The sequence below is a fragment of the Eubalaena glacialis genome, chromosome 13 (genome assembly GCF_028564815.1).
Source record: "Eubalaena glacialis isolate mEubGla1 chromosome 13, mEubGla1.1.hap2.+ XY, whole genome shotgun sequence".
NCBI classification, from domain to species: Eukaryota; Metazoa; Chordata; class Mammalia; order Artiodactyla; family Balaenidae; genus Eubalaena; species Eubalaena glacialis.
This window is the reverse complement of record NC_083728.1, coordinates 26,498,078-26,559,025: the sequence shown is the minus strand read 5'-3', so window position 1 is coordinate 26,559,025 and position 60,948 is coordinate 26,498,078. Positions and strand designations below refer to the sequence as shown.

At 46.8% G+C, this 60,948-nt stretch overlaps 3 protein-coding genes across 3 annotated transcripts in view; all 3 read left to right on the top strand.

The window, feature by feature from the left end:
- The first annotated feature begins 21,251 nt into the window (after positions 1 to 21,251).
- Positions 21,252 to 27,525, top strand: BPIFA2 (BPI fold containing family A member 2). Its single transcript, XM_061209819.1, is given in 5 exon segments — positions 21,252 to 21,387; positions 23,019 to 23,163; positions 24,322 to 24,429; positions 24,979 to 25,131; positions 27,336 to 27,525. Coding segments are annotated over 5 exon segments (732 nt in total).
- Positions 27,526 to 38,772: 11,247 nt separating this feature from the next.
- On the top strand, positions 38,773 to 49,625 carry BPIFA3 (BPI fold containing family A member 3). The gene is given in 8 exon segments (XM_061209818.1): positions 38,773 to 38,896; positions 44,393 to 44,543; positions 46,376 to 46,483; positions 47,134 to 47,283; positions 48,470 to 48,554; positions 48,962 to 49,025; positions 49,560 to 49,591; positions 49,593 to 49,625. Coding segments are annotated over 8 exon segments (747 nt in total).
- Positions 49,626 to 57,392: 7,767 nt separating this feature from the next.
- BPIFA1 (BPI fold containing family A member 1) overlaps positions 57,393 to 60,948 on the top strand; it is a 4,616-nt gene continuing 1,060 nt past the window's right edge. Inside the window, exons 1-5 of the mRNA XM_061209817.1 lie at positions 57,393 to 57,552; positions 57,726 to 57,885; positions 59,361 to 59,468; positions 59,786 to 59,935; positions 60,816 to 60,900. Of these exons, the coding sequence (XP_061065800.1) occupies positions 57,393 to 57,552; positions 57,726 to 57,885; positions 59,361 to 59,468; positions 59,786 to 59,935; positions 60,816 to 60,900 (663 nt within the window). The remainder of the gene's footprint in view (positions 57,553 to 57,725; positions 57,886 to 59,360; positions 59,469 to 59,785; positions 59,936 to 60,815; positions 60,901 to 60,948) is intronic.

The following is a 60,948-nucleotide window of genomic DNA, read 5'->3' as shown; positions in this document are numbered from 1 at the left end:
ATGGATTCGTAGTTCTTTTATTTATTCAACAAAATTTTTTTCTTTTTGGCTGCGCTGGTTCTTCCTTGCGGTGCGCGGGCTTCTCATTGCGGTGGCTTCTCTTGTTGCGGAGCACGGGCTCTAGGCACGTGGGCTTCAGTAATTGCAGCATGTGGGCTCAGTAGCTGCGGTGTGCGGGCTCTAGAGTGCAGGCTCAGTAGTTGTGGCGCACGGACTTAGTTGCTCCGTGGCATGTGGGATCTTCCCGGAGCAGGGCTCGAATCCGTATCCCTTGCGTTGGCAGGTGGATTCTTAACCACTGGATCACCAGGGAAGTCCTATTCAACAAATATTGAGCCAGCCACTACAGAGTTGTTCCTGGAGATACACTGGGGAACAAGACATAGAAGGATGAGTAGATGGTTGCACGGATAGATGAGTGGGAGGATGAGTGGGAGGATGGGTAGCTGGGAGGATGGATGGATGGATGATGAGTGGATGGATGGTTGGATGGATGCAAGGATGGATGGACATATGGATGGAGGAATGGATTGAAGGGTGAAAAGATAAACTGACAAAAAGATTTTTGTGGAGTACCCTGAAAACCTAAGCTTGTTTCACTAGATGAAGTCTGAAAATGCATGCCTACTTAATTTAAGAGCAATGAGCTAAGGGTTAATCAGATTCTGTAGCACTATATTTCAAACAGGCCATTCTCTAAAAAGATGTCCAGAGCCTGGGCTGCGCCCAATCACCACCTTAAAGATGATCTCTAATGTCATTATTTCATGGTTGAGAAGGATGCTGTAAGTCACAGATAGGTGCTATAACTCAGGAGTGCTACAGTTAAATTTCATTATGAGTTTTAAAAGATAGGCAGGCTAGCCTGAGAACCCAACTGCCTGGTATCTGAGATACTTTGTAGTTCTCAGATTCTGAATTCAACAACTTAGCATAGAGATCACAAACTTAAATGCCTATTGCGGTAAGAATTTAGCATAAGTTAGTAAGGGAGCCCCGTTTAAGAGAAGTACAGCATACAAGTTCAATTTCATTTTTAGGGAGGCAATAGAGAGTGGTGGGGTCTGTGGCAAACTGGACAGCATATGCCTCATCTGAAGAGGGCAGCTCCTCTTCAGCTCCAGTTGACTGTGGCCATGTGGGAAGGTGGGCCCAGTCTTGTCAGTTTTCTGTATTTTAAAGAGAAATTGGAAATTTGAATTTTTAAAACTGTAAAGTTTTAAAAGACTGTCCTTGAAAAAGAAAACACGCCTATGGACCTCATTTGGGCTGCAACCTGCTATTCTGCAACCTCTATCTTGGAAGCTGATTTCCAAGAGGAAATGCCCTCTATGTGCCTTAAATCAAGTCACAAAGAATGTAAAAGACACCACCTGTTTGTGAGGTGGCAGAAGCCCTGCTGGTGAGGGGTTGAATGTCCTCTAGCCCATCTCTTTCTTTCACTCACTGCATCCTCACAGCAACTCTATTTTACATATTACACATGAGAGGCACAGAGACGTTATGTAAATTGGGCAAGGTCACACAGCCAGGAAGTAGTGGTGCTGGGATTCAAGCAATCTGTGTTTTTAATATTATAGTAATTTGAGTTAGTATATGCCAAGTACTTAGGCTAGTCCCTGGAGTGGAGGAAACATTTTGTAACCATTAGCGATAATTGTCATTATTTTGAATGTCCCTGTTCCCTTCCCCGGCCTGCTCTCTGCAGTGATAGAAGCCATGCTGAAACAGATCCTGCAGAGCTCTCTACCCAACATGGTGAGTTTGACAAAGTGGGCCCCAGGCAGACCCTAGAGATTAGCTGGAAAGGCTTTGCAGCTGGAGGCACAGAGAAGCAACCAAGGTAGAGAGAGGCAGCCAGAGCAGGCGATTTTGTCTTTGGACTCTCCAGTCTCCCAGAGCTTTGCTGTCCTGTCCTTTGTCCAGGTCCCTGCTCCTGGGGAAGGGACATTTACTGAGGGACTAATGTGTGTTAAGCAGTTTACACCTGTGGGAGAGGATGATTTGCATTGTGTTTATAAAAGCCTCTGATAGAACCACTCAGTTTTATACAACCAGTCAGAGGTCGGGCTGGGCTGGAAGGCGGGAGGCCTCTGCTCATCTGTATTTCACCTGTGCTCAGTGGTCCAATTCTGGTTCTACATCATCAATCAACAGTTGAGCATCCTGAAAAGTAAGTTGTGTTATGGACCTGAGACTTGCTCTCTGGCTTGGACTATTGCAGTAGCCACACACCCACTCCTGTTTTCTCCCTTTCACGGCTTCCAGAAAGGTTTTTCTGAATCACACCTCTGCTCAGAGTCTTCTGTAGGAGGATCAAGTTCAAACCCCCAAGGTTGGCAGTCAAGGTCTTTCCTGCAACTGCCCCAGCCTTATTCTCCTCTGTCGCCCTCATGCTGCTTCAGCCAGCTGATCTCAATCATCCCATACGCTCCAGGCCCTTTTGAGACATTATAGCTTTGCTCCGAATGACTTCCCACACCCTCCTTCTGCACCTGGAAAATTCCTGCACCCCTTCAAGGTGTGACTCCAATGGTTAGTTCCCCCCAAAGCCTTTTCAGACCTCTCCAGGTAGAACGACTCCCTCCTCAGGACTCCCACGCACACCTATCCATCACTTGTAGCAGACTGTGTAGTACTTGTCTGCTTCTTGGCTGTTTCTTCCACTAACAGAAGCTCCTTGAGAGCAGGGACTCTGTATTATATTCTTTCTTGTGTTTGTCTCATAGTTCCTAGTTGGGCACAGAGGAGGTACTCCAAATATACTTTGTTGGAATATGAACTGGAGATGAAAGAGAAGAACATCGATGAATGGAACAAAGGACAAAAGTATAAATATAAATAAGTGGAAATATGTATGGAAGAGTAGGTGGATAGATGGATGGATGCGTGGATGGATAAATACAAGGAAGTGTGAACAGAATATGATGGAAGGAGGGGAAAATGGAAGAAAGGGAATATAAGTGGATTTATGGATAGGTGGAAAGACAAAGGAAAGAGATAAAATGATTGATGGATATAAGAGAAACTGAAAAGATGAAAGATGATGGAGGGATGGAGGGATAGATGGATGAATGGATGGAAAGAAGAATGGATAAAATAATGAAAGAAGGAAGAGAGGATGGTTGGATAAAAGGATGAATGGGTGAAAGGGTACATATATAGACAGGTGGGTGAGTGGGTGAATGGAAGAAAAGAAGGGTCTATTACTGTTGTGTGGGAAGATGGATGGTGGAGAGGTGTGTATAGACAATATATGTATTAATTGAATGGGTGAAGGAAGAAAAAAGGAAATTATAGAGATGGATGGAGGGTGGATGGATAAAAGGAAGGGAGGGAGGGAATATTAGGTGGATAGATAGGTGGGTAAATGGGAAGATGAGGAGAAAGATGATCGTAAGGGAGGCAAGTAGGACATACGGATGGATGGATGGATGGAAGGATGGATGGGTTACTACCTGCCAAGGTGAGAATGCTCCACTCTTTTGTGCTAGAAGATGGTAGGGCATTGGGGCTACAGTGTATTTTCCAACAGTTTGGGAATAATCTCCCTCCTCTGGATAAGTCTGTGTATGACAGGGACAAATGAATGAGTTTTATGAGTCTGTGTTTCAGTCAACTTAATCTCTTGTCCTCCCTTCTCATTGCCAACTCTCTCCCTCTCTCTTCATCAGATGTCCACTCACTTGAGTTATTTAGGAACCTCCACTCTGCTCTCTCCAGAGTGCCCCCATCATCTGAGCCATATTACTGCCTGGATTTTCAGGTATGAGCAGCTAATGGTGGCCCCGCCCCATCACTCACTGGAGTCTCCTTGGCCAAGCAAATGTGCCCACTGCTGTCCCATCAAGAGAGGTGTATGTGCCATGGTTTTGGAGACAGGCAGACTTAGCTGCTGCTTTGACTGTGCAATCTTGGGCAAGTCCCCTTACCTCTTCACATCTCAGTTTTCTCATCTATCAGATGAGGATGATTATCATACCCATATAAAGTTATCATAGAGCATCACTTCCAAGACACACATTTTCCCCACATTATAACATTTCTAAAATTGGCTTGTGTCCTATATTCAGTGGTATGCCACAGTTCAATTGGGAATTAAAATTTTTTCTTACTGACATATTAAATAATGTGTATCTTCATAAATGATATCTTGGCACGCATGTAATATAGTACAATGACTAGATGAGAAGATGTCTGATTATTTGTCCAGCGCAGAGGAGGAACGAAAAAACTAGTGGTTTATTCCCCTTTGCCCTTGATTTAAATGTTTAAAACAAACAATCAAGCTAGTTACTTGGCATCACAGTACATGGGGACCCCAGAATGGAGGAGTGGTTCATGGTGGTCTTAAATGCATCTTTCCCCTCTGAGCTTCTTTTAAGCATTAACATGATACTGCCAGCCCCCTCTAACTAATGGGAAGTCCTGATTTATGGGGAATGTGCTTTGCTCCACAAAGTAAGAACTTCAGGGACCTTGGGACTAACAGCTCCTGTGCTCCCAGCACTCAGCTGTTCAGGATAAAAGTCAAAAGTCCAGATTTTAGGAACAGCTCTGCCACCAGCATCCTGTATGACCTGGGCAAAGCCATTCATGTCTCTGAGTCTTCTCTTCCTTGCCTATGGTCCCTATATTGCGAGGTTGTTGTGAGGATTAAATGAGAGACGCAGAACTTGGTGTAGTAGGTGCTCAGTTAACATGGACTTTCTGGTTTTTCCCAGGACAAACACTTCCCAGCCTCTTTCATTAACTGGCTGACTGAACGTAAGTTTTTTCTTATCATACCTACCCCCACTGTCTCCCAGTCCCCACTCCATCTTCATGTTGAACTGTTCTTCCTCAAGAGCCCTGAAAGCAGGTGTAAAATCTTGGGACCACAGAGAGCCCACCGGACACAGATTCCATGCTTTGATCAACATTGAGCACTGAAGCTGGCTTCGTGGACACCAGCTCCGCAGGGACAAGTGTCACAGTAGGGTTCCTGAGATCTCCCATTCCATAGTGATGACTGTGACGGTGGGCGTCCAGGCTGTCTTATTCCATAGTGACTCTTCCTAGAGAGAGATGTCTGGAGCAGCCCATTCCATAGTGATGAGTGTTAGAGTGGGTTCCCGGGACAGCCCACTCCAGAGTCAGAAGTGTCAAGGTGGAGCTCCTGAACTAACCTACTCCATGGCGAAGAGTTCTGTCATGACATTCCTGGAATCACCTACTCTATGATGATTAATCTTTTAGTGAAATTGCTGAAATTTTTTATTCCATAATGATCAGTGTTATGGGATTCCTGGGCTATCTCACCCTGTAGGGAAGACTACATGATGGATTCCTAAAATATTTCACTATGGTGGTCAGTTAATTGGAATATCTCATTCCATTAGGTTTCTAGGCCAGTCCCTTTCCTTGGTGAGGCTGTTGTTCATATTATGGTTAAGTTTCCAGCCTATCCCACTTTATGGTAAAGAGCATTGTGGTGAGATTCTTGGGATACTCCACTGATCTACTGTGAGGAGCTTTCCAGTAGAGCCAACTGATTTCTGAGGCTTAAAGGAATTTGTTTAATCATTGTGCTTCCATTCCATCCCCAAACCCCCTATGCCCTCTGTGGGGGCCTGGGCTGGACAAAGAAGGAGCGCTGTCCTGGCCAAGCTTCTGGATTGTCATCAATAGCCTCTTTCAAGCTGCCTCTACCTCCTCTGGGCTTCTCACCAAGACTGGGTCCCAGGCAGGAGGCAGGAAGGAGATGGGATCCCTGCCAAGCAGGAGGGGCAGCCTATAGTTTCCCTATGGAGCCAGGGAGGGCCTGACTTATCTGTGAGCCCTCCTGCTGCTTCCCTGGAATTCTCCATGATTATTGCGAAAGCCAGAGAACATGACCAGAAATATGCCCTGGCCTGGGCATCCGGAGACCTGGGTTCAAATCCCAGTTCAGCTACCAGCTTTCTGGTGACCCTATACCAGTCCCATCCTCTCTCTGGACCTCTCTTCTCCCATCTATAAAACATGCACAGTCTCTAAAGATCTTTCCATCAATGATGAGGGCTGGGGAAACAGGAGCGGGACAAGACCAGAGGCCAGGGAGGCCCTTGACAAAACTGTGGCCGCTACAGGTCTTTCTCATGGTGGCCTCTTCTAATGTCTCTCTTTGCTGTCAGTTGCAGAGACCCAGCAGCCCTCTTATCACTAGGATCAGCTTGGGAACCCTGCCAGGACCACGGTAAGGATGTTAAGCCCAGGTGAGTCACTGTGGAGCCCTCTGACCCCATCTCAAGAAACTGCCATCTTGGTTTACCCACCATTGATCTCTCACAGCCAAACTGCAAATAGTCCCTTCGTTAGAGCTTGGGTTTGGGTTTGCTCAGAACTGATCAGATGAAACACCTCTCCAGGGTGGGTACTGATTGAGGCAGGAAAGCCTCTAAGAACCCAACCAAAAGAGTGAGGCTCTAATGGGGGAGGGACAGGAGTGAACGTCCTCCCCCTTCAGGCAGTTGGTCTGATTTGCAGCCTAGGGTCTGCGTATTTCTGAGGACCACTGAGGCCGAGGAGATGTTCCACCCAGTACGGCAACGGCATTCCAGTGAGATGCATAAGCCAGGCTGAAGGGCTGGCTCCAAGCTGTTTAGGACTCAGAATGAACAGGTGCTACTAGTGAAGCTGCCTGTAACCCTCTAATCCTGTATCCCCCAATCCTGCTCCTCTGTACTCTGCCTTCCTTTCCTGTATAAGAAAATTGCTCCAAAGCCGCTTTTTCAGTGTATAAGGTACACTTCAGCATCTGCCTAGAAAGGATAAAATTGAAGCGTAAGATAATACACATTTAGAATTCCAGAAGGTCAGAATCCTGGCCTCAAAGGCCCTGGGAATCCCAGGGCCTTCCCAGTGGGTGGGAATGTCGGGCCTGCTGGTCCCACACAATTGAAGCCCTGAACCCTTTCTTCACATGAGACTTTCATGATGCAGTTGTGTGTTTCAGCGAGTGGGTGACACCTGTTGTGGCACTTTGGTGTGCAGTGAAGGGCACAGCTTTGGAGTCAGGTAGATCTACGTTCAAATGCTACCCTTCCCACTGACTCCGAACCTCAGTTTCTTCTTCTGCAAAATGGGAGTGAGAATAGTGGCTATTTTATAGGATAATCCTGAGAAAATGCATGAGGAAAGCCTAGATGCAGAGCCTGGGACAGTGTCACAAACTGCCTCCACCGGTGGGTGGTCCAAAAACTGCGAGGCAAAGGGAAGAACTGGTGCAAAGATGTGGAGGGAAAATGCAAAGGGCTGTGAGAACACACTGTCAACCCCCCTCCCCCTTTCACTCCTGTTCCCCATAGATGAGCTCCCACAATCACAGGGGCTGGAGACTCCATGAGCTTCAGTCACCCTCCTCTCCACTCCCCCCAACCCCCCTACCCTCCTGGCCCCATGAGGAAGGAGAAAGAAGAATCCATGGGGTTGGCCCAGGTTGTGTGATAGATGTGCAGTTCCCAAATGATACCACAAGGTGGAGCCATGACCCCGCAAATTCATGTTTCTTACACTGTGAAGATAATTTGTATAAAGCAGCATTTTTTTTTTTATTTTTTTAATGCCGGGTACTGTGCTGAGCACTTGGCTTTCATGATCTCGTTTAATTTTCAAAGCCATCTCTCAAGGTCAGTGTAATTAGCTTCATCTTAAAGATGGGAAACTGAGGCTCAGAGAAGTGATGCTACTAAACGTGTGGGTTGGGAGTCAGATCCCAATTCTGCAGTCTACTGAGACACTTAACCTCAGTCTCCCCATCTGAAAAATAGGGATAATAATAACAATACCATTACGATAGGTAATAGACCTTAGCTGTTTGTTTATTCTTAGTCTCTGCCCAGCCCTGTGCTGTGCTCCTTATATGGCCCATTCCATGTGGTCCTCACAACCATCCTAGGAAGTAACCCTGTTTTGCAGATGAGGAAATTGAGGCTCAGAGAGGTTCGCTGCCTAGCCGACTTCCACACAGCTGGAAGGAGGTAGAGTGAATTAGAACCCAGGTCTTCTGGCAGAGAGCAGGAGGAGCTGGAAGAGGGAGGGTGCCCAGGGCCTCAGGGAGGAGAGATGCCCTAGGTTCTCGTTCTGGCCCAGCACTACCCTGCCACATCCTTGCTGAGTCCCCCGTGTTGCTCTGGCCTCAGTTTCCCCACTGGTACCACAGGGAATTGGGATTCATGAAGCTGGGCCCCTTCACCACTGCCTGGTTCTACAACTCTATCCTGGGGGTCGGGGGGACTCATGGGGTGGCAGCCAAGAGACCACATCCTGGAGGTGCCAGGTCAGGCCATTGGGAACCCGCAGTGACGGGAGGGTCCCAAGCCCCCAGGGCTCTCCCCACACCCCACACAAAGCGACCCCAGAGCCCAGTCCTCTCTAGGCCTCCCTCGTGCCCCTTGGGCCCCGGCCTGAAGACACCCTGACTGTGGTGGCTCATGTGCTCTTCTGGCCCAGTGACACATGTGACAGCATTTGTTTTGTCAACCTCCTTTTGCCAGCACCATCTCTGTGAACACCCCGAGGGTTTCCATGGGCCTGGAGCAGAGTCACGTGGAGCCAGATGGGGGGACAAAGAAGGGAGAGAAGAGGGAATTGGAGTGGCCTTTGGTTCTTCCCCATGTCTCTGCGGGGCCAGGTGTCCCTGGTCCAGAATCAATAATCCCAGGGAGGCCTCCAGGCACCAAAGGACTCGCCGTGGGAGACTCTCAGGATACACCACCACCACGACGTTCCTTCCTTCAGGCAGCAAATACATTCAGGTCACATCTATGTGAATCTGATTTATGCAAATCTGAAACAGGGTCTTGCAAAATACAAATGAAGTTTCATGTTGGGAACAGAAAGTTAATTTTTCTCCTTGTTAAGAATGCACAGCTGAACACGTCTCAGACTCTCCCTCCTAAGGAAGAATCAAGGTTCCTCTCTTAATGCCACATTCCCTCCAGCTCCCTCCTCCCCTCCCTCTCCCCCTTCACAGCCAGGTTTCCCCAGAGCTGGGCTTCTCAGCCTGGAACAGGTGCAAAAGCCCTGGGGCTCTTGTTAAAATGCAGGTTCTGGTGGGTTGGTCGGGGCCAGGGCCTGAGAGTCTGCATTTCCTCAAAGCTCCCTGGAGACGCTGATGCTACTGTCCCACAGGGCACCCCCTGAGCAGCACGCTTGCTTGGGACACGTTTACCCCTCTGCCCACCCAGTTTCACTGGTCACCCTACCAGCTCAGGACTCACCAGGACATCAACAATCTCCACGTGGAAGAAACCAGCGGGCCCTTTTCAGCCTCATCTTCCTTGATGGCAGCACAGACATCATTTCCTCCTCCTTGAAACAAGCTCTTCCTTGGCCATCCTCCCCTGCCCGTCCTCCTGCCCTGCCCACCATTCCATCTCTGCCGCCTTTGCAGACATAATGTTTTCATATTGGCCAATCAATGTATTCCTTCAGCCCAGCCACTGTGATTGGCTCAGAGCTCGGCATGTAACCCCAGCCGGACCAATGCAGATCAGCCCTAGACTTTGGAAGAGGTATTAGGAGAGAGATAATGCTCTTTCTGCTAGGGTTGTTAAGAGAGAATGTGAGCCTGGTGTCGTCTCTGCTACCCCTTGGGGAGAGTCGGTTTGAGAATGAAGCCAATGAAGAAGAAGGCAGAGCCAAGTCACAGACAGAAACCATCCTGAAATTTTCCTTTGAGCACTTGGATTCAGCCATGCCTGAAATCCATTGACCTTTGAGTTAACGGGAGCCAATGACTCCCTTTTACACTTAAGTCAGTTTGGGTAGTGTTTTCCGTTACAAATAACACAAATAATCCTGACGGATGCAATTGACAAACACATTTCAGCTCATTCTGTGTAAGCCATCCTGGGAAACAAGAGAAGAATCTCAAACAGACCTTGGCCTCTCAGAGTTGACAATCGTGTGTGTGTGTGTGTGCGTGTGTGTGTGTGTGGAAAAGGAAGAGACCTATTCAAAAACCACAGGCAGGAAAGTAAGAAGGGCCAGCAGGGAGGATCATTGAGGGTCTCATAGGGGATGTTCCCTGAAGGGTGGGGGAGATTTTCTTTTTAACATCTTTATTGGAGTATAATTGCTTTACAATGTTTTGTTAGTTTCTGCTGTATAACAAAGTGAATCAGCTATATGTATACATATATATCCCCATATCCCCTCCCTCTTGCGTCTCCCTCCCACCATCCCTATCTCACCCTTCTAAGTGGTCACAAAGCACCGAGCTGACCTCCCTGTGCTATGTAGCTGCTTCCCACTAGCTATTTATTTTACATTTGGAAGTGTATAAATGTCCATGCCACTCTCTCACTTCGTCCCAGCATACCCTTCCCCATCCCCGTGTCCTCAAGTCCATTCTCTACGTCTGTGCCTTTATTCCTGTCCTGCCAGATGGGGGAGATTTGCAGGGTGTGACATCGTCAGACCTGGCTCTGGGCACTGGGAGGAGTTGGTGCAAAGCAGGTCCAGGAAGCCAGAGAGGAGACCCTGGGGATGGTCCAGAGAGACAAGAAGCCTGAGAATGATAGTGAGAGAGACCCCACAAGACATGTGTCCCGTGAGGAAAGACAAAGAGTTCTGCTATTTTCTCTGCACTTTCCTCCCCTTTAATTCAGTGGCCACCACGTAAGGCTCCAGGACATTTTATTCTCCTTTTTATTCAGTGCATCCCCAGTGCCTCCCAGCCAGGGTCAGCATCTGATTTTAGAGAAGAGGTTCAGAGAGCTGACTTGCCTAAAATCACCACCTGTAAGAAGTAGGGTCAGGAAAGAGACCCCGCCCTTTTTCTCACCCTTAATCCTTCCCCTGGGCAGAGTTAGCTTTTCTGAGTACTCACCATGTGCCAGACACTGGGCTAACTGCCTTCAGGCTTAAATCTCACCTAATCCTCACACCAACTTTATCAAATGCACTATCGTGAGCTCTACTTTGCAAATGAGGAATGGAGGCTCAGAGAGTCTGTGTAACTTGCCCAAGGTCACACAGCTGGTCAGCAGCAGGGTTAGGGTTCCAGCTGAGGTCTGGCTAATTATCGAAAGCCCTGTGAGACAAACACACTCAGAGCTACCCCAAGTTTGGGGATTCTGCCAACATCGGTCTTTTGTATTATCTGTATTATCTCCAGCTATACCATAATGTCATATTGTTTCTTCTTTCATGTCCCAAAGTGCTCAATTCAACCCAATTTAGTGTTTATGAAAGGCTTTCCTCAGGACCAGGCTCTGTGCCAGGGACAGAAGCCAAGGCAGGAGGAGGGAAAATTCTGACCATTTGCATGAAGTTTTCAATGTACAGAACATTTTCAAGAACATTACCTGCTTTGGGGAAAATAGTTGTCAGTATGTATGTTTGCCTCCACCCACTGCTGGTGGGCGCTGAGGGTGGGCACACACGAGTGCTCTTTGGGACCCCAGAGCCTGGCATGGGGCAGGGCCAGAACAGTAGTTCCAAAAAAATGTGATGAATGAATGGATGATGGGATGAGTGGATGGATGGAAGGGTGGGAGGATGGATGGATGGAATTCTGGATTCTTCTTGCTAGATTCTGGATCTCATCCCCTACATTCATCTATTCAGCCAGTTGGTCAAACTTGATTAAGTTGCTCTTTTCACTTTAATTCAATGTAGTGCTTATTGGGACCTACCACAAGCCAGGCCCTCGCTGGCTCTTGGGGACACAAAGATGGCAGAACCGTGGTCCCTGACCTGAAGGAGCCCCAGTCTAGCAGAGGGGAAAGGGCTAACACACATTCCTTCAACGAACAAACTTTTATGGAGTGACCCCTCTGACACAGAGTGATGCTAGGGAAACGGAGATGAATCAGAGTGCTTCCTACCCTTGAAGGGCTCAGACAGTCCAAGAGGGATGTCAGTTATTAAGATGTAAATGACAGTGTGATGTAAGTGGCTCAGAGCATGGGCTCTGGGATCAGGTTACCTAGGTTTTAATCCCAGCTCAGCCACTTACTAGGTGAGTGACCCTGAACAATTCACTTTCCCTCTCTGTGCCTCAGTTTCCTTGTCTATAAAATGGGGATAATATATTACCTGCCTCTGGTTGTTTGGAGGAGTAAACAATGAGATTACACTTTCCTACAGTCATGAGCTGATCTCAGTGGCTCATCTACTGCTCTGGAGGGTGGCCCATCTCTGGGACAAGGACCAAGATTCATTCATCTTTGACATAGGGCTTGGCCCTCAGGAAGTGCCCAATAAACAGTTATCAAATGGATGAGTGGTCCCAGCACAAAACTATTAACATTTGTTAAATGAATGAATGAATGAAGGGCTAGATAGGTGGATGAGGGGCCCAGTTCACTTTAGCAGGAAGGATCTGGAAGATGACACAGGGTGAAGACAGACAAGAGGTCAAATTCTGGGAGGTCAGCTAAGACTAGGGAGGGATTCAGAACTCACTCATGTCAATGGGCTGCTAACCTCATTCTTTTGCCCATTCATTCATTCATTCAGACAGTCAGCCAATGCCAGTTAGCCAAGCCAGGTCCTGTGCTGGTCACTGGGACCTCGGAGATGATGCGATCCCTCACCTCAGAGATCTGATCTGATAGGACGTAGCTGACCTCCCTTTCCCAACTCCTCTCTTTCTTCTTTCCTCCTTCCTTTCCTCCCTTCCCCTCTCTTTCCATCCTCTCTCTCTTCTTCCCTCCCACAAACATCATTTGATTCCTACTCTAATGAGATCTTGCTCTGAGGGACCCAAGGTGAAAAAAGATAAGGTGTCCGGACTTCAAGGGACTCGGGGAAGGAGCCAGACCCGCTGAACGTTCCTTTCAACTGTGTGCTGAATCTTCTCTGGGAGATTTGGGCAAAGTGTTCAGGGGACATTTCATGCGGCAGGAGGAAGAAGACCTGAACCTGGGAGGGGTGTGGGACGAGCCGCCTGTCCATCGGTCAGTCCATGAGAAGTAGTTCTTCATTTTCTAGGGGCCGGCACCTGGGGGAGTTGTTTAACCCAATAGGTGTTCCAGACACAGAGTCCAGGGCTTAGGAAAATGTTTGCAAGCTAAAAAAAACAAAATGTGTCACCTTCAAAATCAGAAAAATGTCAAAATCTTGAAGTTTAAATTAAAGGTCTTCAGACTGTAACCTTATAACAACTTTGTTAATTGTTATATTTTGCAGTCATGAAAATGACAATATGTTTGAAAACAGTTGTTACTTTGATCTTTCATATTTGGCAAGAATTCCCAAGGAAGCAATTCAAGTCTGAGAAATGCGAGCCTATTATAAATGGGGTGAATTATTCCTGCCTGACTGATTTCAAAAGTAAAATGACAATTCTTTCAGCTTTTTTTATAGCAACATGAAGAAATTCCATTTGGTGGATGGGACGTGGGTGCCCTTCCATATGTCTGCCATTGTGAGGGAAGTGGTGGGGGAGGGGAGTCTGTGGGCGGAACCTGGGAGCTGAGTGGGAGCGCGGAGACTCAGCCAGCCCTGCCCCTGCCTCTGTGCAACCTCAGCCCCGTCCACGTCCTCTCTGATCTCAGGAGCCTGGATGACCTCCTAAGACCTTTCTCGACTCGGGGCTGAGCCGTGTTTGGAAAGAGATACCAGCTCGGAGCTTAAGGGCTGAGTCAGTGGGAACAGGAAGCTGCCATGGCTGAGGATTAGCAGTCACGCGGTGAGTAGCATGTCCTAGTCCTGGGACGGCTAACCCTTAATGCCTCGCTGAAGATTTTCAATAAGAAATTCATCTCGCGACCCTCGTGGCTGGGACCTTTGTCCCTGAAAGACAAATACCTTCAGTGCAAGGAGTTGTCATCACTTCTCTTTCCGGCATGACCTGGACCAGCCTGTCTGGACCTCAGATGTCCTCAGAGGGTACCAACCTCCCTACCCACCGCCAGCACCCTTTGCGTGCCCCCATACCCAGGCCCTGCAGGGTTTGGAGAGTGTTTGGGCGGGAAGGGGCACTGATGCACCCCGAGTTGTGCCCACCTGACTGTCATCCTCTTGTTGCACGTCACAGGCGCCTGGAGAAGCACTCAGCCTGGCATTAGCGCCCAGAGAAGAGAAACAACAGGCTCAGAGGGGCCCACAGCTGAGGGGAGAAGCCCCCGGCCAACCAAGCCCACGCTCTCAGCCACTACACAGACCTGGGGTCACCATAACATGGAGGGGCCTGAGAGAAAGGAGCAATGGGTCGTAATGCAGCAAACGTGCCAAGTGTCTGGGGAGAGGCAGATGTGCAAGCAAAGTACTTGAAAACAGAGCAACATGGCTCTCCCTCAGGAAGTCACCCGTGGGCAAGATCCCTGATCTATGTATTATAATAACAACAACAACAACAACAACAACAACAATGACAAGTCAGGGAACATGTATTCAACAGCTACTATTACAGGACATTGTTATGGCACTGGGGACACATCAGGGAACAAAACAGACAAAAGCCCTGCCTCATGGGGCCCCCATTCCAGTGGAAGAGCAAGAGGAGAACATCTTTAGAGATTGTGTCCAGGTTTATACATGTTAACTTGTGTACCCTTCAGACTGGTTCAGTGAGGTAGGAAGACCCATTGTGCCCACTTTACAGGTGAGTAAGCTGAGTCTCTGAGAGGGAAAGGTCACAAGGCTAGTAAGTGGCAGAGTCAGGATTTGAACCCAGGCCTAGCATGCTTTTGAGAACTGTACACACTGCCCCTTGTCACCCTCCTATTTTCCTGGGCTCCTAAATGCTGTGATAGGTCACCACTCACTACTATTTATTGTAGTAATAGTAATGATGATGATCACAATTATTCATGGAGCACCTTCTGCAGCCAGGGCTGGGCTGGGCTCTCTACTGACATTTCCTCATTTAGTTCCCCCAGCAGCTCTTCTAAGGTAGAGGACATTCTAGTTCTCATTTTATGGTTAAAAACCCCAGACCTCAGAGAGGTTAGGGTACTTGCCTGCTGTCACACAGCCAACAAGGGAAAAGTCTGGGATGCACAGCCAAGGCTGACACTAAGAGCAAGCTTATTGTGCTGTTATAAATAAAATGCATGAATTTTTAAATGTGTATATTTTGATTGATCAGCAATAAAGAAAAATGCTTCTGCAGACTGTAATAAATATTTATTGAGCATCTACTGTGTGTCAGGCCCTGGGGATGATGCCCTGTGGTCCTGGCCCTCATGGCCTCAGAGCAGGGACGATTATCACTGTGCCCTAGGAGCTGGTGGGATTCCTGCTCAGAGCAAGAGCATGGGGTGCCCCAACAGGTGGGAATGTAGCAAGTAGCCCACAGATGTTCCTGACCACCTCTCAGAGTCCTGAGAGCTCAGCTGTCTAGCAGGGAACCTCTGCTCATTTTGTAGTTAGAGGAAACGGAGACCCTAGGAGAAAATGAGTGTCTTGCTCCAAGTCACAAAGCAGGTTATTAACAGAGCCAAGACTGGAACCCAGATCGGGGTCTCCTCCTCCATACCCCAGCACAAGGCAGGTCCCAGAGTCCCACCCTCCATGAACATGTGGTGTCAATGTGCCCATCACCAGCTGGAGGGACCTTTAGAGATGACCTGGTCCCGCACCGCCAAATGTGCGGTTGTCCACTCTCCCCTCCTGAACTTGTGGCAGACATTACTAATCAATTACTAATCATTACTAATCAATGATGCCCTAATCTAATCATTACTAATCAATTGCTAATCATTACTATTCAATGATGCCCTCTAAGCCCAGGAGCTGCCTGGGAAGGCTTCTCAGCAGAACGCTCCATCCAGTCCCTACAATCAATCAGACTTGTAATTGGGAACATAGTTCTTAGAGTTCCCTTACTTGGCCCCGTAAGGGAAACTGAGGCTCAGTGAGGAATCACACCTGCCAAGGGCTGTACACCAGCACCTAAGGGAGTCAGAATTTCCAGACACTGGTATACTGGAGGCCTGAGACCATTTTAGCTCATCTGGTCTTTACTGCACACAAAAATAAGAAATGCTGTTGCCGTTGACTAAGCATTAAGCATACTGGATGCTTAATCTTCTCATTTAATCTTCTCCATAACCCTGTGGGGCGGGGCCGCATACAGATGGGAGACCTGAGTTGGAGGGGAGTGAAGTGACCAGAAACCAGCAATAATTATAATCATCATCATCACTGTTGTTACCATGTATCAGGGGCCTACCACACATTATCCCACCGCATCCTCACAATATGCCTGGGAGGAAAGTCCCATCATTAGTCCCATTTCACAGGTAGGGGAACCTGAGGCTCAGGGTGATGAAGCCCCTTGTCCAGGCAGCACAGCCAGCAACAGGCAACGAGAGAGGATTCGATCCCAGCCTGCCCAACTCCAGAGCCGGGGTCTGACTACCGACCCCTCGGTACCCTTTTAATTTCCATTTTGCAACCTGGATCCAGGCGCGGGGGTGTTTACCCATTTTACGATGAGACAGCTAAGGCCTGGGGTGAACACCGGGTCTGAGGTCATTACATCACACTTGGCCCCCTGGGCTGTGTTCCTGAGGCGGGAAAAACTCTCTTCACAAGATTTCAGCACAGCCCTCAGCTCTGTGCCCACAACCAAGGCAAAAGGGACCTCATGTGTTTGCAGAACTGGGCACAGACAGCCAGGGAGGGGCGTCTGCTGACCGGCCCAAGGCTCTGCTGGACGGCATCTTCCACGTCCCAGGCCCAGGCTTGGGCACCTGGGCTGCCACCTTCTCCCTGCTCTGTGCTCTGATGGTGGGACCACAGTCAGCGTGAGGAAAACTAGCTCCCGAAGCCTCCAGCCCTACCCCTACTTTGCTCTGGACGCGTTCATGTGGAGGACAGGCTTACAGGTCCCTACTGAGCTGCAGGTGGGCGACCGGAGGAGATGGACACTGGGTGACCTGGAGCTCTCTGCTGGTGCTCCCAGCCTGATGCCAAGTGGGCACCCATCTGTGCTTCCTGGACCATATTCCAGGTTGACACGGGCCCAATGCACCAGGGGTTACAACCAACTCAAACAGCAGAGGCTGAGGAATAAACAGGATATTCTAGCCCAAGGACTCTCCTGCTCCACCAGCTGGCCTCAAGTGACATGGTAGAAAGGTCCTTCCCTGGGGACCCAAATTCCTGTCCTTGTGAGTCCTGGGCGAGCCACCTCCCTTCCCTGAACCTGTTTCCTCAGCTGGAAAATGGCGCTTTCCAAACCTCCTCACGGGGTTGTCGTGGGCACCAACGGTGAAAGTGGACCTGCAGTAAGAAGCCCAGGGCCAGGCACTCACCCGCACCTACTGGGTGCTGGGCACTGGGGCCAAAGAATGCGACTCGCTGCTGCCCCCAGAGGCTGCGAGCTGGAACAGCCGATCTCAATGGGAGAGGATGCAGAACTGCGTGCGCTCTCCAGCCTTGCCCTTTCCCATCTGTGTGGCCTTGAGCAAGTCATCCTCCCCTTCTGAGCCTCACGCTCCGCAGCCGGGAAATGGGGGCAGTAACACCCCCTGCGTGGTTGCTGAGGGGATGAAACAAGATGAAGCAGGATAAGCACCTAGGGTTGTGAGGGTCATGTCTGGGCTGAGCTGGGGCTCCAGAGGATGGGGTGGAGGTCACAGCTCATAGAATTCAGGTAGAAAGTACCTTCAAGCCATCTAGTCCAGTTGTTTCCATTTCTAGCCAGCCACCCGCAGGCAGCTCCATCCCGGAGCCCCTGACCCTAAGTATCTAGGGAGGGCATCAGGCATCTATAGTTTAAACAAACTTATCAGGTGATTTTGTTTAGTCTTTTTTTAAACGGCTATTGCCCAGAGTAGAAAATTTCAACAAACCTAAAAGATATGAAATGAAAGAGGAAAATAAGTGGGGTTCAAGTCACCGTGTAGCCTTGGATGAGTCCTTCTCCTTCTCTGGGGCACAGCCTCCCCAGACTTCCCAGGAAGGAGGTTAAATTGATGAACTCTAAGCTCTCCTGTGGCTCTGATGTCTGTTATGTTTCCAATGTGGTCATGTGACCCTTGAGTAGTCATCAGAAGGGAAGAAGCAGATGTGTATCTACAAATGTGTTAAGTCAGGATTTACTGTGGGTTTGAATGGCATGATGCAACTCACACGGGCTTCAACAAATATAAAAGAGGGAGGGAGAAATGTGTTTGAACTGGAAAGTCCTGGGCATAGAGGACTTCAGGCACAGCTGAATCCAGGCACTAAAAGGATACATTTTCTCATTCCCTTAATATGGCTTCATTCTCTAGTGAGATTTGTCAGATAATTGTATCTAAATGTTTTAAGGACAAAAACAGACCCAGGCAATCTGTGCAGACCCAGGCAATCTGTGCAGACCCAAAGCCCCCTTTGCTGGTAGTGAGCTCTTTTATCCAGAACAGTAGTTATATGGTCTCCATGATACTGTAAATGTACCCCTTGTGTAGGGATGGAAATGTATGTGTTTTCTTCATATGAGTCTAGCTTATGCTGTCTTGTTCTTGCACGTGTGCATACGTGCATGTGTGAATGTGCACATGTTCACATGTGTAAGTATGTATGTGCTTGTTCAAGAGTCCCACACACACTGCTGGGATTAGGATCCAGAAGACCTCAGAAAAAAAGGGGGGCATGGTTTCTCTCCACTTAGGTAGATTTAGTGTAGTGTACATCAGACTTGGTGTACACTAAACCTTTAGCAGAAGGGGGCCCTTGAGGGTGTGGTAAAGTCCTATCCTCATGTGGGTTGGAGCCAGTGAACCTGCAGAGGAGTGAGCGACCCTGAGAATATGGCTCCTTAGAAAGCAGGACCTTTGAGGTGCATGTGTGCCCACCTCCAGGCCCACCCCCAGGGGACAAGAGTGTCTAGTTAATTTCACCTCAAAGCTCAGCCATGAGAGGCGGCCGACATCAGTGGGAGAAGCTGGCTTTGTCCTGGGTGTGGTCCATGATGAGAAACAGCACCCACACCAGCCACTGTGACCCCAGGAGGCCATGGCCAGGTGGAGGTGGGGTCTTGGGAGGAGGGAGGGTGAGAAAAGGAAAGAGGCAGGAAGCCTGAGGGAACCATATCCCCATGAGGCAGCCAGACTCAGGTAGAAAGAAAATCTGGAGGGAAGAATCATACAAATATGCAACAATGGTCTTTGAACAATAGACTGAGGAAATTTAGAATCATACACGGCTCACAGTCACACGAAGTCACACAGGACCTTAGCAGTCATCTGATCAAATTCTTGAGCATCTCTGGTGATGGGGCCTTCGCCACCTTCCCAGGTAGTAGATGGCCTTATAGGATGCCCCAGAGAGAGGCTTGGAGCATTCTACAGACAGGTCAGGGTCTAGGGGACCCATGTGAGAGGAAAGCCCCAGAGTGGGTGTGGTAACAACTGGCTGAGGGCAGAGAGCAAAGGAAAAAAGTCAAATTTTGATGATTTGCCATGAAAGGAGCCAGCAAGGAGCTGAGATCGGGGAAGACGGGGAGGGACCACCTCAGGCAGGCAGTCACGGAGGTTCTGAGGTGATGTCGAGAGCCAGAGACAGTTGCGGAGGAAAGTTCTGGGAAGAGGGAATGGTCTGTGCAAAGGCCCAATGCAGCAAAGAGGCTGTCATCTTTCTGGAACAGAAGGAAGACAGTAGGGGCCAGGGAGGGAGGGGTAGATGAGTTTGGAGAGGCAGTGAGCAGATGACACAGGCTCTTGTGGGCCGTGGTGAGCACTTTGGGTTTAAGCTGAGAGACCCCTCTGGCTGCTGCATTGAAGGTAGAGGGGTTGGGGGCAAGTGTGCAGAGGGAGACCGAATATTGGGGGTTAATACGGAGGCAGATTTTGTTCACTCTCAGGAGGAACGTTACTGAATAAATGGAGTAGGCAGGCTTGGGAGGATTGTAGTGAGCAAACCGTCATTGCAAACACTTGCCCGGAGGCTGGCTCCACCGTGAGGGATGTTGTGGAGAGCACTCAGACACCGGAGGAGGGTTGGGAAGAATGACCACACTGGTCTCTGACCCTGACTCTATGGGTCACAATTCTAGCCCCATCTCTGTCCCTGTCTTACTGGGTGACCTCAAGCTGGTTGCTTTCCCTCTCTGAGCCTGAGTTTCCAAATGAAGACAGAATTAGGCTGGATGATCACTGTGGGTCCTCCTACCAGAACATTCTCCAACTCATCAATTCTATCCATTCTCAGTCTTTACCCCAGCCCCCACCCACAATGGCAACCATCTTGGCAGCTGGAGGCTCTATGAGAACCTGATCTTAGTCTTGGCACAAAGTCCTCTCCATATCCATCCATTCCAGTTCAAGCATCCTCAGTGACCTTTGGGTTGGAAGTCTCTGTGTTCACTCTAGACAGGGGTTATTTTCTTTGGAGTCTCCTTGGATGGCTCTGAAACCAGGGCTTGCTTCCATGGGCAGCCTCCCACCCCATCGCCACCATATAAGGGCCATCACCACCCAGCACAATTCCAGGAGACTGTGCAGGGGAGCAAGGATTTGGTATTTTCCTCCAAACCTGTGAATGGTGGACTTCCCCATTAATGTCTCCCCACATGGAGGCCTTCAGAAGGTGTTGGGGGCAAGAGGCAAAGGGAAGGGCCACTTGAATTAGCTACTATTTTGAAAATAGGAAATTAAGAAATAGATTATATTAGAAGTGTCAAACTGATGAGCAATGCATGGTCATGATGTGGCACCCTTTTATTTGTTCATACTTTTATTTGGCAAACCTTTATTTTGTTGTACTGTACTAGGTGCAGTCTTTTTACTATGGGTTGGGAATTCAACAGTGAAATAAGTCATAGTCCCTCCTCTAAGGAGTTCACAGCGTGGTGGGAAAGACAGACAAGTCATCACTAATTGGTACCCAGGACTCCAATTAGAGAATGAAGGCAGCAAAATGGTGGAGTGGGGCCCCCTAAACCTAGACTCTGGGGAGGGGCCTAGAGTGGGTTTCATAGAGGACAAGATGTCTTACTGAAGCTGGAGAGTCAGTAGGAAGTGACTTAGGTAAAAAGGCAAAGAAGAGGGAAATGTTCCAGGCAGAGAAGACAGCATGTGCAAAGGACCTCTGTGTAAAGAGCATTGACTTGGAGTCAAGTGTGACTTGTCATATAGCAGCTCCTCCACTCACTGGCTGTGTATGTCTGGGCAAGTTGCTCTAACTTTCTGACCTGTGCTGCCCATCTTTAAGAGAGGAGATAACCACATCGATCTTAAAGGACTGTTGAGTGTAAGAGTGATGGGTGCTCATCAAAGATCCCTTTTCTCTATGGGTAATTCTCACTTCTGTTCCTCCCATGACTGTCCAGGTGTCAGGACAAGATGTTTCAGCTTTGGAAACTTGTTGTCTTGTGCGGCCTACTCACTGGGACCTCAGCGTCTCTTCTTGAGGATCTCGGCAATGATGTTGTGAGCAAGCTGAAACCTGTTCTCGATAAAGGACTTGAGACCGTTGACAGTACACTTGGACGTGAGTCAGCAAGAGGGATGATCAGTGGCAACTAGGAGCTTGCCTCCTAAACACTATGCCTGTATTACCAAAGGCTGCCACCAGGGGCTGCTCTTTATGGGTGGTTTCCTGAGAGAGGTGGTGATTTGGTTCCTGGTTCATTCATTTTTTATTTTTCTAGAAACAAGTAATGCTTAAATAAATAAAACTTTACATATTATATCACGGTAAATTTTCTAATACATGCATAGGATAAATTCCTGAAAGTGACATTTCAAAAGTTCAAAAGGTATGCACATTTTAAATTATACTGGATATTGACAAATAATCCCCTATGTTAACATTTTCTCCAATAGTCTTTTTTTCTACTCCCTTGACAGCACTGGTATGGAAAACTTAAATATTTTGCCAGTCTCACAGATGAAAGGTTATAATTCATCTCACTTACCATCTCTCTAATTATGAAAGAATCTACATATTTTAACTCAAATATTTTATTTATATTTTTAGCATATTCTTCTGTTGAGTCATTCAATTAGCTTAGTAATTTGTATTAACTGATTGGAAATTGAGCCCTACTTAGCTTAGGTAGCTTTAAAACTACCTACCTTTCTACTTAATCATATCTCCTTATAATTATGATTTCTTGAAAGAACTTGGCCTGCTTTTCATTTTCTGGAAACATTGGCAGCACACTGACAAACATTCTTTATAGGAGAAACTAACTTCTGTACATGACTGCCTTTCAAACCTTGCCAGGGCTTAGGCAACTTTCAAAAAAACAGAAGGGATCCACTCTCCAATTTCATTGCTGATAAAACTGAGCTCAGAAACAGAAGTGTCTGGATCAAGGTCACCTAGTTAGTTTCAGGACCAGATGTAGTTTCCATCTCTGTTTGTGTCATTATAACTAGGTAGGTAGATACTGTCCATTGCAGAGCCATGTTGCTGTACTATGATTACATATCTTTTCTTGTAGCCTTTTTTTCTCCTTGAGTGAGTTGTTGCCTTGTTGTTTCTTATTTGAATTATTTTCTGCACATATATTCTTAATTATTTTCAAATGTGCCATTCTACTTCTGCCATGCCATTTACTCTATCAAATCCCTCTTTTCTCTGAAGTCCCCCTTTAGGACACTCTGTCCTCCTGCTCCTGTATGAATTATTGCTTTCTAGGCCTGCTGCAAAGCTGTCATCCAGGGACTCCTATTTGCCACTTTCATGAGTTGGAGCCATATTTTTTCCTTGATTCTAGATTTTCCATTTCTTAGTTTATTCTAAGTTTATTTTGTTTGTGTGAGCATCTCATTAGAGCTTCACTACTAGAAGCTGATGTGCAATCAATATCTATTGCCTGGTCACTGGATCGATTGCTTTGTTGATGAATGATGCGTATATCTTAGTGTGAAGGCAGCATGGAAGGAACAAGGTCTCCTTAGCTGTGTGACTTTAGGCCCATTTCTTAACCTTTTGATCCTTTATTTCCTCATCTGAAAGTGCAGACAATAATAATATCTACTTTATGGAGTTGTTATAAAGATTAAATGAAATAACAGAGGCAAATGGTCTCATTTAGTATCTGGTGCATAGTAGCTGCTTCGTAAGTTGTGTATCACACTAAATGGAGATTGTTTCTACAGCTATCCTTCAGAAATTGAAGGCCGACTTGGAGGCGCTCCAGGAATCCACGTCTTGGCAGGAGGCCCAGCAGAAGATCCAGGAAGCTGAGAACTTGTTGGATAGAGCCCTTTCTAAAATTTTTCAAGTAGTGGAAAAGGTTATGCGGTGAGTCGCTGCTTCATGGTAGAAATCTTTGTTCCAAGAAAAAAGAATACACATCTTTAGGGGACGTAAGATTAAGGTCAAAGACAGAAAGGTGAATAAACCTTGTGTGTCCCTGCAGAGTGGAAGTCGTCTGGGGCCAGCTCTACCAGAGCTTGGGTAAATTACAGGCAGGGCTGCAGGGCCTGTCTGGGCATCTCATGGGTTTGGGCTTTCTCATTCTGTGATTTCAGGGTCAGGATGAAGGTTCTCTTTACCCTTACCTCTACCTGTTTGCTGGTGCCTAAAGCCATTTTTCCAAGGAATAAGACTTGTCTTCTCTGAAAATAGCTGAGTATATATAGTCTGAATGCCCTCAGGAGAGAGGAAACCAGAATTCACAATACATGGGTGGCTCCACACATGAAGTTCTGGAGTCCAACAGTTCTGGGTTCAAATTCTGACTGTACATAAAAGAGAATGAAATAATGCCACTTGCAGCAACATGGATGGACCTACAGATGAACATACTAAGTGAAGTAAGTCAGAGAAAGACAAATGTCATACGATATCACTTATATGTGGAATCTAAAATATGACACAAATGAACTTATTTACAAAACAGAAACAGACTCACTGACATCGAAAACACACTTATGGTTACTAAAGGGGAAAGCGCTGTGGGGGGATAAATTAGGAGTTTGGTATTAACATATACACACTACTGTATATAAAATAGATAACCAACAAGGACCTACTGCATAACGTAAGGAACTATACTCAATATTTTGTAATTACCTATAAGGGGAAAGAATCTGAAATAAAATATATATCTCTATCTACCTCTATCTATATCTATATCTATATCTGAATCACTTTGCGGTGTAACTGAAACTAAGACAACATTGTAAAGCAACTATACTTCAATTTAAAAAAAAAAGCAACAAATTCTGGCTCTGGCACATATTTACCCTTGGAGTCTTGGGGGAAACCACATTTGTCTGAATCTCAGTATGCCACGTCATCCAATGGAGAGTTTCAAACCTCTGAACAGGGTTCTCATGAAGACCAAAGCAGGCAAGGTCAGTGAGGCCCATATGCGCATCACGATGCTGGCATAGAGAAGTGCCCAGCAATGGCTGTCATGAGGAGTGACAAGGGTGAATCGTGGTTTTTGCACAGGTTGAAAATCAGTAACGTCCACATCCTGGATATCAAATTCGAAGTGACTCCTGATGGCAAAGGCGCTAGCCTGAGTATCCCCATCACCACTAATGTCACCCTGACCCTATGAGTATGCATTAGAATCTGAGGTTTGGGAGAGGCAGTGCAGCATGGCCGATGGATCTCCAATCTGGAATCAGATACAGAGATAGGAAAATGATGATGTGTAGAAGAGTCTTTATAAATTAACTGCACTATGATTTCATCATTCATTAGCTATGAGATCTTGGGATCGTTACTTAACTTCTCTATACCAGTACCAGTACCAATAATAGTACTTTTCCCTCATGGTATTGCTGTAATGATTCAATGGATCAATTCATGTAAAATAGTTGTTTTGAAACACCTAACACAGAATTTGTGCTCAATAAATGTTAACTATTATTTTTATTTTAATCACCAGTGTGATACTGTATAGAAATATCACATGAACCAAACCCATGTGGCCAGGTGAATAAACTCCTAATGTAAAAAAGTAGATTCCATAAAGAAAATAGACCATATTGACATTATCCATAGACATCCCATATAATGTCCACACAGATGGAGGAGCTCAAGTGGGCAATGTGAAGGGACTTCTAGACTTCTGTTCACTGTGAATCTTATTTCCTGCAGGCCTCTGTTGGGTGAGCTTGTCAACCTGGGCCTCAACTTGGACCTCCAGAGTAGTGTCAGCATTGAAACTGATGCCAAGACTGCTGTCTCCACAGTGGTCATGGAATAATGCACCAACGACCCAGCCAACATCTCACTCACCTTACCGGACAGGTCAGGCCCACCCATCTCACCAGAGCAGGGCTCCCAGAGGATTTGGGACCCCTAATTTCAACCTTATTCCTATACCTGGGAGGGAGCATAGTATGGTGAAAAGGAGTTCAGACTCTTGTGTCAAGTTTGCTTTGCCACTAACTTGTGACTTTGTAACCAATTTAGCCTCTCTGAGCTTCAGTTTTCACATCTGTAAACTGAGGATGATAATAATACCTAATTCATAGGTACTGTGCTGACCAAATGAGAAAATGCAAGTGTTTAGCATTCAGCCTGGCACATACTAAGCTCTCAGTAATAATAATATCCATGCTGACTTTCTGTCTCTTTGTTCTTCCCATTACTGAGACACGAGTGTTGACCGCTCCAACCATAACTGTGAATTTGCCTATTTCACCTTTCAGCTTTATCCATTTTTGCTTTATGCTTTTTGAAGCTCTGTTGTTAGGTGCATGCACATTTAGCATTGCTATATCTTCTTGAAAAACTGACCCTTTTGTTATTATATAATGTCCCTTAATAATAATAATAACAATAACAATAATAATAATAAACTGTGTTTACCTTCTTGCCTCCAGTTCGGAGGGAGAAAGAGGAGTGAATACCTACCATGGGCTCTAATTTCAGATTTCCCCAAATCATCCTCCACCCACTGGAAAATTCCCAAAATGAGATCTTGAAAACATAATCCTCTCCATTTAAATCACTGATCTCTGGTAACCCACAAAATCTGCATCCTAATCTGTGTGCTTGAAAGAGCATGTGTAGCCCAGGGAAGAGGGTGGAGGGAGAAAGGCTGACTCTGGTCATGGCTGGCAGAGGAAAAGTGGTCTGGAAGCTGAAGGCTGGGGGAAGGTTGCCTTTGGCAGGGAACAAGGCTGAGCCATGAGCAGAAGTCAATCCATCCTACTCCAACACGGAATCTGATCACAGGTTGCCTAAAGACCCCCCAGAACCAAAGAAAGGCTCCACAGCCTACTATTGCTTGGAAAGACTGAGATGTAAGTCCAAATGCCTGAACCCTGCTGGATACTGCCTTGCCCATAGTCCCAGGGAATTCATCCTGCCCTCTGGGTCCCAGTGTCCATATCTGTAAAATGGCATTCCACTCTGCTGCTCCAAATTCTCTCAGGGCTTTTCTCTCCACTTTGGGTGGAATCCCAAGCCCTCCTCAGGGCCATCTAGGCACTGCTTGGTCTGGATCCACCCTCATGTCCCTGTGTTCTCCCCTTTGCCCACTCTGCCCTGGACATGCTAGCTTTTGCTCTGTGCCTCAGACAAACTTCTTCCCTCCTCAAAACCTGTGCACGGGCTGCTCTGGCTACATAGAACACCATTTCCCCCAAGCCATCTCAATGTACGTCTCATTCTTCAGGGTCTAAAGCAAAGTTTCTCCTATTCTCTCTTGTAAGAATCTACTCTTGCCCTTCTGAGTTCTTGTCATGAGTTTTCATTATATATTTAATTGTATGTTTACTTCATTTATTCCTTTAGCCAAAAATGTATTACACATCTGCTACATGCCAGGCAGCCACCATTCTGAGCTCTGGAGAATGTACTGGTGACAGCAGACAAGGAACTTGTTCTCATGGAGCTTATTCTCTTGAGGGAAAGGTAGACAGATGAGCATTCAGTACACTAATAAAGAGCCCACAAGGAAAGTGTCACATTGCAATGATCCCTGGGCAGAGCAGCACACTTAACAGGGTACTATGATACAAAGCCCTCCCTTAGGCAAGCAGTCACGGAGGGCTGCTCTGAGGAGGTGACAGTTATGCTGAGAGCTGCAGGTGGGAAGGAGCCAGCCTTAGCCCAACTTGTTTAATATACTATTTAGGTACCAGTTTAGGAGCTGCTTATGCTTTGCTCATCCCTGTGTCCCCAGTCTCACTTGGTTTCTGGCGCATAGTTGGTGCTCTATAAATATGTGTTGAATGAATGAATGGATAGATGGATGGATGGATGGATGGATAGATGAATAGATGGATGGATGAATGGATGAGGTCTCAGGGTTGTGATGAGACTCATGGGGTATTGGGGTGAGCTGCTGGTCAGACATGGGGTTCTAAGTGATGATCCCTGTGGATAGAGGCTCAAGTCACCTGACTTCAAGGTGCTCCACCATCTTCCACCCTCTTCCCACTTCTCCTGCTTGGCTGCTCTGCCAACTTCACCGAGCTTTATCAGTTTCCTCCCTTTTCCAGCCCCATTGGACTGGTCAGTGAAGCCGTGAACACTGTGGTCAAACTCGTGAGAAAGACAGTGTCCCTTGTGGTGCAGTATGAGGTGAGTCCCCAACTCCTGTGGGCCCAGAGCCAGGCCTGCTGGGGGGCAGGTGTGACATTACCTGGCCTGGCAGCAGGAGGAGGGGAGCAGGGGCCTGACATTAGCTGAAATCACTGGGTCCCACATTTGAACCATTTGCATACCCATGTACTGCCAGTAGGCCTTCTAGCTAATATTTTCTTTAATCAACACTATTTTACTTAAATTTATTTAAATACATTTATTTTTAAAAGAAAACTTTATACCACTATCATAAATAGAAATTAATATCACTTATCATATAATTAAAAAATAAGCACAGAAGAAGTAAAACTGTCCCTGTTTGCAGATGACATGATGCTATACATAGAGAATCCTAAAGATGCTACCAGAAAACTACTAGAGCTAATCAATGAATTTGGTAGAGTAGTAGGATACAAAATTAATGCACAGAAATCTCTTGCATTCCTATACACTAATGATGAAAAATCTGAAAGAGAAATTAAGGAAACACTCCCATTTACCATTGCAACAAAAAAAATAAAATACCTAGGAATAAACCTACCTAAGGAGACCAAAGACCTGTATGCAGAAAACTATAAGACACTGATGAAAGAAATTAAAGATGATACAAACAGATGGCGAGATATACCATGTTCTTGGATTGGAAGAATCAATATTGTGAAAATGACTATACTACCTAAAGCAATCTACAGATTCAGTGCAATCCCTATCAAACTACCAATGGCAATTTTCACAGAACTAGAACAAAAACTTGCACAATTTGTATGGAAACAAAAAGACCCCCGAATAGCCAAAACATCTTGAGAAAGAAAAACAGAGCTGGAGGAATCAGGCTCCTGGACTTCAGACTATACTACAAAGCTATAATAATCAAGACAATATGGTACTGGCACAAAAACAGAAATATAAATCAATGGAACAGGATAGAAAACCCAGAGATAAACCCACGCACATATGGTCACCTTATCTTTGATAAAGGATGCAAGAGTATACAATGGAGAAAAGACAGCCTCTTCAATAAGTGGTGCTGGGAAAACTGGACAGCTACATGTAAAAGAATGAAATTGGAACACTTCCTAACACCATACACAAAAATAAACTCAAAATGGATTAAAGACCTAAATGTAAGGCCAGACACTATAAAACTCTTTGAGGAAAACATAGGCAGAACACTCTATATGACATACATCACAGCAAGATCCTTTTTGACCCACCTCCTAGAGAAATGGAAATAAAAACAAAAATAAACAAATGGGACCTAATGAAACTTAAAAGCTTTTGCACAGCAAAGGAAACCATAAACAAGACAAAAAGACAACCTCAGAATGGGAGAAAATATTTGCAAACGAAGCAACTGACAAAGGATTAATCTCCAAAATATACAAGCAGCTCATGCAACTCAACATCAAAAAAACAAACAACCCAATCCAAAAATAGGCAGAAGACCTAAATAGACATTTCTCCAAAGAAGATACACAGATAGCCAACAAACACATGAAACGATGCTCAGCATCACTAATCATTAGAGAAATGCAAATCAAAACTACAATGAGATATCATCTCACACCGGTCAGAATGGCCATCATCAAAAAATCTACAAACAATAAATGCTGGAAAGGGTGTGGAGAAAAGGGAACCCTCTTGCACTGTTGGTGGGAATGTAAATTGGTACAGCCACTATGGAGAACAGTATGGAGGTTCCTTAAAAAACTAAAAATAGAACTACCATATGACCCAGCAATCCCACTACTGGGCATATACCCTGAGAAAACCATAATTCAAAAGAGTCATGTACCACAATGTTCACTGCAGCACTATTTACAATAGCCAGGACACGGAAGCAACCTAAGAGTCCATCGACAGATGAATGGATAAAGAAGATGTGGCACATACATACAATGGAATATTACTCAGCCATAAAAAGAAACGAAATTGAGTTATTTGTAGTGAGGTGGATGGACCTAGAGTCTGTCATACAGAGTGAAGTAAGTAAGAAAGAGAAAAACCAATACTGTACGTTAACACATATATATGGAATCTAAAAAAAAAAATGGTTCTAATGAACCTAGGGATAAGACAGGAATAAAGACACAGATGTGGAGAATGGACTTGAGGACATGGGGAGGGGGAAGGGTAAGCTGGGACGAAGAGAGAGAGTAACATTGACATACATACACTACCAAATGTAAAACAGATAGCTAGTGGGAAGCAGCTGCATAGCACAGGGAGATCAGCTCGGTGCTTTGCGACCACCTAGAGGTGTGGGATAAGGAGGGTGGGAGGGAGACACAGGAGGGAGGGGATATGGGGATATACGTATGCATATAGCTGATTCACTTTGTTATACAGCAGAAACTAACACAACACTGTAAAGCAATTATATTCCAATAAAGTTGTTAAAAAAAAAAAAGATTCATACCTTTTGTATATGTCTCAGTCCATTCGGGCTGCTATAACAAGATACCATAGACTGGGTGGCTTGTAAATAACAGAAATTTATTTCTCACAGTTCTGCAGACTGGGAAGCCCAAGATCAAGGAAACAGCAGATTCAGTGTCTGCTGAGGGTTCGCTTCCTGGTTCATAGATGGCCATCTTTTGCTCTGGGGTCTCCTTTATAAGGGCACTAATCCTGCAAACTTCATGATCTAATCACCTCCCAAAGGCCCCACGTCCAAATGCCATCACATTGGGGGTTAGGTTTCAACATATGAATTTCAAGGGGACACAAAAATTCCATTTATAGCAGTATTCACTCACATTGTCCATTCATGTGCCGTTTCCCCAGACCCATCCAATATCCCTGATCATCCAATATTGTTCCTTCCAGTCCTTTGACCAATGAGCCCTTCATCACTGCCCACAAGCCCATGTCTAGCCTTACCTCAGGCCACTTCTCTCTCTGCACAGAGTAGATGACAGGTGCGCTGCCCAAAGCTCTGCCCAGAGAGATGATTTGGTCCCCTCTTTGGGCCCCTCATGAGTGGAGCTGTAGTGCCGCAGCAGACCATTTTCCTCTTATACCAGCATACCAAGCTGACCCATCCATGAATCAAATTTCAGATCTTTTCTCCTCTGTCGGCTGGTCAGAGGAAACCTCCATGAAGCCGTAAATGTTAGTTGAGGAAGAGGTGCCAGTGCAACAGTGAGGGATGACATGGGGTCTGGGCCACCTGCCTGTGCACCTTATTTGTGCCCTCTGAACTGCTCAGGCCTAATCCTGGATATGACATTTCCAATGTATGATGGATTGCTCCTGGGCCCACCTGACTTTCTGGCTTATTTTCTGGGTCTGGGTGTACTCAGCTCATGAGAAGTAGTTCTGGCCACATGGTTATTTGATAGCCATGGTCAGACACAGGTGTCTACCTACCAGGTGCTGGTATCAAGCTAGGTGCTATTTTCCAAATGATGTATAGTTCTCTGCAGCAGATGGCATGGCTTTTTTCTGGAACTCCAAGGGGTATGCGCTGTGATTTTTCTACTGGGGCTTGACAAAGGCTCCACATGTTATTATTTCCTATCACAAATGCTTCTAGTACCACGGAATTTACAACTTTGTTTTTGTTTTGTTTTCTTTTGTTTCACAGTTATTTTAGCTATTCTAAGTCCTTAACATTTCCATGTGAACTTTAAGAATCACCTTATCAATTTCTACAAAATCTTGCAGGGATTTTTACTGGTATTTCATTGAGTCTATAGATCAATTTGGAGGAGAAGACTTCTTAACAATATTGAGTCTTCCAACAGAATATATCTCTCCATTTATTTAGATCTTTAAAAATTCCTCTCAGCAATATTTTGTAGTTTTCAGTGTACAGATCTTATACATCCTTTGTCATATTAGTCCAAAGTATTTAATATTTTTAATGTTATCAATATGGCACTGTTTTAATTTCAATTTCCAATTGTTCATGGCTAGCACATAGGAATGTAATTGACTTTGTTTCTCAATCTTGTATCCTGTAACTTTGCTAAACTCACATGTTAGTTCTAGTAACTTTTTTGCAGAGTTCATCAAACTTTCTATGTAGATGGTCATATCATCTGTGAATAAAGATAGTTTATGTCTGTCTTTCCAATCCAGATTTTAATTTCCTTTTCTTATCTAGGTAGAACCTCCAGAACAATGTTGAATAGAAGTGAGAGCAGACATCCTTGTCTTGTTCCTGAAACTAGAGGGCAAGCATTCAGTCTTTTACTATTAACTATGATGTTAGTTGTAGGTTTTGTGTAGATGCCCTTTATCAGGTTGAGGAAGCTCCCTTCTATTCCTAGCTTGATGAAAGTTTTTAATCAAAGTTAGATGTTGGAGATCTATCCAATGCTTTTTCTGCATCTATTGAGATGATCAAGCAATTTTTTTTAGTTTGTTAATATGATAATTTTCAAATGCTAAACCAATCTTTCATTCTTGAGATAAACCCCCATATAGTCATGATGTATTATCCTTTTTATACATTGCCATATTTGAATCACTGAAATTTTGAGGGTGTTTGTCGCTGTGTTCATAATGGATATTGGTCTGTATTGGTCTTAGTTTGGTTTTGGTAGTAGGGTAAGACTGGCCTCACAGAAGTACTTGATAAGTGTTCCCTTCTCTTCAACTTTCTGGAATAGCTTGGGTATAATGTGGTGTTTGGTGATGACACCATATCAGCCTAGATCTTTCTGTGTGATAAGGATTTTTCTACAAATCCAATTTCTGTAATAGATACAGAGCTTTTCAGATCATCTATTTCTTCTTGAGAAGCTTTGGTAGTTTGTGTCTTTCAAGGAATTTGTTCTTTTTGTCTAAGTTATAGAATTTATTGCCATAAAGTTATTCATAATATTTCCTTATTACCCTTTTAATACCTGTAAAGTCTGTAATGCTGTCACCCCTCTCATTCCTGATATTGGTCATTTGTGTCTTCTCTCTCTCTTTCCTAATCTCCCTGACTAGGGTTTTTTCAATTTTATTTACCTTCTAAGAGAACCAGGTTTTGATTTTGTTGGTTTTCTCTATTGTTTTTCCATGCTTATTTCATTAGTTTCTACTCTGATCTTTATTACTTCCTTGCTTCTAATTGCTTTGGGTTTAGTTGACTTTTTCTAATTTCTTACAAGGATGCCAGGTCTGACGTGTGTGGTAAGGACCCAAGCAAATTCCTTCCTTTCCACTGGCTGACATTTAAGGCTGACATTGTGGCCCTGAATGGCTGGTCCTTGTGGATGACCCGCCTTCCCCCTTTCCTCCTGAGAACACCTCTGCTAGGCAGGACCCTGGGCTGGATGGAGCCAGCTTCTGCCCCCTTGTGGTCCAGAGTGTTCACGGTTGTGGTGAGACCTGCAGTCTTCACTCCTCTGGCGCATCAACTCCAGTTCATTGAAAAATCTTTGCTATTTGCCATGCGTGTCCTACGGAGTCTTTAGCGGCCTCTGTAGAATTACAAGAGGAAATGCCACTGGACAAGGCAGGCTCACAGGGCCTGGGACAAAGGGCGAGGACTGTGAGTGAATTTATCCAGAGACAAGATAGAACCTACTAGAGCCAGACACCTCCACACTTACAGGTGTGCGTCCTTGGGCAAGTGACCCCATCTCTCTGTGCCTCAGGCTTTGCATCTGTGAAATGGGGCAGTAACAATGCAATCCTTGAGGGTTATTGGGAGGATTGATTAATTAATTTAATTAACCTACAAAGAATGCTTAGAGCAGAGGTTGGCCCCCAGTCAGGCTCGAAGGGTCTGCTCTTGTCATTCTTCCTGCCTCTCCTTGCAATGCCTGTGGGGGCTGTGGGCTGGTGTTGGGGGGCAGAGTAAGGTGTGGGATGGGGAATGAGTCACAGCTCCTCTGATGTTCCTCCTGTGGGCCTGGCTGCCTGGTTCCTGCCCCAGCCCCACCTCACCCAGCTGGGTGACTTTAGGGATTTTACTCAACCTCTCTGTGCCTCTGCAAAGGGAGGCCAATGATAACGGTACCTAACTCAGAGGGCTGTGTGGAGGATTAAATAAGCGATTACAAGCAAAGCGCTTAGACTGCCCCTCAAGCACAGTTAGCGCTCAACAAACAAATGTTTACTAGTGTCATCACTCTTATTTCAGCTAAGGGGGCCTCCTCATGCTCCATGTACAGCGGGATTGCCCAGAAGCTTATTCCCAGGTCCCACTTCCAGGAGGACTCTGACTCCATTGCTCAGGGGTGGCCTAGGAATCTGCATTTTTACAAGCACCACCCATCCCCCCAAAAGTACTACGATGCTCCCAGAAACCCAAGCTCTTCCACTTTCCCGTCCCCCTCTCCAGGCCACCCCAGAGCCCAGAAGAGCCACCATCATCATCTTTTGTCAAACCTAATATTCCACTCAGAAAGGGCCCTATCCCCACTTTTAGGGAAATTTGACTTTTGGTTTAAAGTTCCAGTGTCTAGTCTTCCATGACTGTAAAATGTGTACATTTCTACAAAGAATGGGATACATGAATAATAGATCCTGTTCCTTAGACGAGTGATTCTCAGTGAATGGACTAAGCCGGGCTGTCCCAGACCCTACTGATTCAGGTGCAGGAATCTGCATGTTACTGACCCACTCTACTGCCCCCTGGAGTGTGAGGACCTCTGCTTTGGGGAACCTAGAGCTGCCTTAGAGCCCAAGGAGAGGAGGAAGTGGCCACTCCCAATGGCCATGGTAGGATGCTCATGAACAAAAGCCTGCACAGCCCTCGTTCTACCAGGGGAGGCGGCTGTCTCCTTACATCCCTGGGTGTCCCTCCCTGGAGCCATGGACGTGAACCAGGGCCTCTTCGGGGCACATGGCTGCTGACTTCTCACCCCCAGTCCCATCCACACCTAGTTCCTTTGTTCCTCCAACCTGCTGGGCCTTTCCCCACCCCAGGGACTTTGCCCTGCGGTTCCACCCGCCAGGTGTGCCCTCCTACACCTGCACCCAAGGCCAGCTCCATCTCCTCCTCCTGGACCCAGCTCAGATGTCACCTCTCTGGAGACCTTCCCTAACCCTTTTCTAAAGTGGCCTCCCTGCAAACCCCAATTTCATCTCACTTTTCCCCCCCCAATACAATTTGTAATTATTTCACGTATTGTTCATCTTTTGTTCTCGTTCTCTCACCAGACTATAAGCTGCTGGAGAAGCAGGGATTCTGTTGTTGCCCAGAGCCAAGCACAGTGCCTGGCACATAGTGGGCCCACAGAGGATATTGGTTGACTGGACAAGTGAATGTTCCTCCAAGTCAAACTCCTGGAAAGCCAGTTATCCAGAGGAGCAGGGGTTTTTTTTGTTTTTTTGTTTTTAATTTTTTAATTTATTTATTTATTTATTTATTTATTTATTTATTTATTTATGGTTGTGTTGGGTCTTCGTTTCTGTGCGAGGGCTTTCTCTAGTTGAAGCAAGTGGGGGCCACTCCTCATTGTGGTGCACGGGCCTCTCACTATCGTGGCCTCTCTTGTTGCGGAGCACAGGGTCCAGACATGCAGGCTCAGCAATTGTGGCTCACGGGCTTAGTCGCTCCACGGCATGTGGGATCTTCCCAGACCAGGACTCGAACCCGTGTCCCCTCCATTGGCAGGCAGACTCTCAACCACTGCGCCACCAGGGAAGCCCCAGGAGCAGAGGTTTTAACCAGTGTGAGTGGGCACACCTTAAGAGGACCACAGAAATCCTGCTACTGTGAGCAACATTTTTAAACCAGGTACATATATGTTTATCATCACAAACCCAAGTTTTCATCACATTTTCAAAATGCCTCCCAAAAATGTAAAGAAGCTTGTTCTAAGGTAAGTTCTTTGAAATAGTACAGGAGATTGCTAATGGGTGAGGTTTGGGGTGTCCAGCATCTCCAACTCCCAAGGGAAATAGCATCTCACCGCTCTGGGGTGGCAGCTCCTCAGGCTCACATCCCCTCATGTGTGGCTGAAGGGTGCAGTGAGATCCCACACGGAGCAGGCTTAGCACAGTGAGTGAGGCCACCAGGTAAATATCGGCATCACCAACCTGAGAAGTAGCTGCTTCCACAGGAGCAGAGCGTCCCTCCAGTGGCCTCCTCTCTGGGAGCACCAGTGGGGGACAGGGGTGGGGAAACACCCAGCTAACTTATAGCCTTTCTTTTAAATAGCTGCTCAAGCTCTACCTCCCCAGGGACGTCTTTTCTCTGCTTACCCTGCTCCCCAACTATCAGGTCTCCCCTCACTGCGCCCTTGCTTAGCTCGTCCCACCCCCCCACCTCCGCTCCACAGCAGAGCCATGCTTCATAACCACATGCTCCTGGCAGGCAGAGATGCAGACTGTCAGCCTCCCCAGCGCGTGTGAGCTCCAGGAGGACGAGGAACCTAACTGGCTGCTCAGAGCCCATGGTGCCTGACACTTAGCACTCACTATCTTTAGCTGCTTTATTTGGTTTTTTTTGGGTTTTTTTGGTTTTGGCTGCATTGGGTCTTCGTTGCTGCGCGCGGGCTTTCTCTAGTTGCAGCGAGCAGGGGCTACTCTTCGTTGCAGCGTGCGGGCTTCTCATCGCGGTGGCTTCTCTTGTTGTGGAGCACAGGCTCTAGGCGCGTGGGCTTCAGTAGTTGTGGCACGCGGGCTCAGTAGTTGTGGCTCGTGGGCTCTAGAGCACAGCCTCAGTAGTTGTGGCGCACGGGCTTAGCTGCTCCGCAACATGTAGGATCTTCCCAGACCAGGGCTTGAACCCGTGTCCCCTGCCTTGGCAGGCGGATTCTTAACCACTGCGCCACCAGGGAAGTCCCACTTTATTTGTTTGTTGAATGAACAAGAACAAAGCCCACCATCTGATCGGACGTCTGCAAGCTCCCTCCAGGCACTAAACCATCACAGCACCCCCAGTTGTAATTCCTGCTAGAATTGCCAAAACAGCCATACACTCATTTGCGGATGTGCTCAGGAGAGGCGGCTCCTTGACATGTTGTGCACTTTCAGTGTCCTGGGCACCATCTCTAGGCTAATCATACTTGGTGTCATTCACTCCACCAGCTTCCCTGGTTTACAGGTAATGAAGCTGAGGCTCAGAGAGGTGAGAGTGAGGATGACAGCAATCGTAGCAACAAGGTTTTTGAGCATTGCTGTGCATGATTCTCTTTAAGTCTCCCTACAGCCCCACACTATTATCCAGACTCAAGGTGCAAATCCTGGCTTTCCCTCCTGAGTCTGCCAGGAGGGAAAGCCAGGATTTGCACCCTGGTCTGTGTGACTCAGAAGCCCACGCTCTTAACCGCGTGTGATTATGCATTAAGCTGACTTCAAATCCGGGGCTCACCCCTGAGCAGTGCTTCCTGCTCCCTTGTCATGCACCAGACCCAGAAATCTACACCCTACACGTCATCATTTCTTTACACTCAGTGGCCCTGAGAACCACAGCCTGTGAGGAGGTGGGGCTGACACCCCCCCCCACCCCCTGTTCAGCTCTCCAAAGAGCCAAGGACAACAATGACCACTCTTCTCCAATTTTCTTGACAAAAAAAATAACAAAATCCCAACTGGTTACACAAGACCAGGAAGACTAGAAAAGTACATTTAAAGTAATTGATATTCTACAAACATCCCCAAGGGGGGCATGAACACTGAGAGAGGACCTCAGATCGGGAAAGCCATCACCCTGAACTAATGCTTTTGATTTACGAGACCAGAAGTGAAGTGTCCAAGGATGGCCCAGGGCTTCTGGGAAATTCGCACAGGACCCTGCATGCCCCCCGCATCTTGCGGGGAGAGGACAAGAAGGGGAAAGAGCCTTTGTCTCAGAGCTCACGGCAGCTGAATTGTCGGGCCCAGACTCCCAAGGCCTGTGCAGCTGCAGGAGAGCAGAGGAGGGACAGAGTGGTAGGGGGTGAGGTCAGAGAGGACACCAGAGACCCTGCAGGCTCTGAGAGGCATTGCATAGATTTCAGCTTTCGCTCTGTGTGCAATGGGAAATTTTGGAGGGTTTTGAGCAGAGGAGTGCCATGGTCTGATTTATGTCTTAAAATGATTTCTCAGGTAGCTGTATGCAAAAGAGATTGTAGTTGGGCCAGGGAAGAAGCTGGGACACCAGGTAGGACACCCCTGCAATAACTCAGGCCAAGATGATGGCAGCTGAGGAGGAGTGGTTAGATGTGGTCAGATCCTGGAAGTGTTGACAGGACTTCCTAACAGATGGGTCATGGGAGATGAGGAAAGAGGAGTGAGTCAAGGGGGACTCCAAGGGCTGTGGCTGGAGCAACTGGATGGATTGGGATGCCATGTCTTGAGATGGTGAGGAGAGGGGATTTGAACTGAATTCTTTTTTTTTTTTTTTTTAATTTATTTATTTAATTATTTATTTTTGGCTGTGTTGGGTCTTCGTTTCTGTGCGAGGGCTTTCTCTAGTTGTGGCGAGCGGAGGCCACTCTTCATCGCGGTGCGCAGGCCTTTCACTGTCGCGGCCTCTCTTGTTGCGGAGCACAGGCTCCAGATGCGCAGGCTCAGTAGCTGTGGCTCACGGGCCTAGCTGCTCCGTGGCATGTGGGATCTTCCCGGACCGGGGCACGAACCCGTGTCCCCTGCATTGGCAGGCGGATTCCTAACCACTGCGCCACCAGGGAAGCCCCTGAACTGAATTCTTAATGACCCTCAAACCCAGAGCAACAAGATAAACCTAATGCTTTGGCTTCAAGGCTCTCTGTCCCCTCCCTGTAAATCTTATCCACAAACCACCCATCCATCCAATTATTCATTCATTCATTTGTATCACTTAATAAACATCACTGGTAACTACCATGTGGTAAACATGGGAGGCACTGGACACAGGAGGATTAATTAAATTCACACCCTGCGCTCCAGAAACATATAATTTAGTGGGGGATTCAGAGACCAGCCATCCTCACTACTTTACCAGTCATCTGGTCCCTCAACCAACAATCATCAGCACTTAATTTCTCACAAGCAAGCATTGCGATAAGCATTGCAGATGATCCTGCCCTTAAGAAAGTCCTAGCCCCATTGGAAAGCCTGAGATTAACCATCCTTGCCCATTCATTCATTCATTCATTCACTGAAGAGTCACCAACATCCACCCTGTGCTGGTCTGGGAGAGGATTCCCACTGGATGACCCAACAGTGGGGTCTACTGCATGTCTCTAAGCAACAAGGCTTCCGTCTGGATCCCTGGCCTCCCCACAGGGTTCCACCTGCTGCCCTCACCATGTGAGCAAGCCCCAGTGGCAGCTGCCAGAGCCCATCACGACACCTCCCCACAGCATGCTGGGGCTAACTCCAGTGTTGTCTTCCTACAGAAAACCATAAGTCCATCCAACTGGGTGGCCACCCTTGCAGCCATCCACGTGGGTACCATCTGACCTTTCTTAATACCCACAGGTCCAAGAACCCAAGATGCATTCACTCTGGAGGCTCCTGGTCCTCCTCAGCTCGCTGGCCTTGCCCTTGGCACTACATAAGCAGCACTGGCCTGGCCTGGCCAAGACCCACACAGACAGCAAATCGGGTCTGGCGAGAAGTAAGCTAAGCCCATGCTCTGCCCGCTGTCACAGGGAGGGTAGGGAAAGCATTAACTTGACCCCACCACTGACTTGCTAGATGACCTGGAATTGGTCACTTACCCTTTCTCTTCCTTTTTTCTTAGACCTGAAGTACACAAAATTGAGTTTGAGTTGATCATATGCCTATTCCTAGCACATCATCATTATCATGAACCATGGCAAGACCCCTCTTGTGTTTTATTTTGTTATTTTCCTCTCGACCTCTCATTCTCACTCCTATTCCCCTCTTCCTTGGCAGGCACTGCCGCTTGTTTAATATAGGTGTTGGCTTTTTGGGGGTGGTGCTGAGCAGCTTGTGGGATCTTAGTTCCCTGACCAAGGATTGAAGTCGGGCCCCCGCAGTGAAAGCGCAGAGTCCTAACCACTGGACAGCCAGGAAATTCCCTAATATATGTGTTTTTAAATGCCCATATCCTTGTAAAACATACAGTGTTTTGATTTACATAAATGGTAATGCCATATAGATTTCTTTTTTTTTTTTTTTTACTGTTTTCACTGGACACTGTGCTGTTGACATCTGTTGCTTCAGACTTGTGCAGAAAAGTCCATGAAATACATCCACTTCATCATCACTTGGCCATTTCCCTAGGGATGAACACTTGAGTTGTCTCTAACTCCCCACTATTATAAACTACACGGCGATGAACCTTCTCACGTGTCCTTCTTAGAACCTATGGGAGAATTTCCCTGGGATATATGCTGAAGGGAGATGGCTGGGCTCTAAAGCAGGTGCAAACTGAATTTAACTAAAGACTGCCAGATCGCTTTCTAGGATGGCTGTGCAGGTCTACACCCATTCCAGTAACAAACAAGCATACCTGTATCCCTTGTTTCCCAACACTAGAGAGAATCCACTGGTATCAGCCTCCTTGGGCTGCCACAGCAAGATACCACAGACCAGGTGGCTTGAACAACAGACATTTATTTTCTCACAGCTCTGGAGGCTGGAAGTTCAAGATCAAGTTGCCCACAGGGTTGGTTTCTGGTGAAACCTCTCTTCCTGGCTTGTAGATGGCCACCTTCTCACTGTGTCCTCACAGGGCCTTTCCTCTGTGTGTGTACAGAGGATGAGTGAGCGCGTTCTGGTGTCTCTTCCTCTTCTTATAAGGACGCCAGTCCCATCGGATTAAGGTCCCACCCTTATGACCTGATTCAATGTTAACTCCTCCTTCAAGGCCCCATCTCCAAATACAGTCACATTGGAGATTAAGGCTTCACTATATTGATTTGGGGCGGGGGGAGCACAATTCAGTACATAACAGCATCTTTCTAATTGTTTGCCAGTCTGATGTGTATTTGAGTGATATCTAATTGTTTTAGCTTGACTATCTGATTAGTGGGAAGTTTGAGCAACACGTCTTAATTCTGTTAGCCATTTTGACTTCTTTGAATTCCCTGTTCTTATCTTTTGCCCATTTTTCTATTTGCTTTCCAATTTTTTTAATCCTCTTTGATTTGAGAAGATGTTAATTTATTCTTGACATTAGTCCCTTGTCAGGTCTAAGCATTGCTAACATTTCTCCCAAACTGTCACCTATTAACTTTGTTTGTAGACACTTCATTGAACAGGAATATTTTCACACTCAGCAACTTTTCATCTTATGGTTTATATTTGATGAGTCTTAAGCCCTTGTCTCTACCCTGTTTTTTCTAACAGCTTTACAGTTTCACTTTTCACATATAGGATTTTAATCCATTTGGAGGCCATCTTTATGTATGTTTATATCTGTAAATTAGAGATTCAGCTTCACTTCTCTCCTCATGAGTCCATTCAACCCACCTACTAAATGGTCAAATTTCCAAACACATGGATTCCCTTTTGAGTTCTGTGTTCTGTGTCTGTGTAACTGTTTCTGTACCAAAAACATAATATTTTAAATACTACATCTTTGTAAAATGCCATTTTATCTGATAGAACTTTCTTCTTCCAAATGAATCTTAGACTGTGTTGAGTTCCTTAAAAAAGAGGAAAAATCTTCTGGAAATTTAATTAGGGTTTCACTGAATCTGTTTATTAATTTAATGACAATTGACATTTTTGCAGTATTATGTTAGGCAATTACAAAAGTAGTGTATCTTTCAATTTATTCAGATTATATTTTAGATCCCTTAATAGAATTTTAAATTTATATAAATGTCTTAAGCATGTTTTGTTAAATTGATTCCTAGAGAATTTATGGGTTTTGTTGCCACAGTAAATATTGCCTAATTTTCTATTATATTTTCTAGTTGGTATTGCTGGTACAGATGAGAGGAAAGCTGTTGATTTTTAAAAATTAATCTGCTATCCAAAAGTCTTACTGGCCGCTTATTAGTTCTAATAATTTGTCTTATTTATTCTGTTCAATTTTCTATCTAGAGGATTATATCATCTGCAAATAGTGACAGTCTTATCTTTTCTCTTCTAAACCTTATACTTCTTGTGCCTTTTTCTTATCTTGCACTATAGCCAAGGCCTCCTATAGGAATGGGAATATATCTAGAATTCTCCACTTAGTATATTTCTGTAGGTTTTTGGGATATAGTTTTTATCATGTTAAGGAAGTCCCCTTATATTTCTAGTTTCCTAAATTTTTCTTAATCATAAATCAGTATTGGCCCTTAACAAATGTTCTTCTGCATCTAAAAATTAAACCATCTTTTTCTTCTACTCTGTTAATGTGATAAACTGTATTAATAGATTTTCTTATGTTGAACCCATCCTAGCATTTCTGGAATAAATACGATATTTTTATAACATACTATAATTATCTGTCTATAATCTGCTATTATTGTATTATTTTTATAATGTACTTTATTATTTTTATAATGTATTTTTATAATATACATTAATGTATTTATAATGTATCAAACTAAAATTTATATTTTATAATGTAATATGATATTTTTATAATGTACTATTAGCTATTAGATTTGTTAGCTAGTAATTTATTTAGGATCTTAGCAAATTTTTCATACATAAAATTGATGTGTAATATCTTTTCCTTGTACTGTTCTTGAAGCAAGTTGTACTAGCCTCATAAAATGAATTTTGCATCTTCTTCTTTTTCTATTTTCTTTCACAATTACCTTTTCATAAAGTTGGGTAAAAGTCTTCCAAAAAACCATCTAGATCAAAACTTTTGGGGAATGAGATCACCTGTTTTCTATTTCTTAATGGTTTTAAGTTATCAATGTTTTCCATTTCCCCTCATCATGACTTGGCATTTTATGGTTTGCCATAAATGTATGCATTGCATTTAGGTTATCAAATATATTCACATGTGGTTGTGGCTCCAGGTATCCTCATCTGTACAATAGGTGCAGTTAGAATGCTGTTTCATGGGGCTGCTTTTGAGACTTAAATGAAGGCAAGTATGTGCAAAGTGTTTTTCAACTGTGAAAATGTTCATCTCTACAACCACTTCTCATGTATCTGTTAGGGTGTTACAGAAAACCCAAGTCAATCTGGTTTAAACTATAAGAAAAAAGTATTTCACACAACTGAAAGTCATAGGTAGGGCAAGCTCTGGGTTTGGTTCAATCAGCAGCTCAAAGCTGCCAACCAGAACTGAATTTCATCCTTTTTTAGCTCTGTTATCGTCATGGTTTCATCCGCAGGCTGCTGGTTCACAGTGTGATAGGCAAATGGTGGCGAGTGGCCATTGGAGCTATAGGCTGTCTTGTTCCTTTCCAGTAGGAGAAAGAGAAAGAAACCTTCCCCACAAACATGAAGCATAGGGTCTTCTGTTTAGTCTGATAGGACCAACTTGGATCATATACGAACTTTGTACCTGTAAGAGTCACCATGCAATGATAATCAACAGCCTCATCTGGACCAGGAATTGAAGAGAGTGTCTAAATCAAAAAAGGGGTCAGATGGGAAGAATAGGACGAATGGGTGGTTGGGAGAGTGGGTGGATAAGAGGATAGATGGGAGGATGTACGGATGAGTGGATGGGTGGATGGGTAGATGGATGGATTGATGGATGGATATTGGATAGACAGATAGGTGGAGAATAGATGGGAGGATGGATGGATGGACAGATGGATGGATGGATGGATACTGGACTGGCAACTACTAGTGTCTGCTGCTCACAAATTCCCAAGTGCTACTGTCATCATTAACCAAGAACTACTAAGAGTTCTAGGCATACCTATAGTTTCACTCCATCCTTGAAACTATTTCTTTACTGTATGTTCTCCTACTAGATAGAAAAATGGTTTGTGTGTTTAGTGCCCAGCACTGAGCCTGATACCCAGTAGATGCTCAGTAAATATCCTTTGGCTAAATGTCTCAATATTCCTAGTAAGTATCCTATGAGATGGGTATTATTACTGCCCTATTACACAGATGAGGAAATCAAGACTCAGGGAGGTGGCAGAGCTAGGATTTGAACCCAGATCTATGACTCCAGGGACACTGTCTTTTTTTTTCTTTTTTTTTCTTTTTTTTATTTTATTTATTTATTTTTGGCTGCATTGGGTCTTTGTTGCTGTGCGCGGGCTTTCTCCACTTGCGGTGAGCCGGGGCTACTCTTTGTCCCGGTGCGCGGGCTTCTCACTGCGGCGGCTTCCCCCGTTGCGGAGCACGGGCTCTGGGTGCGTGGGCTTCAGTAGTTGTGGTGCACAGGCCTGGTTGCTCCGCGGCATGTGAGATCTTCCTGGACCGGGACTCAAACCCGTGTCCCCTGCATTGGTGGGCGGACTCCCAACCACTGCGCCACCGGGGAAGCCCCAGAGACACTTTCTTGTTTGTAGGCAGCAGAAACATGGGGTGCTGAAAGCGGGTCTGGGGGCTGGCCCTGGAGGATAAGGGTGAGGTGTCACAATGGCTTCTGAGGCTCTGCAGTAATACATAGTTCTCAGTGTGGGACCTGAACACCAAGAGGGTTGAGTCAGTGCAATAAATGTGTCCTGAGGTGAGCTCTGAGATTTGTCAGAACTGGGCCCCCAACCTGGGCAGCTGGGGTCTAGGGCCCAGAGAGCTAGGACTTCACGCAAGTCAATAGCTTTTCAAATTTCCCTCCTTTTTGGAATTCATTCTTTTCCACTGGTAGCTCCACCCAGCCCTGCAGTTTATTCCGAGCATGGTGGGGGAGGATTTCCATTTATTCTCTCCTTATTTGCCCACCTCTTTTTCTCTTCAACCAACATTTACTGTGATCTAGATCCTGTATGTTAGGCTCTGTGTTCCAGATTCAGAGATACAGCACTGGGCAAATTTTCAACCATAATATCTCTCTTGAGCAGCTATTGCCTGCCAGACCCTCTGCAAGTGTGTCACACCAGCACTGCAAAGCATCATTTCACGGATGAAGAATGTGGATCTCAGTGTTGGGGGCAGGGGGATGACACACCAATCACTCAGCAAGAAGCCGGTGTGCCAGCCTGCAACCTGGGCCTCCTGGCTCCAAACCCCCCACCTTTGCCAGGGCATCGTGCAATGTCACTGGTCCCATATCCATTTCCAGTTATTGCCCAGGGCCTCATGAAGCACAATACAGAGCGCCAAATCCAGAACATCCGCTTCCTGGACAGTCTGAATGCCTCCAGGCAGATGGCTTCGGGGATGGTGGACTGGCTAATTGGCAGCATGAGCCTTCAGCAGCATCAAGAAGGCAGGTGAGATCTTGAACCCCATCACTGGCCCTGGGACTCCTGATAAAGCTCTGAGTAAGAGGGCAGAGCTGAGGGCATGGCAGTACAAGGCCTGTGAAGAGGAAAGGAGGGAAGATTGGAAGGAGATGTCAGACCCAACACAAGGATGAGTAGGGGGCCCAGTACAAAGGGTCACTGGGAGAGGCAGCACAGCAGAATAATTAAAGGTGAAGGTTTGGGAGCAAAAGTTTCTGCATTTAAATCCTGACTCTGCCACCAACTTTGGGGAAATTGCTGGGCCACTCTGGTCTCATCTATAAAATGGGTACCCAGAGCACAGCCTGGATAAACATCTGGGGTGCCAAAGGAACCCAGGACTAGAGTCAGACATTTGAACCCCACTCTTGCTTGAAAGCTGTGTGACTCTGGGCAAGGCATTTGAGCTCCCTGAGCTTCAGCCTTGAGTCCTCCTCAATGAAATGGGCATAATTATCCCTGCGTCCTGGAGCTGTTAGGAGCTTTCCCTGTGGCACATAGTGGATGCATAGCCATTGGTATAATTAGCCTCGCAGAACTGGGCCTGTCCTCCACCTCCATTTTCCCCCCTTCCTCTCAATGGATGCAGGCCTCCCCAGCTGCCTGGTCTCAAAGCTGCTCAAATGTAACACCATGATCCCAGCCTGCTGTGCCCTTGTCTTACCTTCTCTCTGATTTGAATCCCTCATTCCCTCCATTTTAATGAGCACCAGTACTCACCAGCAGGGTTTCCCTTGCTGTGTGCAGCCACAATCACTTCCCTTCATTCATTCCTTTAACAATTATTACAGTTATTCATTGAGCACCTACTGTGTACCAGCACCTGGGCTGGGTACTGGGAATACAGCTCTACATAGACCTACAGTCCCTGCCCTTTTGGATCTTACATCCTAGTTAGTGAGATAGGCCACGAAAGTAAATAACTAATTTCAGATGGAGAGATATAACATGAAGACAAATTTAGCCAGGTCAGGGGTGAGAGTGAGAGGGCTGATCGGGGGACTGTCCTAACCCTTAAGTAGAAATATGAATGAAGAGAAGGAGGTGAGTGACATGAGGTCATGGGGGCACAGTGAGTGCAAAGGCCCTGAGGTAGGAAGGAGATTGATGCATTTGAGGAAGAGAGAAAGTCCTGTGTGGCTGGGTGAGCAAGGGGAGGGTAGACCCTGCAGATCTGAGGGGCTGTGCTGTGGAGTTCAGATTTTATTGCAAGAGCAGTGAGAAACCAGTGGAGAACACTGAGTGATAGGGGAGTGTTAAGGCCCCTCTGGCTGCCACATGGAGATGGTTTGTGGAGAGGCCAAGATCGTGGCCTGGAGCCCAGAGAGAAACTTGAGCATCTCCAGGCAAGAAGTGATGGTGACCTGGACCAGACGAAAGCAACAGAGTGATGGGAAGTGGCCCATTTCAGGATATATTTTGCAAGCAGAGCCAACGTGATTTGCTAATGAGTGGAATGTGGCAGTGAGGGATGGAGAGAAGTTGAAGACAGCTCCCACGGTTTGGGTCTAGGCCCTTGGGCAGGTGGTGGGGCTACCCACTGAGAGCGGGAGGCTGGCTCTGAGAACGGTCCCAGGGGCTGGGTCTGCAGTTGGCTGTGGGTTTCACAAGTCAGTTGTGTGGAGCTGTTCGGGGGCACTCAGGGACAGCTTGTAACCCCAGGGCTCCTGCAGGGAGCTCTTGCCCTCAGAGCACCTGTAAAAGGATCTGACTCCAAATCCGACTGCTAGGAGACAAGCCAGTCTTGTCTGTAACGCCCAAGGCCTTGAGGTCTGAGGCCCTTCACCCTTTGCGGGGGTCTTTGCTCTTTCCTTGTGCAGCGCCAACATCACCAACATTCAGCTGGACTATGGCGGGATCCGGATGTCTTTCCATAATGAGTGGTTCTCGGCAAACATCTCACTTGAATTTGACATTGACTCGAGACTGTAAGTCATACAGAAGCGGGGCCTGAAGGGCACTGTTCCTCTTCACTGGGAACCTGGGAGTGGGGGCAGGGGGGCAGATTTTGGCAATTTGGGGAACCCAGATCTTTCTGCTGCAAACTGGTGTCAATTCCTGGTTTCCGAACTCACTTGCTGTGTGACCTTGGGCAAGTGACTTCACATCTCTGAGCCTTGGTTTCTTCAGCTGAAATGTGGATGGCGATCACTGGTCAGTGGAGGCTGGTCATTTGCTCATTTAAACCTATGTGAGTTCCCTACAATGATTTTTGAAAAGAGAAACACTTTAATGATCGCATCACCCTTCCCTCCTCTGGTTTAGACTACCCTTTAACATCCACTGCCTCTGGGAGGGCTCCACTAAATGGTAAAGATTTTTAGAATAAAATTAACTCTCAATTTTTAAATTTCCGAAGGCCCCCTAATCTGGTCTATTTAAAGGATTTTCAGAAGGCACTCTGGCTAGTACTGTTTTTCTCCTTAATCGCTGACCACAGAATTTAACATCCAGGCAACGTGGAGCCCCACTGGGCTGGTGTGTTGAAAGAGCCACTCTCCGTGTTGGCTGCTTCTTCCTCCGTCTATTCTTTCTCTGTCTCCTGCCCCTCCCCCCTCCTCCTCTCTCTCGTCCCCAGACCCTTCAATAACCAGATCATAAAGACACACGCACACATGAACCTCGCTGTGGAGTTCTGGCTGGAGAAAGATGAGTTTGGCCGGAGGGATCTGGTGATACGCAACTGCCGCGTGGAGCCCAGCAGCGTCCGCATGACTGTCCTCACTGAGTAAGATCCCAGCCGCCCCTCCCCAGGGCTGGGCCCCTTCCTGACTGGCCCTGGCTGCAGCCGCAGGTCTCCACCACCTCCTGGGTGAGCCGCAAACAGATCTCACCCCTTCCCCAGGATCTGTTCCTCCTCCTGCATCCCCATCCCAGAGATGGCACTGCCACCCTCCCAGAAGCCAGACTCCTCCTCCTCCTCACTCCCCACAGCCCATCGTCCACAGGTCCCATCAGTGACCTCCTGGCAACCCTCCCCTGCTCCCTTTCTATCCATCCCCACAGACACTGACTGGGCTCATCGTCCACTTCCTGGACCATGTGGGAGCCTCCTCCAACTTTCCCTGACTCAGACCTCACCGCTTTCACTCTGTTCTCCCCCTGCAGCAGAAATCTAGCCATGTCACCCAGCCCCTGCTCCAGACACTCCAATCGTTCTCCAATGCCCTCTGGATGAAGAGCAAACTCCTGGATGTCACTCAAGGCCCTACTTGTCCTGTCCCCTACCCCACTCTGCAGCCCTTTGCCCTCAAGTCTCTCTGAAGAACCCCCCTCCATCAATATGCCATACATTTTCATACCACCGTGCCTTTGCACATGCTGATCCTTATGCTTGGATGCCCCTCCTTCCTTCTTTAAAGCTCCTCCTCATCACTCATTCATTCAACAAATATTTGCTGAGAACCTACTATGTGCTAGGCACAACATGCTTGATGCTAGGGATACAGTAGTGAACAAGATAGAGAAAAATAGACTTAAATAAAAATCTGTAGACTAGCTGACCAAGTGTGTCAACCCCAACAGACTGAGTCCCTCAAGGGCAAGATTTGTGTCTGATCTCTCTCTGTAATTCCAGAATGCTGAAAGCAACTAGGTCATCAGTGGAAATCCATTCATTTATTCATCAGACATTCACTGAATGCCTAGATCATGCCAGACATCCACGAAGAAGACTGTGGACTGTAGTCACTGACCTGGTTCTAAACTAATCAGCACTTAACTAGCTGTGTGACCTTGGGCAAGGCACATCACCTCTCTGAGCTGAGCCTTTGACTATTGCTTACAATGATGCCTCTCATGTAGGGCTCTCTGAGGATTAAATGGCTGTGTGAGATGTTCTCCACACACAGCACCTGACATTAGTATTGTCTGTATTTATCTGTTCTGTTCTGTACATCTATCTCTCTTTCTAGAGATATCCCACCAAAGATGAAACATTTTTTCCACAACCTCAGAGACAACCTGGAAAAAGTTATCCCACACCTGATAGAAAGTCAGGTAAGTTTCACCTTGGGCATTCTTGAGTCCGAGGGTCAGGGCATATATATTGGCATTTCAGCAAAGAATTGGGCTTTAGAACCTGAGAAATCTCAATTAAGATGTTCAATTTTGCCATCTACTGACTGTGTGTCCTTGGGCAAGTGACTTAGCCTCCCTGAGCCTCAGTTTCCCCATCTGTAACATGGGAACCATCACAGTCCCCATTGCACAGAGAGTCACAAGGATTCAGGGGGGCAAAGCACGGAAGTGCCGTGCATAGCACCTGGTGGGTAGTCGGCGTTCAATACAAGGCAGCCACACTTGCCATGATTCCTTGTGGAAATCCCGTGGCTTCCAGCCACAGCCCCTCAAGTTTTCTTTTCCCACTCCCTGGTCTGACCCTTCTCTCTGTGTTGGTGGCCCAGGAATGTCCTCTGATTGATGAAATCCTCAGGCAGCTGGATGTGAAACTGTTGAAAAGCCTCATGGGTGAGTGAGCACCTGTGTCCCTCCGGGGGGAGGACTCAGGATGGGCAAATGACCAGAGGAGGTGCCCCTGCTGCAGCTCTCATTGAGGCCTGCTGAGGGGTGTCTGCATGTGCTCTGAGGACACTCAGAGGTGACCATATGACCATGACCTTCACTATCCCCCCGAGAGAGCCGGGACAGCAGAGGGCACCCCTACCAAGCAGGCTGTGCCCCGCCAATTCACCCAAACCTCCAGGTTACCAGAGCTTCTCCCAAGATCTCCACTCAATCCTTTAGGGAGCACTGCCCTCCCACACACCCAAGCCCACCCCCATCCCAGTTGCAGATAAACAGATATAGTCCCTGCCTTCAGGGAGCTCACAGTGTGTGGAAGACACAAGAACTGAATAATTAGATATCATTTGAAGAGTTTTAATGTGAATGTTCCCAGCACCAGGCCTTGGTCAGCATGGATGGATGACAGACCCCTTGGGTGTGGACCTGGGGGTCAGAGGGCAGACACCTGGTGACGGATTCTGCCTCTTCTCCTTACAGAGCAGGCTATTGCTCATGAACTCAACCAACATTGAGTCCAGCCAGCCTTCCACGAGCCAGACTTGAGCACCCCCTAGCTGCCCACTGATGATCAGAAGGAGATTCCAGATTTGGAGACCACAAGTCTCCCTCAGAGTGGGGCTTCCGATGCCCCACTTTTACCACAGGCCCTGTGGACATCCTGTCCTCTTCCACAATAAATTCTATCTCTGAAGGGTACAGAGGTCCTTCTGCCTGGGCCCTGAGGTTTGGGTTCCAAAAGTCAGACCTGATGAAGGTCCATCCTGAGACTTGGCTGATGGCTGATAAGGTCCATCCCAAACCCAGGATATGCCTGGGTTTGCTCATCAGCCCAGAAATGCCGGAGAAAACACTCTTTCTTTTCCTGTAAGTTACAGCCAATAGCCATCCATGGATGTGCTCATCAATGCGGGGAGGGCCCTGTTGAGAGTTCCCATCCCCTTGTTCATTCAACCCATGCTTATTGAGCACCTAACATGTGCCCAGAACTTTGCTGGGCTCCAAGGGAGTGAAGAAGAACGGTGACAGAGTCGTAAAGTATAAACACTGGCACCAAACAGATCTGAGTTCAAATTCGATTCAGCCCAACGAGAAGTTCCAGGAGGGTATAGACATGTGCATCAGGGTGACCAATGACCCTCCAGCCCCTAGCACAGGCCTGACACCAAGTGTGTGCTCAGCAAATACCTAGGGTTAAATAATGGGTGAGTCCTGGTCTTATGACTCCCCAGCTGTATCGGGGACAAGGCACTTTACCTTTTGGTCTCCCTCCCCTGCAAAGTGGGAATAGAAATCTTACACGACGTGGGGCAGCGGGAACCCTCACACTGCTGGAGGGAGATAAGCCGCATCTCCACTTTATAAAACTGGGTGGCAGCATCTCCTGAAGGGCAACATGTTCCTCCCTCCGACCCACAGTCCCGATCCTAGGTACAGAAATACATGCACATGGGCACCGCAAGACGTGTCCAAGATTGCTCATAGCATCCACAGTCATAATAGCCCCAGAGTGAAAACTCCCTAAATGCCCATCAAAAGAATGGGTAAATAGAGTGGATAAATATCTTGTGGGATAGTCACCAGCGGAATGCTCTACAGTAATGAAAATAACCTACACCCACACAACCACGTGGATGGATCTCACACACCTAACAAAGCCAGGCCCCGAAACACACATCTCCCATCTGTATGAGGCTCAAACACAGCAAACCTAATCCATGCTGTCAGAGGTCAGGATGGTGGTTACCCTCCAGGAGAGGGTTAGTGACTGGAAGTAGTAGGAGGGCCTTCTGGGGGGCTGGTAACATTCTGTTTCTTGATCTGGGTGCTGCTTATGGAGAGGGTGTTCAGTTTGTGAAAATTCACTGAGCTATTCACTTATGTGCATTTTTCTTATGTATGTTATACTTTAACAAAAAAATTTTTTTTGAAAATAAAAACTATTTACCATACAGGATGTTTGTAGGAGTACATGAAAAGACATTTGCAATATGTGTAGCATCTGCTAGGTCCATGGGAAATGCTTATTAAAAGTCATTTAATTCATTGTTAATTATTTGATTAATGACTACTCACTTCTTAAATATAGATTCCTGCCCTCCTCCACCCAAGGAAAGGGACAGCATACTGAGAAATCAAGAGGAAATACACACACACACACACACACACACACACACACACACAATAATAGTAGCACATACATCTAAGCACTCTATGTGCCAAGCTTGGTGTTAGGAGCTTGCATCCAGCATCTCATCAAATCCTCACAGAAACCCCATGAAGTCCAAAACTGCTATCCTGAGGCTCAGAGAGGGAAAGCCACTTGCCCAAGGTCACAGAGCCAGGAAATGACCAAGTCGACTGCACTCAAGCAGCCAGACTCCAGAGCCCACAGCCTTGACCACTCTGAATCCCCACTTCAGTCTTCCATCCCTTCCTTCTAACACCCCTATCCCACCCACAACCCTGCACTGAGAGGAAAATGATGAAATCTGCGTTCCGCTAGATTGACAAGCTCAAACAAGGAAGTGTCAACAGCTCAGAGATGAGAATAGGGCAAGAGATACTCATGTCTCCATCTTTCAATTCAGACTCCCTAATCCGAAATGCTTCACTGGGGATTTGCAACCCTAAACACCCATGTTCACACGAATGATTCCCCTTGACAGCCTTGAGTTTACAGGGGTTTTCCGGCTCATGATTCAAAGAGCAAACACAGGACGGCTGGGCCCCATCCTCCAGCGAGGTTGTCTGGTCCCTGTGAAGGCAGCTTTTGTCTGCCTTCCTTCTGACCCTTCCAGGGGTGCCTTTCTCAAGGGGCCTCCTTGGGTTTCTCGCGTTCTGTTTTCTTTTCATTTTGAGGTTCACAGAGCTGTGGACTCATTGTGTTTTCTCCTGGAGGAGCTCGTTTCACAATGGACCTCTATAATGATACTGGGGTCCGGGGTGGGGGGGGGTAATTGAAGCAGAAATTCAGCCCCAAATACTCAGAAGCTTGCTCCAGGCCCTGCCCACCTGTGCTTGTAACGTCCACGCCCTTCCGTACAGAGTTCTGACTCCCAGGGAAGAGAACCAGCATCCCACCCCCAAGTTCTGGAGAACAGACCTTGCATAGTTCAGAGTCCCTTGAAAGATAAAATGAACTCTGCCCTTTAGAAATGGATATTTTTTTTTTTGACCGGACTGGACGGATATTTATTAAAATAAAAAGGGAAGTGGCAGGACTCCAGATGTTAATTTTTCCTTTTAGTTCATCTGTATTCTCCAGATTTTTCACCAGTGAACACATGTTCATTAGCAATAATATAAAGTGGATATACAGAGAACCACAAACACTGGATATACAGAGAAGAGGTAGCTTCCTTATTTGATCTGTAACTAACCCATTCTTCTTCACAATAACCGCTTACTAGAGGGGAAACATTACCTTTTCAGTCTACTTTAAACCATAGTTCAATTCAGTACATAAAAATGGATCCTTTGATTCACAAAATGCCACCAGGAAAGGCTCCCAAACACTGTCACAATCTGATATGTAGGAAGAAAAAGGTATGACCTCCAGTTTCTGACAAACACATTGGGGAGGCATTGACATCACCAATGCGGAAAACACTGTCTTGAAATGTTAGCTGGGTGTCCGTCCATGCTTCCTGATGCCCCACGACCCTTGCCCTGCTCAGGGCACTGGAACAAGCAGTACCTGTGCTTCAAGGAAGGGCAACTTCAGCAGAAGCAGAGAGAAGGCTTTTGAGTCTACAAAGCCTGGGTCTCTGACAAAACAGCAGTGACAGAGAACAGATCAGTGGTTGCCAGTTGCAGGGGAAGAGGGAGGGGGTAACTATAAAAGGGCAGCATGAGCGTATTTTGGGAATGATGGAACTGTTCTGTATTATTGTATTATTGTGGCTACATAAAACTATTCATGTGTTAAACTCATTGAATTATACACCCAAAAAAAGTCAGTTTTACTGTAGGTTAAATTTTTTTAAAGCCTGAGTTGTTTTGTTTGTTTGTTTGTTTGGGGGTTTGTTTGTTTGTTTTAGTTATAAGATACTATTTCTTTTTTCACTCTCTCTCCCTTTTTTTTTTTGGCCGTACCCTGCGGCTTACAGTATCTTAGTTCCCCCACCAGGGATTGAACCCAGGCCACAGCAGTGAAAGCGCCGAATCCTAACCACTGAACTGTCAGGGAATTCCCAAAGCCTGGGTTTTTCAATTTCAAAATTTGGGACATAGGAGACATTAAGAATAGCATATACATGATGAATTGAAGCAAGGTTTCCTGCCCCCAGGACTAGAAAATTTCCCATGTTGGGTTGGTGGAGTGTGAGGATCCAAGAGAAATTGAAGAGAAAATAGTTCTAGTGGGTTCTGAGAAGTGTCTCATGGCCTTGCTTCTCCCCAGGCAAACCTTGACATGGGAGGAGGACAGCAGAAACCCCAAATCGATGTGCAGGATTCCAGAACAGAGGGGTTCTGTGCCCACATTCCCTTCCAGAACCAGGAGAGGTGGCAGGACCCCAGGGAGAGAAAGTTAACTGGAAGGTCTCAGTAGTTCCAGGCAGATGGGCTGCGGCAGTCCCCCTGGGTCCTGCCTGAGACCCAAGGAATCGAGACACAGAACAATTTTGGGTGTCCAGCAAGGGTGTCCAGTAAAAAGTAAATGCTAAATTCGAAGGGGCCTTTTGGACGGGAGGGAAGCACAGCATCTTGGCATCAAGGGGTCAGATGGCATATGGCTGTTTCTATATTTCCAGTCAAAACAGGGACAGGACAGCCTTCTTCAGATGCCTTGGCACAAATAAAGCCCCTGGAACAGAAATAAAATCCCAAGGGGAAATGGGGAAGTTTTTGTTACTCAGCAAAATGGCATTTGAAACGCTAAACTATACATACATTAGGAAAAAAATATGTAGGGGAGTTCCCTTGTGGCCTAGTGGTTAGGATTCAGAACTTTCAATGCAGAGGCCCAGGTTAGATCCCTGGTCGGGGAACCATCCCACATGCTGCATGGCATGGAGCAGCCAAAATACAAAAAAATAAATAAGTAAATAAATAAATAAATGAAGGGATTATGTATTTAAAAAAAAAAATGTAGGGACTTCCCTGGCCGTCCAATGGTTAAGACTTTGCCTTCCAATGCAGGGGGTGCAGGTTTGATCCCTGGTTGGGGAGCTAAGATCCCACGGGCCTCGCGGCCAAGAAAACAAAACATAAAACAGGAGCAATATTGTAACAAATTCAATAAAGACTTTAGAAAAATGTCCACATCAAAAAAAATCTTCAAAAAAAAAATGTAGACACATGAGTTTATGAACTGAAGTTCATACTCCGTCCCCAGACATTATCCCCCGCAGCCTTGTGAGGTAGATATTATCCTCCCATTTTACAGATGAGGAAATTGAAGTTCAAAGGTTTGGAGGGACTTGCCCAGGGTCACAGGACTTGAACCAGGGCAATATGCGCCCATATCCATCCCCTTTCTGCCATAACACAAATTCAGCCTCCTAGCTTCAAACCAGCCGCTGTTAGCTGTCCAGTAACAAACTTGAATCCATTCTTTGGCTTATCTGCTTCCGTTTCCCCAAAAAATAGTAGCAACCTGACACAAACCACAAGAGTTGTACCAAGATAACAAAAAAGGGGACCCCTTTGAGGATGACTGACAACATACAAGCTGTGGGAAGAGTCTGGTGAGTGCTTGAATGGATGATTGAGTTCAAGGCCATGGCCCAGCCCCTTGGAGGCATCAGCCAGACTCTCACAGGAAGTGAGAGCAGCTCCAGTGAAGGTCTGACATGAGGGGAAGGCAGCGTGGCTCACTGATTACAGGGGCATCAGACACAGGGGAGAATTCTGACTCCACTCACTCGCTGTGTATCCCTGGGAAGTAATCACCTTCTCTGAACCTTAGTCTCCTTATCTGACATTTGAGGTTCAACAATATCAACCACTCATGACAAAAATGAAGTTCAAGCATGGAAAGCACCTGGCACATAGTAGGTAGTACATAAATATGCATTTCGCCCTTCTCTCTCCGCTTTTGCTTATAATGTGTTTGGTTCTGCAAGACAAGAGCTGCTCTCACTGGACTAGGGCTTGGACCTCCCTGTGCCTCGTTTTTTCATCTGTAAAATAGACTCCAAAGGCCCAAGTGGTGGTAACAAATGCCTCATTACTTCATTTGGGGAAGGGAAGAAGAAAGGGTAAGGGTAGAGGCCAGGATGTCACACAGTCCCTCAGGCCTGGGAAACTGGAAAGCATTTTCCAGGTTATAAAAGTGGGAGGCGGGCTTCCCTGGTGGCGCAGTGGTTGAGAATCTGCCTGCCAATGCAGGGGACACGGGTTCGAGCCCTGGTCTGGGAAGATCCCACATGCCGCGGAGCAACTGGGCCCGTGAGCCACAATTACTGAGCCTGCGCGTCTGGAGCCTGTGCTCCACAACAAGAGAGGCCGCGATGGTGAGAGGCCCGTGCATCGCGATGAAGAGTGGCCCCTGCTTGCCACAACTAGAGAAAGCCCTCGCAGAGGAACAAAGACCCAACACAGCCATAAAATAAAAAAAATTAAAAAAAAAAGTGGGAGGCATGACATTCACAGACATGGGGGTGCAAAACGGTCAGAGCGTGCCCAAGGCATCCTCATCTCTCAGCCCAGTGATTAAGAGAAAGGACTAGAGCGTGAATGCCTGGGCCCCATGCCCACTGTGAGACTCTGGACATGTCACCTCACACTCCGAGCCTCCGTTTCCCCCTTGTAGAACGGACGTACTCATTCCCATCCCACACAGGGTTGTGAGGATTTGTGAGGGGCTGGAGGTGAAAAACGATGCCGCGTCCGGCATTCAGCAAGAGCTTGACAAGTATTAGCTGTTGACACTGTTTTTATTGTTATTATTATCCAATGGGTTGAGTCCTAATGATACTGACCAGGGTTTTTGGCCTTCCTTAATCAATAGAAATTGACTAGAGTCCAGACAAGAAATTCAGGCAAGGCTTTATGGGGGCCCCTGCTGCCGCAGGGGGGAGTGAAAACTAGTAACAGGTTCCCTTGCTCACCCCCCGAGGCAGGGCGAGCTGGTTCCTTCTACGGGGTGAGGGTAGGGGTGTGTCCAGGGGTCAGGCTAGAGGGGTGGCTTACGTAGCTTGTCCACCCCTTTGGTGGTGTTGAGTTCAGGGGGCATGCGCAGTACTCTGTTTTGGCTCCTGGCTCTTCAGAAGTGGCAGATGGGTTTTAGGTCTTTTTGTATCTTGTTGTCCATAATTTGCCCCAACTGCCCATGCACGCGGTTATGTTTAGTCCCTTATAGTTTCTTTGTATTTTGTTGCTTGAGGAGACATTTGTCCAGGTACAAGCACTGCAGCAAAGAGTCCCAGGTCCCAGGCCCCAGCCTGTCTCACTGACTCTGCCCCATCCTCTCTGTGTCCTTGGGCACCTGTCCCCGCTGGGCCTCAGTTTTCTCCTCTGCAAAGGAGGGACAGCAACCCCTCCCTCCAGGGTTCTGTGAGGATGTGTAGCCCCCAGCATGTGACTGTCATGCAATTAGGATTCAGAAGCCAGGACACCCCTGCCCTGGAACTGAGGGGTGTCCCAGATGTAGGGAAATCAGAGACAGTTTGACTCTTTTTTGACATTTTGGGAGCAGGAGCCCTCCAACTGGAGAAGAATAATTGGACCAGGAATGGAAAAGGCCTGGATATGAGATTGAGGTCCCTTCCTGGGCTCCGCCAGCTGCCTCTCCCAGTGTTTCCAAATGTGATCTTCAGGCCACCTCAGAGCGTGGGTCCCCAGCCTCAGCCCCACACGTGAAACCATGAAGTCTTGAGTAACATCCCCATCTCAAGTTTTCCTCTGTTTAACTTGTCAATCACACGGCTTAACTGTCCCACCTACTAATGTGATTGGCAATTATTTACTTTGGAGAGCAATTATTACTTTGGTGTCTTACTTTGAAAGACACCACCAGATTGCAGAATTCTGAGTTATCTAGAAACCCATCATTCAACTGCTCGTTTCCGGATTCCCACACTATAAAAGAGGCTGTCTCCTCAGCAGTAGCCAGCAGGGAAGAGGAGACCAAGACATCTGCTGGGACGTCTGAGAAGCCAGGTGAGATCTGCCCATTCCATCCCCCCGCCCCTCCACTGCCTGAGTGTGGAGGACTCAGCCCAAAGCCTGGCTCAGATGAAACGTGTTAGTTATTGCTATTCACTCCCTGGTGTGCAGGGGCAGGGGCAGGCGGTGGATGGGTTCCTCTCTTGTATTCGTGCCACAAGGGACCTGTCATTTTTTCCACAGATACTGAATGAGAAGATGTTTCAAACTGGGGGCCTTGTTGTCTTCTGTGGGCTGCTGGCCCAGACCACAGTCCTGCTGGAAGCCCTGCCCTTGCCCCTGGACCAGGCACTGCCCTTGCCTATGACTCCGTCCCTGGCCTCGAGTCCCACAGATCTTGCTGGAAGCTTGACAAGTGGTAAGTGAGAGTCTGTGACAACCTCCTTCAGGGGTGTGTGTGTACGTCTGTGTTTGTGTGTGTGTGTGTGTGTGTGTGTGTGTGTGTGGTTGGTTGGGAAGAGAGATAAAAACGGGCAAGGACTGAGGACCCATAATTGATCTGACCCCCAAGGACCCCATACCCATTTCCAGCTCTCAGCAATGGCCTGCTCTCTGGGGATCTATTGGACATTCTCGAAAACCTTCCGCTCTTGGACATCCTGAAGACTGGAGGGAACACTGCCAGTGGCCTGCTGGGGGGCCCGCTTGGGAAAGTGACCTTACTGACTCCTTTCCTGAACAACATCGTTGAGTGAGTAGCCCTAAAATAGGGCCTTAGACCCCACCAGAGAACCCCCATTGGAGATCTGACAGCCCCAGGCAGTGGCCCTGAGGAGGGGGGGGTGGTCTGAACATGAGGCCAGGACTCAGGCTGAGACCTTCCTCACGGTCTGGCAGGGAACACCAGCCCTCTTGAACTAGCAATTGCCCCCAGTCCTAAAGCGCATCCTGAGTCCCCAGCATCATCTATAATCCTCACCATAGTCCTCTGAGGTCAATTTAATAATCCCTAGTTTACAGATGGAAAAACCGAGGCACAGAAAGGTGCCTGTGATCACACCACAGGAGTGATGCAGAGTGAGGGTTCTAACTCTAATTGACTCAAGTCCAAAGGCAAGGTCTTTTCCACTATATTATAGTAATTTTGTTCTCACCTGTGAAATCCCTTAGAACACTGTGGCCTTTGACGTAAGCAAGAAAGTGTAAGCTACTCTCCTCAATGACATCATCATGTGATGTCCGTGGAACAATCCAAGATGAACAACCCAGGAGCCACCTGAGAGCTCTCTAAGCAAGAAGCAATAGTAGAAAGCTTGGTGCCAGTGAGCTGGCAAAGCCTAGATCCTTCATAGGACTGGGTCAAAGCTATTCCCATGATTCCTACCCACCCAGGTGCTTGCCCCTGACTAGAAGACAGATAGATAGCCTTGAGTTTGATTTTTATATTCACCATGTACTTGCTGGGTGACCTGGGGCAAGGCACTCAGTCTCTCTGGGCTTGGTTTCTTCATCTGTAAAACGAAGATTATGGTACCCACAGAGAAAAACTGTTGGGAGGACTGAGAAGATGTAGATCACCTGGCTCAGTGGCTGGCTCAGAGAAGAGACTTACTTACTTCCACCCTCTCTCCATTTTCCCGGACTTCCTGCTTCTCCATCTCCGTGATAAACATTGTTGATTGACCTGCTATTGAAGAACTTGGCAGGATGAGTGATTCCTACCATAAATGTTTGCGAAGGACTTACTCCAATTGCCCAGACATCATCCACTTAGCCACTTACCCATCCATCCATCTATTTGTCCATCCTCCCTCCATCTAACCAGTTACTCTTCCATGCATCCACCCACATATCCATCTACCCCCCTGCTCATCAGTCTACAAAATCAACCAATACAGAGTAGGCCCTTTCTTTGTAAGGCTCTGAGCTGGCATACAGGATGAAAATATAACCCAGACACAGTCTCTATCCTGGAATACCTTATAGACTTGAGATGAGGAGAGGGCCATGTGTGTGTCCGGATCTGACCCAGGGCAGAGTTTGGGAAAAACTGATGTGAGACTCGAAACCCATGTGGCTTTTGCTGCAAGACTCCCCTCCTATCTCCTCCATCCCACCTCATGGGTAGCTCCCACTCTGGGATGGGTAAGGTGGAGTTAGGTGTGGTTTCTAGGTTTAGAACTAGAGGAGTTAATGTTTCTCCCTCCAATGTTGCTCCCTGGGCAGTATGAAGATCACTAATCCGCAGCTGCTGGAACTTGTCCTCCTGCAGAGCCCTGATGGCCAACGTCACTATGTCACCATCCCTCTGGGCATGGTCCTCAATGTGAAAATGTGAGTGGGTCCCAAGGGGGAATGGGAGGATGGCTCACCAGAGGAGACCCTGATGATCTTGGGTAGTCAAAAAGAAAAAAGGTGTTGGAGTCTGTCTAACAGACCTGAGCCTCCAACTTCAGCTCATTTGCTGCCATGCTGAGTGACCTTGAGTCACTTGGGAAACTCATTTAACCTCTGTGAGCCTTGGTTTCCCCTACTGGGAAATGAGATGAGTACAGCTGTGGGCAAGATGGCTGGCATTTCTGTCAAGGAGAAAAGCCTCCTCTGCCTTGGGATGTGGTGGGACCAGCTGCAACAGACTGTCTTCTCTGCAGGCCCTTGGTCGGAAGTCTATTGAAGCTGGCTATGAAGCTAAACATCACTGCAGAACTCTTAGCTGTGAAAGATGAACAGGAGAAGTTCCACCTCGTCCACTGCAACTGCACTTTCTCCTCTGGCAGCCTGCAAATCTCCCTGCTTGATGGGTGAGGCCAGAGGGGTGGCTACTCCTGTCCAGAAAAAATAGGATGGGATGATGGATGGATGGTTGGGAAGACAGAACAAAGAGAGAATGGATGAGTGGGAGGGTGGAAGGGTGAGAAGATGGATAGGTGGAAGGATGGATGGATGGATGGATGGATGGATGGATGGATGGATGGATGGATGAATAGGTAAATGGTCACTTATCCCTTCTTAGGCCAGGCTGACCAATTCTATGCTGGATTAGGCAACAAGAAATCTGAGTTCAAGCCCCATCTACCTGAGGGGTGTGGCAAGAGATGGAGGGCTTCCTGTGTGAACTTGAACAGTGCTTCCCCAACTTGAGTCTCAGCTTTCTCAGATAACTGCAATATGGAGCTACTTTGGCATTATTGACAGATGCTCTAAAATAATAGATGTGGACATGCTTTGTGCCAGTAAAGGGTAAAATAGCTATGGAGCCTACCTGGGTTACTATTTCAGTTCCTGCTGCGAGGGAGAGGGAGGCAGGTATAATATACAGGCGTCATCCCTATCATGGCTCACGTTTACTGAACACATGTGTTGTGCATCACATGTATCATCTCATTGAGTCCTCATGACAACTACGTACTAAGCACTGTTCATTCAGTTATGGATTTTACAAAGCCTTATTGAACACCTACTGTGTCCTGGAACTATGGGTTTATTCTACACGTACCTAGTGTGTGCGCTGCTGTGCAGTGTATCACTCCCTTTGGATGTGCCCCTTGTTGTGGATGCACGTGGGTGTGGATGCACGAGGCCAGGTTCCATGACTCAGTGCTGAGACTGCAGTGGGCACGTACCAGTGCTTCTCCATTCCAGCCTCAGGCCCCTGCATGGCCCGTGGCTTTTCTCTTTCAGATTGGGCGCCCTCCCCAGTGAAAGCCTGATTGACAGCATCACTGGGATCTTGAATAATGTCCTTCCTGGGCTGGTGCAGGGCAAGGTAAGTGAGTACAACTGGGGGCTCCTGATCTTTGGCTCTTAGAGCTTC